Source organism: Somniosus microcephalus, chromosome 1 (assembly GCF_052327205.1).
Source record: "Somniosus microcephalus isolate GS21.2 chromosome 1, FLI_Smic_1.0, whole genome shotgun sequence".
NCBI classification, from domain to species: domain Eukaryota; kingdom Metazoa; phylum Chordata; class Chondrichthyes; order Squaliformes; family Somniosidae; genus Somniosus; species Somniosus microcephalus.
Window position 1 is genome coordinate 180,897,994 of NC_140987.1, and position 72,089 is coordinate 180,970,082.

Here is a 72,089-nt window from a genome sequence, read left to right on the forward strand (position 1 = left end):
ACATCCTGACCTCGAAGCCTCCATCAGCGACTGTCAGCTTCTTCTACTACCTCGTGGTGGGTAAGCTGGGCAGCGACACGACAGAAAGTCAACCGCGTTGGCTGTACAGACGGGGCTGGGAAGACGGAGGAATAAGGGCGGTGAGGTCGATCGCGACCAGAGATAAGGGCCGGGCCGCTTTCGAGCGAGAGGCGCAGCGCGGGACATCGATCGCGACCGGAGATAAGGGCCGCATTCGGGCTAAAGGCGCAGCGTCTGGGGAAACTGAAGGCGCGAGAGCCGCGGTGAAGCAGAGACAGCGTCGGGGGACGGGTGAAGACCGCCAAGCGTGGGAAAACCGCCATTTTGTGGGCGGAGGACGACGGCAAGAGCGGGAAGCCTCCATCTTAGATAACATTAAAAATACAATAAATTGCTACGATGCCTAAACATGGGAACATTAATGCCTTCGACAGTGATATAGAAGACTGGGCTATGTATGTAGAACGCATACAAAACTATTGTAAGGCAAATAAAATTCCTGAGACAGATAAAGCACTAACATTACTAAACTTAATGGGTGCGAAGACATACGGGCAATTGAAACACCTGTTATCACCAGATGAACCGGCGGATAAGACGTTCGAACAGATTGTTACTGTCCTAAAAAATCATCTTAGCCCCACGCCGCTGATGCTAGCGGAACGATTTAAATTTTACGATAGAAGACAGCGGCAAAATGAAAGCAATGCTGAATATTTGATGGAATTACGTAAGCTAGCAAAATATTGTCAGTTTGGAACGGGACTGACAGAGGCACTTCGAGATAGATTTGTGTGTGGTTTATTTAAACAGGATACACAAAGGCGACTGCTCGAGGAGAATGAGCTGTCTCTCGAGAAGGAGGTCACTATGGCAGCAGCACACGAGGCCGCAGCGAGAGGCACGGCAGTAATGCAGCTACGGCCACCGGAACTCGATACAAACAAATTGGGTTTGAGTTCTGTCAAATGTTATCGTTGTGGAAAGACAACACACGATCAGAACCAGTGTTGGTTTAAAAACCAAGAATGCAGAACATGTGGCAGGTTTGGCCACATAGCTAAAGTATGCCGGTCAGGAAAGAAGACCAGCAATAAAAAGTCACCGCAAGGAAGATATGCAAAGGTACACAAGGTGACAAAGAACAGTTTGACTCAACAGAAGTCAGATTCAGACGCTAGCAGTAATGAACTGGATAGCTTAAGAATACACAACGTTGGTAAGGATACAGACCTCCAGACAATTTGGGTCACTCTTAAGATAGCAGGAGTCCAAGTAAAAATGGAATTGGACACTGGATCGGCATTGACGGTCATGAATAAGAAAGATTACAGAAGGTTATTCTAACATATTCCCTTACAGGATACGGAGATTATATTGAAAACGTACACGGGGCAAAGAGTGTACCCCATCAGAAAAATAGAGGTAGAAGTGGTCCACAAGGGCGAAGGAAGCCAAGTAATGGACTTATATGTGCTACCTGAAGGAGGTCCACCACTACTAGGACGGGAGTGGATTAGGAAAATGAATATGGACTGGCACTCCTTGAAAGCACTAACGGTAGATTCCGGGGAAACAGCTGTCAAACCTAAACGATTGTCCAGAATATTGGATGAGGCTAAAGAGGTGTTCCAGCCGGGACTGGGAACACTGAGAGGAATTACGGCAAACATCAAGATTGATGAACATGCACAACCAAAATTTTTTAAAGCAAGACCGGTACCCTATGCAATACGACCTGCGGTTGAAGCGGAGCTGGAAGCACTAGGACATTCAGGGGTACTGTCTAAAGTAGATTGGAGTGAGTGGGCTACGCCCATTGTTCCCGTTATGAAACGTCCTGCGAACAATAAGCCAGGAGATCCAGGGAAGGTTCGCATCTGTGGAGATTTCAAGATCACCGTTAATCCGGTGCTTCACACGGTGCAGTATCCGCTTCCACGGATTGAGGATATTTTCGCTTCACTGTCTGGCGGGAAACACTTCACCAAGATAGACCTGGCGCAGGCGTACTTGCAGATGGAGGTTGAAGAAGAGTCACGCCAATACCTCACGATCAACACGCATCGAGGGTTGTACCGGTACAATAGGCTGGTTTTTGGTGTGGCATCGGCTCCAGCAATTTGGCAGAGGGCCATGGAGCAGGTATTACAGGGAATTCCAGGCACACAATGTTACCTGGACGACATTCTGATCACAGGTGATGGTGATGAACAGCATCTCGCTAACTTGGAACTGGTGCTCAACAGACTGAAAGAGCATGGACTTAGGGTAAATCGGCAGAAATGTGAGTTCTTCCAGAAGCGGATCTCGTACTGTGGTCATGTCATTGACCGGGAGTGGCTTCATAAGTCTCCTGACAAGATAGCGGCAGTTGTAAAGGCTCCCGCTCCGGAGAATGTCTCTCAGTTGAGGTCGTTTCTAGGATTAATTAACTACTACCATAAATTTCTGCCAAATCTATCCACGGTGCTGCATCCGTTGAACGCTCTTTTACAGAAAGGGGTACCATGGGACTGGGGCGAAAACTGTAAGAAGGCATTTCGCAAAAGCAAAGAATTGATCACCTCAGAGGAAGTGTTGGCTCACCTCAACCCGACACTGCCTATTCGGTTGGCTTGTGATGCTTCTCCATATGGTATTGGGGCAGTACTCTCACATAAATTGCCAAATGGCACGGAAAGGCCAGTCGTGTTTGCATCCAGATCATTGACCTCTGCTGAGCGCAACTATGCGCAGATCGATAGGGAGGCCCTTAGCCTTGTATGGGGAGTGAAGAAGTTTAATCATTACCTACAGGGCCAAAAATTCACACTTCTGACGGACCATCAACCGTTGGTGTCCATTTTTAACCCTAAGAAGGGTGTTTCGGTGATGACAGCACAGCATCTCCAGAGATGGTCTCTTTTCTTAGGGGCACATCAATATCAGATAGAATTCAAAGGTACGAAACAGCATGGCAATGCTGATGGCCTGTCGCGCCTGCCACTACCTGAAGATGAAGACACGACGGAAGTTGACCCTGTTGAGTTATTTCATTCGACCATTATCGAGTGTTTACCTGTCACCAACGCAAGTATTGAAAGAGAAACCAGGAACGACCCGACACTGTCCAGAGTCTACGAGGTGACAGTGAAAGGATGGCCAACACAGGGTGATCCTCTGTTACCGGCATTCTCGGCAAGGCGAGACCAGCTGTCCGTCTGCCATGGTACTTTGATGTATGGGACAAGAGTGATTATTCCTCCCAAGTTAAGGGAAAGAGTTTTAAAAGAACTACATGAAGGTCATCTGGGGGGAGTTAAAATGAAAAGTCTTGCTAGGGCTTACGTATGGTGGCCGGGTATTGACCAACAGATTGAGGAGTTAACGAAAAGCTGCGCTGTGTGTCAAAAAGTGCAAAATGCACCTCCGATAGCACCGCTACACCCATGGGAATGGCCTTCAGCCCCATGGCAACGCGTACACATTGACTTTGCTGGTCCATTCATGGACTCCATGTTCCTAATCGCGGTGGACGCACATTCCAAATGGCCAGAAGTCATCAAGATGAATACCACTACTTCAGAAAAGACAATTGCGGTGTTAAGAACAATATTCGCAAGGAACGGATTGCCAGAACAGATCTGTTCGGACAACGGACCACAGTTTGTATCGGAAGAATTCCAACAATTCTTAAAGAAGAATGGAGTTAAACATTATACCTCTGCCCCATATCATCCGGCGACAAACGGGTTGGCTGAAAGATTTGTCCAGACATTCAAAAAGGCTATTAAGGCCATGAATGATGATCAGATTCCGCTGCAACACAAGGTCGATAAGTTCCTGATGTCATATAGAAACGCCGATCATGCCGTGACTAACCAAAGTCCTGCTATGATGTTTTATAACAGGAGGTTGCGGTCCAAGTTGGACTTGTTAAAACCAAATGTGCGGAGGGAAGTGGAAAATAAACAGTTTCGGCATATTAACAGCAAGATCACTCGAACTTTCGACGTAGGACAACCAGTGATGGCAAGGGGCTATGGAAACGACAAATGGCAGTCCGGAACAATCCGGGCCAGACAAGGCCCTCTGATGTACACCGTAGATATTGGTCATAATGTGATAAGGCGTCATGCGGATCAACTGGTAGAGTCGAGAGCAAGGGTCGAACCCATGGTTGTGACAGAGACAGCTGTGGAAGACGTTCATGAACCTGAGGCATCTACCTCGGCCGAGAATGTATTTGATGATGATGACACCCAATACATTGGCAACCAACTAGAGGAGGCACCTCAACAACAAGAATCAGAGACCACTGAAAGGCGTTATCCAAGCCGAATCAGAAAGCCTCCTGAGAGACTGAACCTTTGAACTGTTATACCTGAAGTTATATATGTATATATGTTATGTTTATTTGGGGATATGACTGTTAAGCTAAAAAGGGAGGATTGTGGTGTATGTAACCTGTTCCACCTTAAGAGAACTTAAGCCTGGTCCACCTTAAGAAAGGTACTACTTTCTTTGGCTGCTGTATACGTAATACCGGTGGTGACCACACCGGTATATAAGCACAGTGTAATAATATTGTATTCAGTATAGTCCGACCTCCAACCAGTAAAGACCTGTTGAATTTACTCTTGTGGTCTGTGTAGTAATTCTCACTATAACACACAGACTTAACATGGACAGTATTTACTCACGCTAAGTCTGGCAGTCTTCCTCAATCATGAGAACCATTTGCGCGGTTAGATCCCACTATCCCCCGCCAAGCCTGCTGTACATTAGCTCTATAAGAAGTCCGAGAAATAGCCACTTTCCTCTACGCCACCTTTTCTAAAAGGACCTTCAGGCTCTCTTCAGTGAAGGGACAGTGCTTGAAGCTCCTTTAGCTATCTTCTTCACCTACAGTTAGCATCCACAAAAAAAGAATGAAATGCATAAAACCCAAGCCTTCATAATTATTAACTCTTAGGAACTGCTGCACCCAGGCGCTACACTCTCCCTTCACATGTCAAAAACACACAGTGCACATGATCTAAATATATAAATAACCTGACCCCACAGAATCCAAGAGCCACATAGAAAGTTTGAGTGTTCTCCAAAGCGTAGAAAGAACTGACTATTGATCTCCCCGATCAGGAAATCAACCCTTGAGTGAAAGAGAAAGAAGGTAAAATTTTGAAGATTCAACACATGGGGGGTGATTTTCCCAGCCCTGAGGAGGCGGGTTTGAAGGCGGGACAGTTGGTAAAATCGCAAAAAGTGAGGGCGGGTTCGGAACCCACCTCTAACCCGCCTTCGCGCAATTTTGCCGGACGCAGGTTTGATGGATGCGATTCGGTCCCGCCTCCATCAGTCGGGAGAAGTAGTTAAGACCCTTAAATAGCTGTTAAATAGCCATTAATCCTATTTTGACAGGCCTTTGTTATTTTGTCACATTCAGTGCGTGTTGCACGACCCTCCTAAACCACACCAGCTAATCCTGGTGGGTTGACAAGTGGGTGGCCTCCTCACAGCTGCAGCTCCACCATTAAAACGGAGCTTTCATCAGGGAGCAGTTGCAGGTGGCAGAACCTTTGTTGCACAGGCCTTTCAGCACTTTTAGCAGGCCTACCGAAGTCGGAGGTGCTGCAGCTTCTATCTCTCAACTGTGGGACCTCCTTGGAAGACCCTCTCTCCACTTGGACTGAGCGCTTCCCCAACGGAGGTGTCTGCCAGCATTTATTTCCTTTCATCATGGACCTCAGATTAGGATGAGGAGCAGCCACGGCAGCAGCAGAACCAGGCAGCTCAGCAGCAACAGCAGCAGGAGCGCCAACCTCCTGCTCAGCCACCTGGTGCTGCACAGGGCAGAAGGCGCCAGCGCATGGAAGCACATCGCCGCAGGAGATACCCCCCTCTCAGGGTTTACAGACAGAGGATGAGCTACCTCAACATGACTGAGCAGCAGTGCCAAAGGAGGCTGAGACTTTTGTGAGAGGTTGTCGGAGACATCTGCGCACTGCTGCACCAACACCTGGAGCCCAGAGGAGTGGGTGGACACCCCTTACTAATGGCTGTCAAAGTCACCACCGCACTCAACTTTTTTGCCTCAGGCTCCTTCCAGGGATCATCAGCAGACATCAGCGGCATCTCGCAGTCGGTCCCCCACAGTTGCATCATGCAGGTTACCGATGCCCTTTTCACAAAGGCGCACAATTACATCCACTTCTCAAGGGATCAAGCAAGTGTAACCGTGCATTCAGTTGGCTTTGCAAATATGGTAGGCTTGCCAATGGCGCAGGGCGTCATAGACTGCACACATGTGGTCCTTAGGGCACCCCATCACAAGCCAGCTATCTTTGTCAACTGAAAGGGCTTCCACTCCCTTAACATACAGCTGGTGTGTAACCACAAGAAGGAGATTTTGCATGTTTGCTGCTAAATAACAGATGCCATCACACCAACAGTTTGCCATCACCTAATTTTAATACATTCACACAGGGATGGCATTTCATCAATAAACAGAAACAATCACCCAATCTGCACACAGGTCTGGAGGTTATATCCCTTGCCAGCTGGACTCACACAGCCTTGGTTTCTTTGGAACCCACTCAAACCGAAACCCGCCTCCATCCCGCCTCCAAAGGGAAAATCGCACCCAAGGATTCTCATATAAGGAATAATGAGGCAGATTTTGCTGTCAAAGTAACAGTGAAGCTAATGACGCTCTCCGTTATATATGGGAAAGTTGCTGTCTGAGTTCTGCTGCTCCACCGTTAGCTTTGTGAAAATGGCATTTCACTGTCTACCTCACTATTGGCATGCATTGAATGTTGTGAATTTGCTGTATTTACACGATAGATACAAACGAAAGCCACTGCAGATATTTAGCACCAGTAATTACAAGCGTTAATACCCTTTTAACAATGTGATAAGTATTAGTGACTGCCAATCAACCTCTCTGGAACCAAAAAATTACTATTATAAGCGTGGGGTCTCATTCCTTCAGGTTGTGAATTATTTTAGGAGATTTTTAAAATGTCAAATTTTAAATTCTTTAATTTTTTTCTTACTTTTTCTTTCTGTCTCTTTTTTCTTTCTCTCTTAATCAATCTTTCTTTCTCTCTCTCTTTATTTTTATTTTTCTTTAATTCTCTTTCTCTAACTGATTTGACATTGAATTAACCCACTCTAATTCACCTACATCTGCTGTTTATTTCCCAATCCTCTTTGGATAAGGAAATACCCTGTTGGTTGCCCTGTTCACTCAGGTCCCAGATGCCCCGTTTACCTCGCTGCAACATTATCAGTTTGCAGTTTCAGCAACTTAGTGAGCAAACATTGTTTGAGCTGAAAGGTGCAGGGACAAGGCTAACTTACAGCAGACACAATTAGATACCCTTCTACAGCAAATCTGGCCCATTATATAGCAAAATGTATATTTTGGAAGTTAGATAGAGGTATTATAACAGGAGAAATAAATACCAATAACACTATCTAAAAATAGCAATATATAGGGGAAAAAACAGTGATGGGCTTAAAAAAGAAAACTAAAAACAAAACTGTTAACATCACAATATTTTGACAAAGGGAAACAGCAAGTGGGAGACCCCTTCACTCACATAGAAAGTAATGAAAAGGCGAATGTCAGAGCAAGAAAGGCTCTCAGTATGGATTACAGTTTTAACTGCAGAAAGGGGTTTTGCTTAGGTTGAAGATAAATTACAATGTTTTGATCACCAAAAATCCATAAAACTCCAAGCCATCATAATCGTTAACTTTCAGGAGTAGCCTGTTGAGTAGAGGCTTTTTTAGTGTCTGCACATGCTGAGATGTGCAGTTGGGATATCCACTGATGACTACGTGTGCAGAATTTTGATCAAGTGCCCTTGCAACAGATCAGATAACCCAGAATGGCCACAGAGGGAGGTCTGACTGTCTTCAGCTGCAGACTGCTGCATATACTGGAACAAATGATGAATGAAGATAAGCTTACTGGTCTCTATACTAATCATATAAATATAAATATAAGGAGATCCTGGCTACAGGAGGGCTAGGTAAGTGGCATTTTAAAAAATTGTGCAAAGTTTCCTTGTGAGCCAGGCGAAGCAGGAGCGCTCCTCCTGGCCCCACAAGAATACCTTGGGCCTCCCCTGTCCCAAGCTGCCCCCTCCTCTGAATGTGGACTTTCCAATCCCTCCCCTAGTTTCTGACTTATCTTGCCGGGGCCCGTTTCTGTGTGTCTCCGGTGGTGGTCTCGTCCACCATGAATATTGACTCCCGCCTGCCAGCGGTGATGTCATTCCTGCTGGCTTCAGGCACGAGTCAGTATTCAAGTTAAAAGCTCCTGGGCTTCACATTCTGGGAGGCCAGACGTTTCACCACCCACTTCGACACCCACACCTCAAATTCCTACCCCGAGTTAAAATTGGGGCTTATATTTTTAATATCTTCTGGTTTAGTCAGAAGGAAGATCCTGCCTTAGGTGGACACATCTATGTAATGCTATTTACAAAAAGCTTCTAAGGATAAATATTGTAACAAATTTTGAATACAAACTTAAATTAGAATAGTTCTGATTGAATTCTTGAAATTCTCTTTCTCCCAGTGAACAGTCCTTGATTGCCACTTGATTGTTCAGTGGACAAGATTCTCATTTCTGCCAGCATTCTAATCTCACTCTTTTTTCTTCCTCCCCACTTCAATGTTTGGTGAATTCATACACATAAAGATAAAAATGTCAATGCTTGCAGTCAGTGTCAGTATCAAGCATTCCTGTCAGGTATAATGGCCCAGAACTTGGTGTCGGGGGCTTGCCGCGCGTGCAAGCCCCCGGTGTGCACTTACCCGGCACGCCGACATCTGAAACCTGGCCCGCAGTGGATTTCCTGTCAGTGGCCCGGTTCTGTGCTAACCTGACCCAGCGGCGTAGTTAGTGCGATGTGCCGGCTGGGATCAGGTGAGCACTGTTCAGCCAATCAGGGGAGGGGAAACTTCACTCATAAGTTTGAGAGTAAGAACTGTCAAACTCATGAAAAGTACTGCACCCCAAAACACTACTTAAACTTTAAATAAAATTTTAAAAAACATCCCAATCATTAAATCTATATATATAAAGCGGCTCTTCTGTCTGTCTGTCCGTCTGGTCTCTATACGTTTGGAAGTTACAGAGCGTACCGACGCGAGCGTCGCCTCAAAAGAAAGCTTGCGATTCCGGACCGGTCATAGGCGTATTTACGTTTCGGCCGGACAAAAATCCCGCCCGCGGTATCCCAAAAACGTTCAGCGTTCCGCTCATTAGCATCTCATTAGCGACCGTGTGACGTCGAGGTCTTCCTACAGTTGAGTGTCGAGTGACTCGACGATTGGCCAATCCTACGCTTCGGTGACCTGACCGGTCGACCAATCGGTGCGTGTGTGGGCGGGCCTTATCCTTCTGAACCGAGGTGAGTGGCCGCCATCTTGATTTTCCACGATTTTTTTCCCCCACACTTTCTGTGTGTTAGGGAACTAAGGTAAATATTTCAATTATGTGTTAGGCAATTAATTAACAATTTATTTGAGTTTTATATTGTGTTTAGCAACCCCCCCCCTCCTCCTCACCCTCGCGCAGGGGGGACTCGGGGCCTGAAGCTGAAAAAATTTCTCTCTCTCTCTCTCTCTTTCTTCCCTCTCTCTCTCTCCTTCTCCTCTTCCCTCTCTCTCTCTCCTTCTCCTCTTCCCTCTCTCTCCTTCTCCTCTTCCCTCTCTCCTCTTCCCTCTCTCTCCTTCTCCTCTTCCCTCTCTGTCTCTCTCTACTTCCCCCTCTCAGGTGTCGCGGACGGAGCGCGGGCGCGCCGCCCGAAGTTTCCCGCTCGCTAACGGCCTTGCCGGCTCCCGCGGGCCGCTCGCACTGACCGCGCATGCGCCGCCCGCACTCATCGCGCATGCGCTGCCTGCCCGCCCGCAGCGGCCGTCCATCAGCCGCGCGATACGCGGGGGACCTCAGCAACGGCACCGGACCTCAGGCGCTAGGCAGGGGGAGGGGCCGGAGAGAGGGACAGAGGGGAGTGGGGGAGGGGAGGGGTGGGGGAGGGGGAGAGGGAGACAGGGAGGGGAGGGGAGGGAGAGAGGGGAGGGAGGGATAGGACAGGGAGAGGACATGACAGGGAGAGGGGGGACACACAGGGGCAGGGAGACCAAACGCCCCAAAATTGCCCTCGTGCCCCAAAATTGCCCTCGCAACGCAGGGCTCCCCAGCTAGTTAAGTATAAATAAGTTTAAAAAAATAATTTAAACAATAATTTTTTTTTTTGAAAAAATAAATTTTTAATAAAAAGGGTCTAAAACTAAACTTACCTTATTGTAGATTCTTTAAAATAATAAACCTGTGGGAAAAAAAATTCTAAATTGCATTAAAACACCACTTACCTGTAAAAATAAATACTTACGTGTGCTTTTTACAAGCATAAAGACCGGAGGCCTTTACACATGCGCAAATCCCCCAAAACAGAGGAAATCCAAGACGCACGCGCTGCCCCCTACAGCGCACGCGCTAGCCTCTTCACCTCTTGGGTTAGAGAAGAGGAAATGCCGGTTTTCAGCGCATGCGCTGTGCATGCTGAAAACCGGCATTTCCTCCAGCCAGACGCGTGAGTACCCCTTCCGTACTCACGCGTTTGGGGAGGAATTACTGCCCCAATATGGTACAGAGGCAGGGTAAAGCTTCTCAGTATCTACAATAGTCATTGGTCCAAATCTCAGAACTGTACTACACCTGTCTAAATTTTTCTACTTCCCACACCAACCATCTTTATAGTCTCTCTGAAAGATACTCTTAAAGTAATGTCAATTGTTGCAAATTACTGGAAGTTCATGCTGCAGATTCATACCAATGGCAACTGGCTAAATTTATTTCTATCGAGACCCTTCTAGCCTTCAGACACTCATCCAGATAGCTTGACCTGAATTCAAACCTAGATCCAAAATATAAAACACAAGTGGGGGAGAAATTCAGTATCGCCACGTTTAGGGCGTAATACTCGAGCGGGTGCGAAATTTAGCGCCCGGCGCAAATTATCGCCACCTACTGCTAAATTGACCTGCTTCGCCCCAGGAGGTGCTTGGAGCGCTTTTAAGGCGCTAAGCCGGAGAAGCGAGGCGCTACCACCGAAGGCGGGCACAGCGCAGGTGCGGCCAGTTAGCGATTGCATGCAGACACGCTGGCGCCGGTCAGCTCTTAAAGGGGAGGTTTGATCTTGGATTACAGCCACACCCTGCGCATCGGAGCCCTGATTCTCGGCCTGGACAGACCTGCTGCCACATTCTAACACCTAGGACCATGGAGAGGGCCAGGGAGCGAGCGCAGCGGTTCAGTGAGGGGCCCTTGCAGGTTCTGGTTGGCGCGGTGGAGCACAGGCGATCTATCCTGTTTCCGGACAGTGGCAGGAGGCCGCTGCCCAACGACTATCGCAAAGCTTGGAGGGAGGTGGCTCACAGAGTGACCTCCAGCAGCATGGTGCCTAGCAATGCAGGAAGAAGTTCAACGACCTCACTCGGGTCATCAGGGTGAGTACCCTTTTCAGTATCCTCTTCATCCCTGCATGTCCACCTCACTTTATGGCCAAAGAGTCCTGAAAGCCCCAATGCCCAGCCCTCATCCAACACCTATGGGCCTTTCATGAAACTCACATGCACATTCAGCACTTTACACACTGTCAGGGCTAATCGACCATGGTAGGCAGTGCAGCCAAGATCAGGGCTTCATACTGTAAGGGCTATTCGACCATGGGAGGCAGTGCAGCCAAGATCAGGGCTTCACACTGTAAGGGCTATTCGACCATGGGAGGCAGTGCAGCCAAGATCAGGGCTTCACACTGTACTCAGAGCTCATCCTTTCTCTTGCAGGGCAAGCTGGCCCATAACAGGAGGCAGCAGCAACGGACCGGGGGAGGCTGGCCTCACCTTCAAGACCTCAGCGATCTGGAGCAGCAAGTCCAGCGGATTATGGCAGGCCGGATGATTGGCCCCGTCGCCACTGGAGATGCCAACCCCGTTCTGGACAGCAATGGTAAGGTCATCATCTTTTTGACCTCTCTCCTTCCACTTGTGCCTCACACCAGCATCCTTTGCCACTATCGAACCAATACAGTGCATTGCAGCACTCATGCCTCCCTCGCTGCCGCCCTGTCCTCACGCTAAAGCAACTCTTGTACCTCCCTGCTTTCAGATGCTGATTCGCCAGGTGAGGAGGCGGGCCCTCAAGCTGCCACTGTGAGTGACTCTGAAGGCAAGGAGGAAGAGGAAGCCGAACCATCAGTGCCACCCTCAGCCGAGGCAGCCCATGGCCATAATCGGGACATGTCTTCCCTGGAGGGGAGCAGGGGGGAATGGTCTGAGGAGGGTGAAGCTCCGGGGCCCAGCGGGCTGCAGCAACGCGGGGGGGGTCAGGAAGCTCGGCGGCCTTCTCCCCGGAGGGAGAGTCTGGCCTCGAGTCCTGCTACAGTGAGTGCAGAAGAGGTGCGGCTCCTCGCTGAAATGAGCGCCCAGGCACAATGAGCTCATGGCTGCAGTGGCAAGGATGCCCAAATCCACTGAGTCACTGGCAAGGAGTGTCCAGGACTTTGGCGCAGCACTGGCAAGGAGTCTGCAGGACTTCGGTGCAGCACAGGCAGCACAGGCGGCTTCCACGCAACTGCTTAGTGGTGCAATGCAGTCAGTGGCTGGTCTGATGCAGACGCAGATTGAGGCCACATGAGCACTGACTGCTGCCACCCTCGCTGGATCGGGCACGAATCGCCAGGGCCCTCGCCACGCCGCAGCAGGCCAGCAGTCTGTGCTTCAGCAGATTGCTCCACATGCTGCAGTGCTGCCCCGTGGGAGTGCAAGTGTGTCGTCCGACCAGGGAGTGGCTGTCCCCTGTCAGGATGGCAGCATTCCTGCTGCCAACACTGTCACTTCTCCACTGCAGCTGCCACCACCTGTAGGACAGACTGCTGCCGCCCATGCAGAGTCGGAGCAGTCAGCAGCTGGGCCCTCCAGGCCCAGAGCTGGTCCAGGCCGTACCTCAAGGGCATCTGCCGACTCAGTTTCTGACACTCAGCAGCCTTCCCCCAGCCTTGCTGCAGCCACTGGGGTCGCATTGCGGAGGAGCTGCAGGGTGGGAAGGGGCCAATCTCGCAAGCGAAGCAGATCACCCTCAAAGGGCAAAAAGTAGGAGGTGTGACAAAATGCTGTTAATTTTTTTATTGAAGGCCGAGGATCATGGTCATTTTTTGGTTACTCTTTTGTTCATTGTCTCCAGGTTGTGAGAGCCAGTTATGTGTCTGACTGCTTTTTTGGGGGTTTCTCTCTATTACTTTGTCATGCAGGAAGGGCACACAGTTTGTGAAATAAAGAAGTGACTTTATTCAGAATGTGCATGTTTGCTTTGAACTATTTGTTGCCTTGACCGGCTTAGGGGTTGCGGAACAGTTCCATTCATGTTCTTTCAATGGCACAAGCCATTCCCTCAGAGGGAGCCTAGAACCGACTTGCAATAAGCCGTTGACAGACGGCCCTTGCACTTTGTGCCTCCCTTCCGTCTTGGTGCTCCTCCTCCTCCTCCTCCTCCTCCTCCTCCTCCTCCTCCTCCTCTGCTGGTGCTCCAATGTCTGGTGGCACTGGCTGAGTCCTGAGGATTGCCAGGTTATGCAGCATGCAGCACACTACAATGAAATGGGAGACTCGCTCAGGTGAGTACTGAAGGGCTCCCCCGGAATGGTCCAGACAGCGGAACCATTGCTTGAGCACGCCGATTGTGTGCTCAATGATGTTCCTGGTCGCTTGATGGCTCTCATTGTATCATTCTTCAGCAGGGGTGCTGGGCGCACGGAGCAGGGTCATCAGCCAGGTGCACAGAGGATAGCCCTTGTCCCCGAGAAGCCAGCCTCCTGGGTGAGCCGGGGCTTCAATAAGGTCTGCCACAGAAGTCTGGCGCAGGATGAAGGCATCATGGCTGTTGCCTGGAAAGCGGGCATTGACAGCGAGTATCAGCTGTCTGTGGTCACACACCAACTGGATGTTCAACGAATGGAACCCCTTCTGGTTGCGGTAATCCTCGGCATTCTCTTGCGGCACCCGCAAAGCCACATGCCTGCAGTCAATGGCGCCCTGGACCATGGGGAAGCCCGCTATTCTTGCAAATCCCATTGCGCACTCTTGCTGCTTGTCCAGGGTCATGGGGAAGGAGATGTACTGACGTCTCCTTTTAAAGAGGGCATTCGTGACTTGACGGATGCAGCAATGCACCGCAAACTGGGAGATATTGGCAATGTCCCCAGTAGCGGATTGGAAGGAGCTGTTGGCATAGAAGTTGAGAGCCACTGTCACCTTCACTGCCACCGATAGAGACGTCCTGCTCCTCAGTTGAGGCTGCAGATCTGGCTGAAGCAGATGGCAGAGCTCAGTGACCACCTCCCTGCTGAATCGCAGCCTCCGAAAACACTGCTCCTCAGACATGTTGAGGTATGAGAACTGTTGGCGGAATACCCTGGGAGGGTAATGTCTCGTGTGCCGATGCCTGTTGGCCCTCCTCCGTCTGGCCATGATTGGCACTCTCTCTCGGCGTCTCTGAGCCCTCTCAATGTAATGGAGAAGCCCAACGTTTCCACCCATTGCAGCCCCCATAGTATGTGGCCACTCAAGGTTATGCCAGTGAAAAAGCAAACCAACTACAAAGTTCTGGGCCGAAGCCAGAAGTACCTCTGCGAGCGCTGACTCAATGCAGAAAGCTCTCTCCCTTTGTCTCTCTGCAAATCTCTCTCTCTCTCACAGAAGGAGTGGTCCAAAAATGGCTGCCATAAAGAAGCCAGGAAGAGCCCCCTTTAAATAGCGCCCCCCCAGCCCAACAGCGACTGGGAACTGTTCCAGTCAACCAGTCGCTGGGAGCGCCAGGCGGAAAGGAGGGGGGCACCACTGAATTTCCGGTTCGGGGCGCCCCAAGGGCGTTGCACCATGAAATGACGTCAGGAGCTGCGCGCACAGCTAAGCGGGCGTTGCGGTTTTGCGCCACCGCTAAATGTCCGCTCAATTTCGTGAGAGGCGCAGGTATTGCTGCACCCGGGCGCTAGCCGCCTCGCGCCCCACTTATCGCCCTCTTAAGGCGCTAACGGGTGGCGCAAATAACTGAATTTCTCCCCCAGTGTGTTAATCCACTGCATCATCAAGTGCTTTTGATTTATTACTCAAAGCCAAGTTTGGACCAATAGTTGTCTAGGTTTGGCTCTACGTGCATGTTTGGTGTTAATGTATCCTTCTTATTTCTGCTTATCTAGTAATAAGAGCTCTCCCCAGTGATGTGTCATACTTCGAACCTTGGTAGAGCATCCCTACTGCATCAGAAATAGAAAAAGAAAATGCAGGAAATACACAGTCAGCATTTGTAAAAAGAAAAGACAGGTTATGACTTTTAAGCTGTGTACCCCTCCTTTATTTATTAATGGGTTACACACCTGAAATGCTATAATCTGGCTTTCCTCTTTAAAATGAAGATTGACCTGCTGTATTTTTCCAACATTTTCTGCTTTCATTTCAGATTTCCAGCTTTTGCAGTTTTTCCATGTTATCCTACTGCATCAGTGTGATTTTTTATATTTCCCATACAAAGCCTTCCATATGGCCTCTCTCAAAGATTGCCAATTTTTGTCAAGATATGTGCAGTTTTATGCAATAGATTGCACCCAGAGAAATGGATGGCAACTACCGAAGCTCATTTGATAAAGGATCTTTATGAGAGGTAATCCATTGGTTATAGTACTGGATTAGCAGGCCAGAGGTGGTGAGTTCAAATCCCACAAAAAGTTATGAAACTGAATGTAATAAATCTGATAGCTTGTAGATGATCACCAGAACCCCCATCCACCATAAAATCTGCCATTTGGTTGTAAAAACCCAACTCCTTCAGGAACTTGCCACTTCTACCCAGTCTCACCTATACATGACTTTGGTCCACACAACATCATTAACTTATAATGCCCTCTGAAGTGGTCTAGCAAGCCATCACTGATACACCAAACTTTGCTTCCTGCCTCTCTATTTATTTTGTCACCCTTCGGGTTTTGCCAGCCACTTTTTGAGGGAGAAATTCGGTATCGCCCCGTTTGGGGTGCAATTATCGGCCGGGCGCAAAGTTTAGCGCCTGGCGCTAATTATTGCCTCCGACTGCAAACTTGGCTTCTATCGCCCCTGGAGGTGATTGGAGCGCTAAATCAGGTGCTACACACCTCTCTTAAGGCGCTAACACCAAGGAGCGAGGCGCTAACTCAGAGCGCTGACGAAGCTCATGTGATGTCTGTCAGCAAAGGAACACAGACACACTGGCGCTGGCCAGTTCTTAAAGGGGAGGGTCGATCTTCCTCTCCATCCACACCTTGCTCATTGCAGCCTTGAATCTCGGCCTGGAGAGACCTGTACATCAATTTTGCTGGAAAGAACAATGGAGAGGCCCAGGGAAAGAGCTCAGAGCACAGCCCCCATAGTCTCTTCTAAATCGATACAAGGAAGGACAAATCCAAATGAGCCTGCAAAGTGCTGCTCAGTACCCAAAACTCCTTCACACAACGTTGAATCTCTCTCTCTCTCTCTCTCTCTCAGAATGCATGATGCAAAAATATCGCCGACAAAAAAAGTCAGGAAGTGGTCACCTTTAAATAGCTCTCCCCCAGTCCCTTCCCGACCGCAAAACGTTCCCCTCAACCATTCGTTGCTAGCAGCAGGCGGAAAGGCAGAGGTCACCATTCAATATCCGGTCTGGGGCACTACCGGGGCATTGTACACTCGACTGACGTCATGATCTGCGGGCGCAGGAGATCATGGCGGTAGTGTTTAGCGCTGCCGCAAAATGTCTGGCGCTAGTTGCTTTGCGACCCATTAGCACTATCTTAGGGCGCTAATGGGAGGCGCAAAGCATCTGAATTTTTCCCTCTTTATATCCCAAACAACCTTTAGAGAGGCTTAAAAGTAGAAGGGAAACATTTACAACCATTTTACATAGGATTACATAGGATATATGGCACAGAAACAGGCCATTTGGCCCAACCAGTCAATGCTGGCGTTTATGCTCCACTTGAGCCTCTTCCCGTCCCTCCTCATCCAACTCTGTCAGCATAACCCTCTATTCCCTTCTCTCTCATATGCTTATCTAGCCTCTCCTTAAATGCATCTATACTATTTGCTTCAACTACTCCCTGTGGTAGCGAGTTCCACATTCTCGCCACTCTCTGGGTAAAGTACCATTTAAACGTTAAAACGTTATTTGTCCCATATGCGGCCACTTACCTTTAAGTGGATGCATTCCTTCAATTTTCTCAGCAGTCCGTTAAGTGATCCCCAAGTGTTAGGCTCAATACAGGCCTGGAGCTCACCGCTGGCCCTGGGAAATCTTGGTTTATTGGCCCTTCCTACAAGCCATTGAGCATTGCTTTTGCTGCACAGATACTTTGCTAATTTCTGTGGTCCAGCAAAGATTCTATCTGGTCTTTTTTTCTTTCACATAAAAGTAAAATGATTGTAAATCAATGGCATTCATTTAAAAATAGAAAATACTAGAAATGCACAGCAGGTCAGTCAGTGGTTGAAAAAAGGTTAATGTTTCAGATGGGAACTTTCAAGGTTTAAACTGTTTTGCAGTTTATTCCCAAGTTACAGAATATGTGCTGAGTGCAGTTTTCACACACAATTGGAAAGATCTATGCACAGGCGTGAGCCTGTGAATTGCATTGAATTCTATCTTATAATTGGAATGTGGACCATCTGGCCTGGAAGGTCACAGGACTGCAGGGAATAACTGTGCACTTCCTATAGCAGACACAATTACAGGAAAGTTGCCAGATTTTTTTTTCAATTTTAACCCAATGCAGCAACAAATCAAAATGAAATTATACGGTGTGAGCTTAAGGGGTAATTTTCCGACTACATGGGGAGCCTCGCCCACTGGGCGTATATATCGGGAATTTGGGTGCACACTGCACACGATTTTTCCAACCGTTATTTTAAATGGTTAGAAAACTGCGAGCAGCCCACACCTGAATTTCTGATATGTACTCTCAGCAGACAAGAATCCTCACCAAGAGCATGAAATTGTCAAGCTACCGCTCATAAGACGTTTATTTAAGTGCTGATTCTGTGATCCTGCGCTCCCAGCGGGGAGCTTTGTTCACAGGAACTGCACTGTGAAAATTACAGGCCACAGTCTGTGATTTTCCACCCATTAAATTGACTGTATGGAAAACCATGGGCTGTGTGCCTGCAGCGTCCTGCAGTGTGCCCCCTGCGTGCACCAGTCACCTCTGGGAGCAATGGAACGATGAACGACATCTTTAGTAATCTTCATTGGATGTGATCTTTTCCTTGAGAGTCTTGACATTAGGCTTTCTAATTGTGAGATATTTAAACACTCATCCCCTGCTGTCGGGTCATTTTGCAGAGTTGAGCTATAAAGGTAGAGCTCAGCTTCAGCCTTCTCTGCATGTTTTGGTTTACTGTACAATTGCATTTCGTGCAAAGTAACAATGGCAGTAAGACAGTGCCGTAAATTAGAAGAACAAAACGTCTAGTTAAGCTGCTTGACAGTACCAGTGTAAATGCACTTCAAACCTAAAGTCAGTATGGTGAAAGGACAGTGTGCTGACCTACTGTGCTACTTAGTTTCACCTTTCATCATTTTTTTGTTTTTATCAGATCAGACACTCTCATAACTTAAAGGACAAACAAACTACTCCAGGCCACCAACTACTAAACTGGACAATAGGAGGTTTCTTTTAATAACAACAGAAAATGCTGGGAAAAACTCAGCAGGCCAGGCAACATCCGTGGAGAGAGAAACAGAGTTAACGGGCCAGAAATTGGTGAACGGGGCTTGCAGCCCCGTTTCTGCACTTACCCCGCGCTACTGCCGATCAGCTCCAGGGACGCCTGGAATTGGTGTTTCCAGAAGAAGAATCCCGGGCAGCGTATGACGTCACGCCGCACAGGAGTGCAGCCAGCGCGAAGCCAGGAGCGTGCAGTGCAAGTGAGACACGCCCCTTGAGGTCTCAGTTTCACTGGACACGCCCCCAATGTTTCTGTCAAGCTGCTAAGCATTTTTACATGCAAAGCAGCAGTTTAAATAGGTTTTTGGAAGTTTTTTGAAGATTTTGGTAACTTTTATAAACTTTTTAAAATGTTTACATTATTTTGAGTAATCTGAAGTAGTTTTAAACAGAATTAAAGCAATTTAAAGACTTTTAAAAGCCCTAAAAGAATTTTTTTAATTCCATTTATTTATTTAGCAATGTCGTCGTCATACGTGTCTTCACACTGTTCCCTTTGGGGAACTGTATGAAGTGGTGGAAGGATTTTTGGCCATGATTAACGCTCATTCCGTGACCATAACCATCTTTGAACCAGGCAGTAGGGCGGTTAGCCCTATGGCGGGAGGGTTTTACGGGCTCCCACAAGCTATACAAGGAGGGGGGGCCACCCACACCCACGGACGCAAATATCCCACTGGATGTCAACCCAGAATTTAGAGCCGGAGCTCCGACTCCACTTGCCGGGACTGTCTGGACCGGGGTTCGAAACCCTACCCTGATCTGGCCCAGCGGCGGGGATCCTACCGCTATGACAAAGGCCCAATCCGATTAGCAACATGAAATGGCAGCATAGGGCTCCAGTCACGGGGAGGGAAAAGGCACAGGAAACATATGGGTGTCACCTTTTGTGCGGAGTGGGCCTTTTGCGTAGCAGTAAGCATCCCCGCCGCTGGGCCAGAAGGAGTAGGGTTTTGAACCCCACTCCAGACAGTCCCGGCAAGTGGAGTCGGAGTTCCAACTTTAAATTCTGGGTGGACATCCAGCGGGATACTTGCGTCCGTGGGTGTTGGTGGCCCCCCCCCCTCAGATGGGTTGTGGGAGCCCGTAAAACCCTCCCGCCATAGGACTAACCACCCTAATGGCTGGTTCAAAGATGGTTACGGTCACGGAATGAGCGTTAATCACGGCCATAAATCCTTCCACCACTTCATACAGTTCCCCAAAGGGAACAGTGTGAGGATACGTACGATGATGACCTCTTGCACAATGCACCTCCTTGGACCCTCAGTCGCAGATGCGAGGGGGCAAGTCGTGCAATTGTTAAATTTTTCATTTTATTGACATGTAAAATGTTGGCCCAGTAATTCCCTTCCAACTGTGCGAGTACGGTCGGGGTACTTACGCATCTGGCCGGATGAAATGCCGGTTTTCAGCATGCACAGTGCTTTTGGGGAAAACCGGCATTTCCTGTCCTCTGAACGAAGGGGTTCAGAGGCAGAACGCGTGCGACTGCACAGGCAGCGCGTGCGCAGTATAATTCGCCGCTTTCATTACTGCTTTCAGTGAGGTCAAGTCCTTACAACTTACACATGAAAAAAGCATGGGTACAGTTGCTCCAGAGGCTGCGGAGGAAGATATTTCTTATCGTGGAGCTTCTGAAAGTATGTATGTCTGTATATATTCCTTTGCGTGTTATGTATATATTCCTTTACTTATGTGTATGAATGTATTATTTAATTATGACTTTCAGAGAAAGTAACTTATTGGAAAATCATAATTAAAAACATACATTCATACACATTAGTAAAGGAATATAAAACATACATACATATACGTAAAGGAATATATGTGGACATACATACATAACTCATTCTCACATTCCATTCACACAGCCACAATTGCTCCTTCTACCTACCGTTCTGAAAACCCTTTAAAAAAAAAAAATTTTAACTTTAAAACTTACTTAAAATTTCTTAAAATAACTTCCCTCCCTTTCCCAAACAAAAATATTGCATTTCAGAAGCTCCACGATAAAATGTTTCTTCCTCCGCAGCCAATGAACCACTTTACACTTGCTTTTTTCAAGTGTAACTTCTGAAGACTTACCCTCACGGATTTCATGAATGAAATCTACGAAGTTCACTGCGCAAGCGCTGCCTGTGCAGTCGCACGCGCTCGAGGTCTGGAAATGCCGGCGTTCCCCGCATGCGCTGTTCATGCTGAACGCCGGCATTTCCAACGGCCAGATGCGTGAGTACCCCGAGCGCACTCACGCCTTTGGCCGCGAATTTCTGGCCCATTGTTTCAGGTCGAAAACCTTCTTCAGAACTGAGAAAAAAGCAGGAAATGAAACAGATTAAAAAGCAAGTTTGGGGGCTGAGAAATGGGGGAGGGGATGAAAGAACAAAAGGGAAGTTCTGTGAGAGGTGAAGAGACATTAAGAGATATTCAAGGTGAGACAAGATGGTAATAGGACAGGTAAAGAGACAAAAGATGGCTCTAGATGAAATGTGAAATGCGCTGGCAGAATGAGAGACAGCTGCCATGTGGGAGAGGAAAAAAAAGGAAAAGGCACAAACCAAAAGTGTGGATAAAAAATATATAAAAATGCAATAGGGGCCGAGGTTATGATCTGAAATTGTTGAATTCAATATTGAGTCTGGAAGGCTGTAAAGTGCCTAACCAGAAGATGAGGTGCTGTTCCTCGAGCTTACGCTGAGCTTCCGTGGAACAATGCAAGAGGCCGCGGACGGTGAGGTCTGAGTGGGAATGGAGCGCTGATTTGAAATGACAGGTGACCGGAAGCTCGGGGTCACCCTTACGGACTGAACGGAGGTGTTCCGCAAAGCGGTTACCCAATCTGCGTTTGGCCTCCCCAATGTAGAGGAGACCACATCGTGAGCAATGAATATAGTATACTAGATTGCAAGAAGTACAAGTAAATCGCTGTTTCACCTGGAAGGGGTGTTTGGGGCCCTGGACAGTGGGAAGGGGGGAGGTATAAGGGCAGGTGTTGCATCTCCTGCGCTTGCACGGGAAGGTGCCGGGTGAAGGGGAAGGGGTGCTGGGGGTGATAGAGGAGTGGACTAGGGTGTCTCGGAGGGAGCGGTCCCTACGGAATGCTGAAAGGGGAGGGGAGGGGAAGATGCGTTTGGTGGTGGGATAACGTTGGAGGTGGTGGAAATTGCAGAGGATGATCCGTTGAATGTGGAGGCTGGTGGGGTGAAAGGTGAGGACAAGGGGAACCCTATCATGGTTCTGGGAGGGAGGGGCAGGGGTGAGGGCAGAAGTGCAGGAGATAGAATGGACACAGTCGAGGGCCGTGTCAACCACGGTAGAGGGGAATCCTCGGTTGAAGAAAAAGGAAGACATGTCAGAAGCACTGGTGTGGAAGGTGGCATTGCCGGAGCAGATGCGGTGGAGACGGAGAAACTGGGAGAATGGAACAGAATCCTTACAGGAGGCAGGGTGGGTGGAAGTGTAGTCCAGGTAGCTGTGGGAGTCAGTGGGCTTGTAGTGAATGTTGGTCAATAACCTATCCCCAGAGATGGAGAGGGAGAAGTCGAGGAAGGGAAGGGAGGAGTCAGAGATGGGCCATGTGAAGGTGAGGGAAGGGTGGAAATTGGAGGCAAAGTGAATGAAATTGTCCAGGGCGAGAGCAGGAAACGGCACTGATACAGTCATCAATGTAACAGAACAAGTGTGAGGGAGGGGACCCGAGTAGGACTGGAACAAAGAGTGTTCCACATATCCCACGAAAAGGCAGGCATAGCTGGGACCCATGCGGGTATCCATAGCAACACCTTTAATTTGGAGGAAATGAGTGGAGTCAAAGGAGAAGTTGTTCAATGTGAGAACATGTTCAGCCAGGCGGAGGAGGGTGGTGGTGGATGGGAACTGGTTGGACCTCTGTTCAAGGAAGAAGCGGAGCGCCCTCAGGCCATCCTGGTGGGGATGGAGGTGTAGAGGGATTGTACGTCCATGGTGAAAAGGAAGCAGTTGGGGCCAGGAAACTGGAAACTGTTAAAGTGGCGGAGGGTGTCAGAAGAGTCGCGGATGTAGGTGGGAAGAGACTGGACAAGGGGAGAAAAGATAGTCGAGATAGGAAGAGATAAGTTCCATGGGGCAAGAACAGGCTGAAATGATGGGTCTACCAGGGCAGTCCTGTTTGTGGATCTTGGGAAGGAGGTAGAAGCGGGCTGTGCAGAGTTGGGGAACTATGAGGTTGGCGGCCGCGAGGGGAAGATCTCCAGAGGAGATGAGGTCAGTGACAGTCTTGGAAATGGTGGTTTGATGTTCGGTAGTGGGGTCATGGTCCAGGTGGAGGTAGGAGGAGGTGTCGGAGAGTTGGCGTTCAGCTTCCGCTAGGTAGAGGTCGGTTCGCCAACAACAACACCACCACCCTTGTCAGCAGGTTTAATGACAATGTCGGGGTTGGATCTGAGAGAATGGAGTGCTGCAAGTTCAGAGGGAGGTAGGTTGGAGTGAGTAAGGGGAGCATAGAAATGGAGACGGCCGATGTCACGGCAGCAGTTAGCAATGAAAAGATCTAGAGAGGGTAAGAGGCCAGGGGGAGGGGTCCAGGTAGAACGAGAATTCTGAAAACAGGGAAAGGGTCAGCCATGCGGGGGGAAGACTCCTGGCCAAAGAAGTGGGCACGGAGATGAAGGCGGCGGAAAAAGAGCTCAGCATCGTGCCGAGCTCGAAATTCATTGACGTGGGGGCATAAGGGGATGAAGCTCAGGCCTTTGCTAAGGACTGATCGTTCGGGCTCAGAGAGGGGAAGGTCAGAGGGGATAGTGAAAACGCGGCAGGTGGTGAGATTGGGAGAAGGGGGGTCAGAGGAAAGTGAAGCGGAAGAAGGTTCCGGAGGGGCATTGGCGTTCAAGAGTTGATGAAGCTTGCGATCCTTGACAGCGGAAAGGAAGAAAAAAAGTTTTTTGTTGAAGCGTCGGATGAGTCGAAGGATGAAATGGAACTGTGGACCCAGACAGCTTTGAGATAGAGTGCGTTGGTGCTGCTGAAGAGAGAGGTCGAGAGTGTTCATGTGGCGCCGCATGGCGTTGAGCGTGGATCTCAAGATGTGGCAAGAGCAGTAGTTCGAGGAACGATGAATATCTTGCAGATATTTGTAATCCTGGGTGGATCTGAAACACGAAGGGTGGAACTTTAGTTGGAATCCACGTGGAATAAGTTGGAACCAGAGACAGTTGCTGAGGAAAATGATGTGGCTGTGAAACCGAGTCTTTGCAGATACCTGATCAAACACGAGAAGGGAAACTGAAAGCAATGAAGATGAACAAGGTTGAAGAGCCAAACGGAGATCCTGTCGAAGAGAAGAGCAGAACTTCTTCAAGGTGGGCATTCCTAGAAGAGGTGTGGCAGGGAACCAAACACTAATATGATAGCAAAATACTGTGCATGCTGGTAATCTGAAATAACAACAGAAACCCTGGAAAAACTCAGCAGCCAGGCGACATCCGTGGAGAGAGAAACAGAGTTAACGTTTCAGGTCAAAACCCTCCTTCAGAACTGAGAAAAAAGCAGGAAATGAAACAGATTAAAAAGCAAGTTAGGGGGCTGGGAAATGGGGGAGGGGATGAAAGATCAAAAGGGAAGTTCTGTGAGAGGTGAAGAGACATTAAGAGATATTCAACCGGTTTTTAAGCAAGTGCAGGGGCAGGGAAAGGGTGGAGTGGAGGAAAGAACAAAAGGTCTGTGATAGGATGGAAGGCAGGAGAGATTAAGAGACATTAAGAAAGATTAAGAGATGGTGCAAGGCAAAAGGAGATGGTAATGGGACAAGTTAAGAAACAAAAGATGGCTCTAGATGAAATGTAAATGGCACTGGCAGAATAAAAGACAGCTGCCATGTGGGAGAGAGAAAAAAAAAGAGAATAAAAAAAAAAAAATAAATGGAAAAAAAAGGATAGGGGCAGGTTATGGTCTGAAATTGTTGAACTCTATGTTGAGTCCAGAAGGCTGTAAAGTGCCTAATCGAAAGATGAGGTGCTGTTCCTCGAGCTTACGTTGAGATTCATTGGAACAGTGTAAGAGGCCAAGGACAGTGAGGTCTGAGTGGGAGTGAAGCGGAGAATTAAAATGACAGGCGACCGGAAGCTCAGGGTCACCCTTACGGACTGAACAGAGGTGTTCCGCAAAGCTGTCACCCAATCTGCGTTTGGTCTCCCCAATGTAGAGGAGACCGCATCGTGAGCAGCAAATACCATATACTTAATTGCAAGAAGTACAAGTAAATCGCTGTTTCACAATAAACATCCTGAATTCAGCTTGGGATTTTAAAACATACACAAAAGCTATTGCGTTAGTGGAATGTCAGATAGACCTACGTTCAAATGTAAGTGGCCTAGACATTAGATGCCGGAGACAAGAAACAGGTGCTAAGGGTCCATTATGGTGTGCACCACATGCTGTATTAGTTAAGGTGGTCCTGTAATCGTCCAGGGAGACTGCCTGAATCCAGCATATGCAAATCAGAGCCGTACACCTATTTTAGGTGCCTTTACAAAATTGGTTCTCTCAAGCGAAAAGCAGCCATACAGGCAATCTTTAAAGGGACTGCTGGAGGCTGCCAGCAAAATGGTAAGTAAAACATTTTTTTACTTATCTGAACGTGGAGCAAGGAAGAGCAGGAGTGCTCCACCCGACCCCTTATTAAAAGTTCGAGCTGCTGCAGATGCCCACCCCATCCCGATCTCCTCCCCCCCACCCCCAGACTAACTGTAGTGCCGGTGCTGGTATCCCCATCAGCTGGTCTTCACCCTCACGACCAGCGAACTGCCTTTTGAGGCGTGACTGTTGACCCCAGCTCACCACTTGCGTCCTGATGATGCAAGAGGATCAATTTTGCATGGCCCTCTTGCGCATCAGTTTGGGCATGGCAGTTCATGGTTGCTGATTTCTAGGCCAGCAAGCCTATAGGTGTGTTTGCAACAAATAATTGAAAATAGATTAAAGTAAATTTGAGCAAGAACTGTCAATTTGTTAAATGTATGATTCCTCAGGAATGTTATTGCATCAAAACCATTCAAGGATTTCAGGGAAAAAATTACATTTCCCTAAGGCCTTGCCACTGTTAAGATTGTGAACTATTTGATAATTACATTAAAATTGCAGATATTTTGTTTAAGGAAAATTTCTTCTGATCAATTCAGAAAATCAAAGAATATTTATTCTGAATATAAGCTAAACTGGAAATGTTGCAATGAATTTAGCACTTTCATGGAATTTTACTTGTATAAAAATGAAATTATAATATTCAATCTGTTTTCAAATAGTTCTTCTTTCCGTTTCTTGACACAAATCTTCATTATTCTCTCCAGTCTCACTTAGATTTTATTCTTGCTCAATATCCCTGTCTAGCAAGTCAGATGTGACACCACAGCTCAAAGTAATGCTCTATAAAATTCAACATACTAATAGATGTTGCAATGTATTGCCAGGAGTTGATTATAGTGCATCTCAGATTTATCTGTTCAGTAAAATATGTTCTTTCCATAAGGCAATAATCATCACTTCCCTTTAATAAACATCACTACATTTATTCAGTACAATACTTGAGGAGTTAAAAAAAGGAGTCAGTAGCCATTTTTAATACACTGTTACTTGGAATGCAAAATTCAGATAAGAATCTAATTGCAATCAATATTTATACTGGGAACAACGGTACCCTTTTATTTAAGTTCTAAACAGTCAGTCAGTCGTAGCTGATTGATTATTAAATCAATTAAATTAAGAACAATTAAATCATTTTATCAAGTGTGTTGGTGTAGATGCTTTCAGGCTGCTTGGGAGGCACTTTAAGAATTCTACATGGAGCATCAATGGCTTGAACATTCTAAGAGTGGCACCTCTTATAATTAATAGTTAAATGTTTGTCTTTCCAGGGTTGGGATGCAGTCAATATCTTCTAAAACACTGAGAAATTCAGCAAAGATTAATTAAAATGTTGTTTAATGGAAATTTATTGTTGAATAGTGTGAAAACATTGCATGAATTGTCCTCTTCTTGATGAGTACTGCCGTCACCTTTTTAGTACAGAAGGAGACAGCTGCTTAGACTAATACTGTACTTGAGGTATCCCCTGGAGGCTGTTGAAATGTGCCAGCAGCACAAAAAAGATAAAGCAGCATTGATTTTAATGGCATGGTGTGAATGTGCAAGTTAGGTGTCTCATCTCCATGCAAATACTCAGGAAGTGGGACAGTAGGTTTTTCTTAATGCAGCCAGTATCTGAAAATGTCTTGCATGCCATGCAAATTTATGAAGGAAGCCCCTCAGGATCTGCACAGAGGCAGGATTCTTTGCAAAGCCATCTCCTTTCTCTTATGTGAGAATGTAAACTGCTTTGCACCCCAATTCAGTTACAGTAACTTATGAGCGCTTCTTGCAGCCAATAGAGATGAGCAGTAGTTGATTTGTGGGGGGAAGAAGTTCACATGCTGTGAAAGCCAAAAAAAATGGACCCTGCAAACATTCCTTTACTGCCCAGGAATGCTGGTTCATCCTCCCAATACACAGCTCGGGAATATACTCAGCACAAGACTACATAACGCCTAACCACACATGAATTGCAGAGAAATTGCAAATAATTTGTCAGAAAATACAAATGCAGGCCACTACCAGGACACTGTGAGTTCAACAACCATCAACTGGTAAGAATTTAAGAAAGTATCAAAAGAAAAAGGCAGGGTTTCCAATCACGGTATCCTGTATACTGTGACCCCCCTAACCACTTTAATGACCTCAAAATCCCAGGCGACACAGCCTAAAAATTCCAGGACTTTTGGATCACTGAAGTGATGTGGCAGTAAGAATGAGATTGCTTGGTTCCTACAGCCTGGGTGAAGAGGAGTCAGAATTAGGAAGTGACTCAGATGGAGAGAAGTACAGATGAGTGAGAAAAGATGCCACAACTGAAAGGAGAGAGAATGTGGGGCAAAGGAGAAAAGGAGAGGAACCAGAACTAGAAGGATATTGTGGGATAAAGTGGAGCGAGGTACTGGGGAGTGTAGTGTATGTACCTTTAAGGGGAGAACTACTTTTTACAGCTCCTGTATACTGTAGTACCGGCAGTGACCACACCTGTATATAAACCCTGAGTAGGGATCTGTACGCTTAGTTTTAGAGTAACCCTCATCCAGTAAATACCTGTTGATTGTTCCTGCAGTCTCGTGTCTAGTTATTGAAGGACACACCACATCAAAAATACACGGATCTAACAGTGGCGACGAGGCAGATTCAAACCTACCTGCAACTCTGCATTACCTCCCAGGGATTCGCTCCTGGAGAACAGTGGAAGAAAGTTGAGGCCAGAAGCACGGGTGTCGACCACGAGCAACCGCCCAGTCATCCAGCAGAGATTGAGCATCGCAGGGGAGGCTGTTGAGAGCTGGGCTTGGTTCTCCAGTCACGGTGGTCCAGCAAAACGGGCTGGCAACAGGTACGGCGCAGACCCTTCCCGGACAGCGGTGGCTAGAGCCGACTAACGGCACAGAAAAGGCCGAGCAGCGTCGGCGGGAGAAGAGAGAGGGTAGAGCGCATAGGGCGCAACCGGTGTTCAGGACCGAGTGGCGTCAACGGGAGAAGAGAGAGGGTAGAGCGCACAGGGCGCAGCCGGTGTTCAGGACTGAATGGCGTCGACGGGAGAAGAGAGAGGGTAGAGCGCACAGGGCGCAGCCAGTGTTCAGGACCGAATGGTGTCGATGGGAGAAGAGAGAGAGGCGCGAAAAAAATGCGCAGAGCGCAGCCGGTGTTCAAGGGCCGAGCAGCCGCAGCGGAGAAGAAGGGAGAGCGCGGGAAACGACATTTTGAGCTGCAGCGGAGAAGAAGGGAGAGCGCGAGAATACCCCATTTTGAGCCGCAGCGGAGAAGAAGGGAAGCGCGGGTAAACGCCATTTTGAGCCAGTCTAACCACACCCAGGGATGCCGAAGAGTGGCAGTATCACAGCATTCGACAATGAAGTCGAAGATTGGACGACATATGTCGAACGCATAGAAGTGTACTGCAAGGCGAATGAAGTGCCAGATGAGAGGAAAGCGCTGGTATTGTTGAATTCCATGGGTGCAAAAACATATGGCTTACTGCGAAACCTAGTAACCCCAGAGAAGCCAGTGGACAAGGATTTTGGAAACATAGTGTCAATCCTACAGAAACACTTAAACCCCACACCGCTGCTGATAGCAGAAAGATTTAAGTTTCACAAAAGGAACCAGCATAAAGATAAAAGTAATGCTGAGTATTTAACGGAACTGCGCAAGCTATCGAAACACTGCCAGTTTGGAACGGGACTAGCAGATACTTTAAGGGACAAGTTTGTGTGTGGGCTTCAAAGTGAAGGAACCCAGAAACGGCTTCTATCAGAAAAGGATCTTACGCTGGACAAGGCTTTCAGCATGGCAGTATCACACGAAGCAGCTGCACGGGGTGCTGCAGAGGTACAACGGAGACCGCAAGAGTATGGCACAAATGAAATGTCATACGGCACAGTGAAGTGCTATCGCTGCGGCAGAAAAACACACGACCCTAATGATTGCTGGTTTAAGGACAAAGAGTGCAGACAGTGTGGAAAAGTAGGACACATAGCAAGAGTCTGCAGGTCGGGAAAGAAAACTAGCAGCAAGAAATCTCCACAGGAGAAGTACAAGAAGGTACATAAGGTGACGGAGAGTAGTTCAGACGAACAGAAAAGTGATACAGACTCCGGAAGCAAGGAGCTGGGTTGTCTGAAACTACATAAGGTGATCCAAATGGAGGATCATCAAACTATCTGGGTCACGCTCAAGATAGCTGGAGTCCAAGTGAAAATGGAATTAGACACAGGATCAGCCCTAACAGTCATAAACCGAAGGGACCACAAGCGGCTATTCTCACATATACCCTTGAGAGATACAGAGATTGTCTTGAAGACGTACACAGGGCAAAAAGTCTACCCCAAAGGAAAAATAAGGGTGAACGTTATATATAACGGTAAGGAAACACCAAAAGTGGACCTATATGTATTGCCAGATGGAGGACCACCACTACTAGGATGTGAATGGATCCGGAAGATACAGCTAGATTGGCATTTCATACAAGCACTGACTGTAGATGCCAAAAAGGATGACGACGCCACACTTGGACGACTGTCAAAAATGCTAACTGACGCACAAGAAGTGTTCCAGGAGGGACTTGGAACACTAAAAGGCATAACAGCGACGATCAAAATAGAGGAAAATGCAAGCCCAAAGTTTTTTAAGGCCTTTTGCGATCCGCCCAGCCGTCGAAGCAGAGCTGGAAGGTTTGGAACGTTCAGGAGTACTGTCCAAAGTGGACTGGAGCGAGTGGGCCACACCCATCGTTCCTGTAATGAAGAGGTCATTGAGTAATACGCCTGGGGAACCAAAGAAAGTTCGCATCTGTGGGGATTTTAAGGTGACAGTGAACCCAGTCCTTCACACGGTACAATATCCGCTTCCGCGGATTGAAGATATTTTCGCCTCGCTATCTGGAGGGAAACGCTTCGCTAAGATTGATCTGGCCTAGGCGTACCTGCAAATGGAGGTAGAAGAAGCCTCGAAACAGTACCTCACGATCAACACTCATAAAGGTCTCTACCAATACAACCGGCTGGTGTTCGGGGTAGCATCAGCTCCGGCTATTTGGTAAAGGGCAATGGATCAAGTCCTGCAAGGGATTCCAGGGACCCAGTGTTATTTGGACGGGCGAAAATGACAGTGCTCACCTTGCCAACCTGGAGCAGGTGCTCACTAGATTGAAGGAATATGGGCTCCGAGCAAATCGCCACAAATGCGAGTTTTTCCAGAAGCAGATCTCGTATTGAGGCCACGTTATTGATGAAGAGGGGTTGCATAAGTCCCCTGAAAAGATTGAGGCAGTAGTCAAGGCTCCAGTACTGGAAAATGTGTCACAACTGAGGTCGTTCCTCGGGCTGGTGAACTACTACCATAAGTTCTTGCCGAATTTGTCTACAGTACTACACCCACTGAACACCCTACTGCAAACGGGGGTACCATGGAAGTGGAATGACAAATGTAAACGAGCTTTCCAGAAGTGCAAAGAATTGATCACATCAAAAGAGGTGTTGGCTCATTTCAACCCAGCACCACCCATTCGGTTGGCGTGTGATGCATCAACCTATGGCATTGGAGCGGTGCTGTCGCACAAGTTCCCGGACGGCTCGGAGAGGCCGGTAGCCTTTGCGCCTCGGTCACTGACCTCAGCCGAGCGTAACTGCGCCCAGATTGACAGGGAGGCCCTCAGCCTAGTGTGTGGAGTGAAAAAGTTCAACCACTATCTGCACGGGCAGAAGTTCACCTTGCTGACGGACCACCAACCACTTGCCTCCATCTTTAATCCATAGAAGGGCGTGCCGGTGATGACTGCGCAACAGCTACAAAGATGGCCGCTTTTTCTAGGGGCAAACCAATATGAAATCGAGTATAAGGGCACGAAACAGCATGGAAACGCTGATGGGCTAGCACGCCTGCCACTGCCTACTGCGGAGGAAGCACCAGCAGTGGACCCTGTCGAAATATTTCATTCGACTATAATTGAACGCTTGCCAGTAACTAACGCTGATATAGAGAAGGAGACCCGAAATGACCCGACACTGTCTCGGGTATATGACTTGACGGTGAAGGGATGGCCAACACATGGCGACTCACTGTTGCCAGCATTCTCACCCAGAAGAGAACAGCTGTCAGTATGCCAGGGGACCTTGATGTGTGGATCCCAAGTGGTAATTCCACCCAAGTTAAGGGAGAGAGTGCTCAATGAGCTTCATGAAGGCCATCTGGGAGGGGTGAAAATGAAAAGCCTTGCTAGGGCTTATGTGTGGTGGCCGGTGATCGATTAGCAAATCGAGGACCTGACAAAGAGCTGCTCAGGATGCCAGAAGGTCCAAAATGCACCACCACATGCCCCTCTACACCCATGGAAGTGGCCCTTATCTCCATGGCAATGGGTGCATATTGATTTTGCTGGTCCATTCATGGACTCAATGTATCTAATAGCCGTGGATGCGCACTCGAAATGGCCTCAGGTGATCAAAATGTCGTCCACCACCACGGAGAAAACTATTGCAGTCCTACGGACCATATTTGCCAGGAACGGCTTGCCAGAGCAGATTTGCTCTGATAACGGACCACAGTTTGTGTCCGAAGAGTTTCGAAGATTCATGAAAAGGAATGGGGTAAGGCATTACACATCCGCCCCGTATCATCCAGCCACAAATGGATTGGCTGAGTGGTTCGTACAAACCTTTAAGAAAGCAGTAAGGGCCATGTGCAATGACGACATTCCACTGCAGCATAAGGTGGACAATTTCCTGTTAGCCTACAGAAATGCGACACATGCAGTCACCAACCAAACCCCGGCCATGATGTTCTTTAACCGAAGGTTGAGATCTCGTCTGGATTTGCTCAGACCAAATGTACGAAGAGATGTTGAGAATAAGCAATTCCAGCACATCAATGAGAAGCCGACAAGGAGCTTCAATGTAGGGCAACCAGTCTTGGTCCGCGACTACCGAACAGAGAAATGGCAACCAGGAACGATATGCACACGGCAGGGGCCACTAATGTACACAGTGGATGTTGGGGAGAACATTGTGAGACGCCATGTCGACCAGATCCTAGAGTCACAGAAACGAGTCAACCCCATGTCTCGCGCACCTGGTGATGAACCCGACATACAGGTAGCATCTACCCCAGAAACAGTAGCATCGGAAGCCGATGAACCAACTGACGACAAGGGGCCTCCGCACCAAGAACAAGACACTGAGGAAAGGCGCTATCCAGAAAGGATCAGGAAGCCGCCCCAAAGACTGAATTTATAAATGGACTATTTTCAGTTAATGTGCATGTTAAAAATGTTAATTGTTAAATGAATGTTATGGTACTGTCAATCTAAAAGGGGAGGAATTGTAGTGTATGTACCTTTAAGGGGAGAACTACTTTTTACAGCTCCTGTATACTGTAGTACCGGCAGTGACCACACCTGTATATAAACCCTGAGTAGGGATCTGTACATTTAGTTTTAGAGTAACCCTCATCCAGTAAATACCTGTTGATTGTTCCTGCAGTCTCGTGTCTAGTTATTGAAGGACACACCACATCAAAAAGACACTGATCTAACAGGGAGAACGTTACAGGGCCACATAAATGTATCTTTACATCTTTATAAAACTGCCAGTTAGAGAGGGAGGGAAGCTCGGAGGAGCTCGGGGTTCAAAATTACTGCTGTAAGGAGGGATGATATATTAGCGGGTTCCTCTAATGAGGCCATATGGGTTGAACTTAAAAACAAAAAGGGTGCTAGCACTTTGCTGGGAGTGTACTATAGGCCCCCAAAAAGCCAGGGGGAAATAGAGGAACAGATATATAGGCAAATCTCAGAGAAGTGTGCAAATAATAGGGTAATTATAGTGGGGGATTTCAACTTCCCCAATATTAACTGGGATAGTCAGAGTGTGAAAGGCTTAGAGGGTGCAGAATTCTTAAAGTACATCCAGGAGAGCTTTTTGAAGCAGCATGTAGAAAGTCCTGCAAGAGAGGGGGCGGTACTGGACCTAATTTTAGGGAATGTGGCCGGGCAAGTGGTAAAAGTGTTAGTAGGTGAGCATTTTGGTGACAGTGACCATAATTCGGTGAGATTTAAGGTAGTCATGGAAAAGGACAAGGATGGACCGCAAATAAAGGTTCTAAATTGGGGGAAGGCCAATTTTAATATGATAAGGCAGGATCTGGCCAATGTGGACGGGAATCAGCTACTTGAAGGAAAATCCACATCGAAGCAATGGGAGTCTTTCAGAAAGGAAATTGAGAGAGTACAATGGCAAAATGTTCCCGTAAAGGTCAAGGGTGGGACCAACATGCCGAGGGAACCTTGGATGTCAAGGGATATACGAGAATGGATTAGGAAAAAAAGTTTTTTTTTTGGCAGATACAAAGGACTAAAGACAGAGGAAGCCCTAGAGGAGTATAAAAAGTGCAGGGGGATACTTAAAAAAGAAATTAGGAGAGCGAGGAGGGGCCATGAAATAACACTGACGAGCAAAATAAAGGAAAATCCTAAGGTGTTTTATAAGTATATTAAGGGCAAGAGGATAACTAGGGAAAGAGTAGGGCCCATTAGGGACCAAAGTGGCAAACTGTGTGTAGAGCCAGAGGATGTAAGTGGGGTTTTAAATGAATTTTTTGCATCTGTGTTCACTATGGAGAAGAACGATGTGGACATAGAAATCGGGCAGGGGGACTGTGATATACTTGAACATATTAGCATCGAGAGGGAGGAGGTACTAGCGGTTTTAGCAGGCTTAAAAGTGGATAAATCCCCAGGCCCGGACGAGATGTATCCCAGGCTACTATGTGAGGCAAAGGAGGAGATTGCAGGGGCTCTGACACAAATTTTCAGAACCTCTCTGGCCACAGGGGATGTGCCAGAGGACTGGAGAACAGCTAATGTAGTACCATTATTCAAGAAGGGTAGTAGGGATAAACCAGGGAATTACAGGCCAGTGAGCCTAACATCAGTGGTAGGGAAATTATTGGAAAAAATTCTGAGGGACAGAATTAGTCTCCACTTGGAGAGGCAGGGATTAATTAGGGATAGCCAGCATGGCTTTGTCAAGGGAAGATCATGTCTGACCAATTTGATTGAATTTTTCGAGGGGGTGACTAGGTGTGTGGATGAGGGTAGTGCAGTGGATGTGGTTTACATGGATTCCAGTAAGGCTTTTGATAAAGTCCCGCATAGGAGACTGGTCAGGAAGGTAAGAGCCCATGGGATCCAGGGTGCCTTGGCACATTGGATCCAAAACTGGCTTAATGGCAGAAGGCAGAGGGTGATGGTGGAAGGTTGTTTTTGTGACTGGAAGCCTGTGTCCAGTGGGGTACCGCAGGGATCGGTGCTGGGTCCCTTGCTGTTTGTGGTCTACATTAATGATTTGGATGTGAATGTAAAAGGTATGATCAGTAAGTTCGCAGATGACACGAAAATTGGTGGGGTCGTAAATAGCGAGGCGGGAAGCCTCAGGCTACAGGACGATATAGATGGGTTGGTCAGATGGGCGGAACAGTGGCAAATGGAATTTAACCCTGAAAAGTGTGAGGTGATGCATTTTGGATGGACTAACAAGGCAAGGGAATACACAATGAATGGTAAGACCCTAGGAAAGACAGAGGATCAGAGGGACCTTGGTGTGCATGTACATAGATCCCTGAAGGCAGCAGAACAGGTGGATAAGGTGGTTAAAAAGGCATATGGGATACTTGCCTTCATTAGCCAAGGCATAGAATATAAGAGCAGGGAGGTTGTGATGGAGCTGTACAAAACGCTGGTTAAAGCCACAGCTGGAGTACTGTGTGCAGTTCTGGTCGCCACACTATAGGAAGGATGTGATTGCTTTGGAGAGGGTGCAGAGGAGATTTACCAGGATGTTACCTGGGCTGGAGCGCTTCAGCTATGAAGAAAGACTGGACAGGCTGGGGTTGTTTTCCTTGGAGCAGATTGAGGTATACAAAATTATGAGGGTCATAGATAGGGTGGATAGAAAGGAACTTTTCCCCTTAGTAGAGGGGTCAATAACAAGGGGGCATAGATTCAAGGTAAGGGGCAGAAGGTTTAGAGGGGATTTGAGGAAAAACTTTTTCACCCAGAGGGTGGTTGGAATCTGGAACTCACTGCCTGAAAGGGTGGTAGAGGCAGGAACCCTCACAGCATTCAAGAAGCATTTGGATGAGCACTTGAAATGCCATAGCATACAAGGCTACGGACCAAATGCTGGAAAATGGGATTAGATTAGACAGGGCTTGATGGTCGGCGTGGACGCGATGGGCTGAAGGGCCTCTTTCTGTGCTGTATAACTCTATGACTCTTTGACTCTAAAATCTGATACCCGCTGATGATTGTGGGCAGGCGCTGGCATATCGCAGGCTTCAGAAACAAAGGAGACAGATTATTGGAGCAACTGATTTAAATGCTTGTCAGATTATACTGGCTTGATATTGTAGGGAGCTGGGGCACTCCTGCCTAATTATTACTAATGTAATAAGAAACTAGTAAACATTAAAGGAGGAAATGTTGAGAGACAGAAAGCAGTGTGAAGACAATGGTAAATAGCAATCCCAATTTTTACCTGGGATCCAGGATTTTCAAGATTGAATCTCAAATCCTCGGACCACAATAGACAATCAGGATTATAAACCTTAGAGAAAAGGCCAATCAATCCACCATTAAACCTATTCCTTCCACAGACGATGTACAGTCTACCCTATCAATGAGCTGCATCCCATCTATTTAATCTCCTGGGGAAAGTGACATGTCAACACCTCTGATTACCAAAGGTAATTAAACAAATCTCCAAAACAATCATCCATCCTCACAGCTCCACTGTTCAACTCTGGCTTGCTGCCATGTCACAGATACCACTTCAACTCTATTCCTCCAGAGCCCTACCAGCAGATGATCGCAATGTCCTCAAAAAAAGGTAACTAACAAAAAAATCAGATGCACATCACCAGGATCACATCAGGGTGTCTCCTGAATATCAGCTATAATAAATTTGTAAAATAGAAACTGGAAGCTTTGCTGCTGCACCTCAATCCACGGACAATAGCTCTAATTTGCTGCATGCTATAGTTTGAAAACAAACAGGGTTCAGAAAATGTTAGTGTATATACATATAAAGGGCTATTTCCTCCTCTGTTTCTGAATGATACCATTTATGTTAGAAGGCTAGTCCAAGCCCACTCCAAAATTTAACGTGTCACAAATCGTCTCTAAAATGAATCAGTTCACTTCAGGTTACAATTCTCGTTCAGTACTTATCCTTGATCTAATTTCACAGTGAATCCCCACCCACTGCCATGCACAAACATGCTTTAATCCCCCTGCTACCTCTTAAAAAAATACAACCCCAGGAGGCTAGGCCTGCTGTAGCACAACACAGATGAATGTGGTGGTACTAATGTTTTGGTGGATATACAGTGGACCCTTTCATATTGTGCATGGACCATGGCCATAGGACTATTTTACCCAGCACAAGAAATGCTCTTTGACTTGAAAAGCTGTAGGTTAATTTATTTGCTCAGCATAGTTTAGGTTTCGGTGAACATAGTGTGCCAGTTCATTAGTCAACCTTCCAGCCTTTGTAAATGTTTTGTGTCATAATCAACAAGATGCGGTACTTATTTAGTTAGTATAGAAGGTATTCTGGATTAAGTGGATGCTAATTTGTCCTACGGTGTGGCAGATCATAAGGTGACAGTTAGCTCTTTTAGAAGGACATAACTCAGCTTCTTTTTGTAGCTCCAAACTGCTCTAGAAAAAGAGCCAAGATACATACGGAGTGAAATTCATCCAGTTGATAGTTTTAGTGGAAAATGTTAGATCCGTGATTCTGAGAGTATGATGTTTTTCAATAACTACACGGATGCTGTAACTTAACAATCAACAGGTATTTACTGGAGCAGGGTAGTCTCAAGACTGGGGGTACAGAGGCATGCTCAAGGCTTATATACAGGTGTGGTCACTGCTGGTACTACAGTATACAGGAGCTGTAAAAGTAGTTCTCTCTTAAAGGTACATACACTACAATTCCTCCCCTTTTAGATTAGCAGTACCCATAATATTCAAATAACAATTAACACTTTAACATGTACATTAAATAACAATAGTCCATTTATAGATTCAGACTTTGGGGCGGCTTCCTGATCCTTTCGGGATAGCGCCTTTCCTGAGGTTCTTGTTCTTGGTGCGGAGGCGATTCTGGCCCCTTTTCGTCGGTTAGTTCATCGGTTTCCACTGCTGCTGGTTCAGAGGTAGATGCTACCGGTAAATCGGGTTCATCCCCAGGTACGTGAGACATAGGGTTGACTCGTTCCTGTGACACTAAGATCTGATCGACGTGGCATCTCACAATGTTCTCCCCGACATCCACTGTGTACATTAATGCCCCCTGACTTGTGCATATCGTTCCGGGTTGCCATTTCTCTGTTCGGTAGTCACGGGCCAAGACTGCTTGTCCTACGTTGAAGCTCCTTGTCGGCTTCTCATTGATGTGCTGGAATTGTTTATCCTCAACATTTCTTCGCACATTTGGTCTGAGCAAGTCCAGACGAGATCTCAACCTTCGGTTAAAGAACATCATGGCCGGGGTCTGGTTGGTAACTGCACGTGTCGCATTTCGGTAGGCTAATGAGAAATTGTCCACCTTATGCTGTAGTGGAATTTCATCGTCGCACATGGCCTTTATCGCCTTCTTAAAGGTTTGTACGAACCTCTCAGCCAATCCATTTGTGGCTGGATGATACGGGGCGGATGTGTAATGCCTTACCCCATTCCTTCTCATAAATTTCCGAAACTCTTCGGACACAAACTGTGGTCCATTATCAGAGCAAATCTGCTCTGGCAAGCCGTTCCTGGCAAATAAGATCCATAGGACTGCAATCATTTTCTCTGTAGTGGTTGAGGACATTTTTATCACCTCAGGCCATTTTGAATGAGCATCCACTGCTATTAAGAACATTGAGTCCATGAATGGACCAGCAAAATCAATATGCACCCATTGCCATGGAGAGGAGGGCCACTCCCATGGGTGTAGAGGGGCATGTGGTGGTGCATTTTGGACCTTCTGGCATCCTGAGCAGCTCTTGGTTAGGTCCTCGATTTGTTGATCGATTCCCGGCCACCACACATAAGCCCTAGCAAGGCTTTTCATTTTCACTCCTCCCAGATGACCTTCATGAAGCTCATTTAGCACTCTCTCCCTTAACTTGGGTGGAATCACCAATCTGGATCCACACATCACTGTCCCCTGGCATACTGACAGCTGTTCTCTTCTGGATGAGAATGCTGGCAACAGTGAATCGCCATGTGTTGGCCATCCCCTCACTGTCAAATCATATACCCGAGACAGCGTCGGATCATTGCGGGTCTCCTTCTCTATATCCGCGTTCGTTACTGTCAATCGTTCAATTATTGACGAATAAAATATCTCGATAGGGTCCACTGCTGGTGCTTCCTCCACAGTAGGCAGTGGCAGGCGTGATAGCCCATCAGCGTTTCCATGCTGTTTCATGCCTTTACATTCTATTTCATATTGATTCGCCCCTAGAAACAGGGACCATCTTTGTAACCGTTGTGCAGTCATCACTGGAACGCCCTTCTTAGGATTAAAGATGGAGACAAGTGGTTGGTGGTCAGTCAGCAAGGTGAACTTCTGCCCATGCAGATAGTGGTTGAATTTTTTTACTCCCCATACTAGGCTGAGGGCCTCTATGTCAACCTGGGCGTAGTTGTGCTCGGCTGAGGTTAGTGACCGAGACGCAAAGGCTACTGGCCTCTCCAACCAGTCTGGAAATTTGTTCGACAGCACCACTCCAATACCATAGGGTGATGCATCACATGCCAAACGAATTGGTAGTGCTGGGTTGAAATGGGCCAACACCTCTTTTGATGTGATCAATTCTTTGCACCTCTGGAAAGCTCGTTTACGTTCGTCATTCCACTTCCATGGTACACCTGTTTGCAGTAGGGTGTTCAGTGGGTGTAATACCGTGGACAAATTTGGTAAGAACTTATGGTAGTAGTTTACCAGCCCGAGGAACGACCTCAGTTGTGCCACATTTTCCGGTGCTGGAGCCTTGACTACTGCCTGAATCTTTTCAGGGGAATTATGTAACCCCTCTTCATCGATGACGTGGCCACAATACGAGATCTGCTTCTGGAAAAACTCGCACTTGTGGTGATTAGCTCGTAGCCCATATTCCTTTAATCTGGTGAGCACCTTCTCCAAGTTGGCGAGGTGATCACTGTCATTTTCGCCCGTGACCAGGATGTCGTCCAAATAACACTGGGTCCCTGGAATCCCTTGCAGGACTTGATCCATCGCCCTTTGCCAAATAGCCGGAGCCGATGCTACCCCGAACACCAGCCGGTTGTATTGGTAGAGACCTTTATGAGTGTTGATCGTGAGGTATTGTTTCGAGGCTTCTTCTACCTCCATTTGCAAGTACGCCTGGGCTAGATCAATTTTGGTGAAGTGTTTACCTCCAGATAGCGAGGCGAAAATATCCTCAATTCGTGGAAGCGGATATTGCACCGTGTGAAGGACTGGGTTCACTGTCACCTTAAAATCCCCACAGATGTGGACCTTCTTTGGTTCCCCAGGCATATTACTCAACGACCTCTTCATTACAGGAACGATGGGTGTAGCCCACTCGCTCCAGTCTACTTTGGACAGTGCTCCTGAATGTTCCAACCCTTCCAGCTCTGCTTCGACGGCTGCTCTGATCGCATAAGGCACTGGTCTGGCCTTAAGAAACTTTGGGTTTGCATTTTCCTCTATTTTAATCATTGCTGTTATGCCTTTTAGTGTTCTGAGTCCCTCCTGGAACACTTCTTTTGCGTCAGTTAGCATTTTAGACAGTCATCCAGGTGTGACGTCATCATCCTTTTTGGCCTCAACCTTCAGTGCCTGTATGGAATGCCAATCTAATTGTATCTTCCGGATCCATTCACGTCCTAGCAGTGGTGGTCCTCCATCTGGCAATACATATAAGTCCATTTTAGGTATTTCCTGGCCTTTGTATATCACTTTCACCATTATTTTTCCTTTGGGGTAGACTTTTTGCCCCGTGTCCGTCTTCAAGACAATCTCTGTAGCTTTCAAGGGTATATGTGAAAATAGCCGCTTGTAGTCCCTTTGGTTTATGACTGTTAGGGCTGATCCTGTGTCCAATTCCATTTTCACTTGGACTCCGTCTATCTTGAGTGTAACCCAGATAGTCTGGTGATCCTCCATTTTGGTTACCTTATGTAGTTTCAGACAACCCAGCTCCTTGCTTCCGGAGTCTGTGTCACTTTTCTGTTCATCTGAACTACTGTCCATCACCTTATGTACCTTTTTGTACTTCTCCTGTGGAGATTTCTTGCTGTTGGTTTTCTTCCCTGACCTGCAGACTCTTGCTATGTGTCCTGCTTTCCCACACTGTCTGCACACTTTGTCCTTGAACCAACAATCCTTCTGGTCATGTGTTGTTCTGCCGCAACGATAACACTTCCCTGTTCGATAGGACATTGCATTGGTGCCATATTCTTGCGGTCTCCGTTGTATATCTGCAGCGCCCTTGCGGCTGCTTCATGTGATACTGCCATACTGAAAGCCTTGTCCAGCGTAAGATCCTTTTCTGATAGAAGCCGTTTCTGGGTTCCTTCACTTTGAAGCCCACACACAAACTTGTCCCTTAACGTATCTGCTAGTCCCACTCCAAACTGGCAGTGTTTTGATAGCTTGCGCAGTTCCATTAAGTACTCAGCATTGCTTTGTGTTGCATTTCGTCTTTGTGTTGGTTCCTTTTATGGAACTTAAATCGTTCTGCTATCAGCAGCGGTGTGGGGTTTAAGTGGTCCTGTAGGATTTCTACTGTACTTTCGAAATTCTTATTCACGGGCTTCTCTGGGGTTATTAGGTTTTGCAGTAACCCATAAGTTTTTGCACCCATGGAGTTTAACAGAACCAGTGCTTTCCTAGCATCTGGCACTTCATTCGCCCTGCAGTACACCTCAATACGTTCCACATATGTCGCCCAATCTTCAACTTCATTGTCGAACGTAGAGATACTGCCGCTCTTCGGCATCCCTGGGTGTGATTTAACTGTCAAAAATGGCATCTCCTGCGCTCTCCCTTCTTCTCCGCTGGCACAAAATGGCGTCTCCTGTGCTTTCCTTTCTTCCCGCGCTCGCCATTCTTCTCCGCTGCGGCTTCTAAAAATGGTGTCTCCCGCACTCTTCCTTCTTCTCTGCGGCTCAATGGCGTCTCCCGCGCTCTCCCTTCTTCTCCCCATGGACACTGTTCAGCCTTTGAGCCCTGGCTGTGCTCTGCGCATTTTTTTTTTCTTCTGTGCACCTTTCCCGTTTCCGCCACTCGGTCCTGAACCCGGCTGCTGCTTTACCCTCTCTCTCTCCATTTTGTTTTTCCTCGACGCTGCTCGGTTTTCAACCCCCGGCTGCGCCCTGTGCGCTTCACCCTCTATCTTACCCCGTCGACGCTGCTCGGCTGTTTCTCTGCCGTCAGTCGGCTCCAGCCGCCACTGTCCGGGAAGGGTCTGCGCTGTACCTGTCGTCGGTCTGTTGCTGATCGTCGTGGCTGGGGAACCAAGCCCGGCTCTCTACAGCCTCCCCTGCGATGTTCACTCTCTGCTGGACGACTGGGCGATTGCTCGTGGTCGACGCCCGTGCTTCTGGCCTCGACTTTCTTCCACCGCCCTCCCGGAGCGAATCCTCGAAGGGAAATGCAGAGTTGCAGGTAGATTCGAAGCGACACTCATCGCCACTCTTAGATCCGTGATTCTGAGAGTATGATGTTTTTCAATAACTACACGGATGCTGTAACTTAACAATCAACAGGTATTTACTGGAGTAGGGTAGACTCAAGACTGGGGGTACAGAGGCATGCTCAAGGCTTATATACAGGCGTGGTCACTGCCGGTACTACAGTATACAGGAGCTGTAAAAGTAGTTCTCTTTTAAAGGTACATACACTACAGAAAAAGTAGAGCATAAACAGGAAATCACAATGATACTGTTTTTATATTGATACGAATCTTAACAGGAAACCCATGCCTCTTTCCTGTAAGTTCTCCATGAGCCACACCATAGCATGCTGGTAAATTAAAAAGGTAGTGTGGTGCTTGGAAGTGATGGGACTCCACTTGAGATCATCTATTCCAGCACTCTAGCATCAATATAAAGTGCAAGTGATAGAATTCACATTGTAGTTTCTATAATGGTGGTGGCATGATTTTAAGTCTGGCAAAACCAGAATTTCCAGTTTCTAAATCTTTGAGATGTGGTTGTCACTGGCAAGGCTGGTATTTATTGTCCACTCTTAACAGCTGTTAATGGCTATCCAAATATTTTAACTGTTACTGACAGAAATGATATAGGTAAAAAACAGGATAAGGTCCTAAAAGCTGAGTATAGGGAGTTAGGAGGTAAATTAAAAAATAGGACCTCAAAGGTAGTAATCTCAGGATTGCTACCAGTGCCACGTGCTAGTCAGAGTAGAAATAGAAGAATATTTCAGATGAATACGTGGCTAGAGGAATGGTGCCAGGGGGAGGGATTAAAATTCCTGGGACATTGGAACCGGTTCTGGGGGAGGTGGGACCATTTCAAACCGGACGGTTTGCACCTGGGCAGGGCCGGGACCGATGTCCTAGGGGGAGTGTTTGCTAGTGCTCTGGGGGAGGGTTTAAACTAAAATGGCAGGGGGTTGGGAACCTGAGCAGGGGGACAGAGGAAAGGGAAACGAGGATAAAAGCAAAAGATAGGAAGGAGAAAAACAAAAGTGGCAGTCAGAGAAATCAACGGTTTAAATCAAACATGGCCACAGTAAATAATAATTCTAATAGGTCTAAGAGCATTAAAAAAACAAGCCTGAAGGCTTTGTGTCTTAATGCGAGGAGCATTCGTAATAAGGTGGATGAATTAGCTGTGCAAATAGAAGTAAATGAATATGATTTGATTGGGATTACGGAAACATGGCTCCAATGTGGCGAAGGCTGGGAACTCAACATCCAGGGGTATTCAATATTCAGGAAAGATAGGCAAAAAGGAAAGGGAGGTGGGGTAGCATTACTCATTAAAGAAGGGATTAACACAATTGTAAGGAAGGATATTAGCTCTGATGATGTGGAATCTGTATGGGTAGAACTGAGAAATACCAAGGGGCAGAAAATGTTAGTGGGAGTGGTATATTGACCTCCAAACAGTAATGCGGAGGTTGGTGATGGCATTAAAAGGGAAATTAGAGAAGCGTGCAAAAAGGGCACAGCAGTCATCATGGGTGACTTTAATCTACATATAGATTGGGCTAACCAAATTAGTAACAATACTGTGGAGGAGGAATTCCTGGAGTGTTTACGGATGGTTTCCTGGACCAATATGTTGAGGAACCAATCAGAGATCAGGCGATCTTAGACTGGGTATTATGTAACAAGAAAGGATTAATTAGCAATCTTGTTGTACGAGACCCCTTGGGTCGGAGCGATCATAATATGGTCGAATTCTTCATTAAGATGGAGAATGAAGTAGTTGACTCAGAGACTAGGGTCCTGAAGTAAAATAAAGGAAACTACGATGGTCTGAGGCGCGAATTAGGTAAGATTGATTGGGGAATGTCATTCAAAGGGTTAACGGTGGATAGGCAATGGCAAACATTCAAAGACCGCATGGATGAACTACAGAATTTGTTCATCCCAATTTGGCATAAAAATAAAACAAAAAATGTGACTCAACCATGGCTAACGAGGGAAATTAGGGATAGCATAAGATCCAAGGAGTGGACATATAAATTGGCCAGAAAAAGCAGTAATCCAGAGGATTGGGAGCAGTTTAGGATTCAACAAAGGAGGACAAACGGATTAATTAAGAAAGGGAAAATAGAATATGAAGCTTGCAGGGAACATAAAAACTGACTGTAAAAGCTTTTATAGATATGTGAAGAGATAAAGATTGGTGAAGTCAAGCGTAGGTCCCTTGCAGTCAGAATCAGGGGAATTTATAATGGGGAACAAAGAAATGGCAGACCAATTAAATACATATTTTGGTTCTGTCTTCACAAAGAAGGACACAAATAACTTCCCAGAAATGTCAGCGAACATAGGGTCTGATGAAAGGGAGGAACTGAAAGAATGCAGTATTTGTAGGGAAATGGTGTTAGGGAAATTGATGGGATTGAAGGCCGATAAATCCCCAGGGCCTGATAATCTACATCCTAGGGTACTTAAGGAAGTGGCCCTAGAAATAGTAGATCCATTGCTGATCATCTTCCAACATTCAATGGAATCTGGAACAGTACCCATGGATTGGAGGGTAGCTAATGTTACCCCACTATTCAAAAAAGGTGGTAGAGAGAAAACGGGGAATTACAGACCGGTAAGCCTGACATCGGTAGTGGGGAAAATGCTAGAGTCCATTATAAAAGATGTAATAGCAGATCACTTGGAAAACAGTGACAGGATCGGACAAAGTCAACATGGATTTAAAAAAGGTAAATCATGCTTGACTAATCTACTGGAATTTTTTGAGGATGTAACTAATAAAATAGATAAGGGAGAACCAGTGGATGTGGTGTATTTGGACTTTCAGAAGGCTTTTGATAAGGTCCCACATAAGAGATTAGCGTGTAAAGTTAAGGCACATGGGATTGGGGGCAAGGTATTGACTTGGACAGAGAACTGGTTGGCAGATAGAAAGCAAAGAGTTGGAATAAACGGGTCTTTTTCTGAGTGGCAGGCAGTGACTAGTGGGGTACCGCAGGGATCGGTCCTTGGATCCCAGCTATTCACAATATATATTAATGATCTAGACAAGGGAACTAGATGTAATATCTCCAAATTTGCAGATGACACAAAGCTGGGTGGACGTGTGTGCTGTGAGGAGGATGCCAAAAAACTACAGGATGATTTGGACAGGTTAGGTGATTGGGCAGAAGCATGGCAGATGCAATATAACGTGGATAAATGTGAGGTTATCCACTTTGGTGTCAAAAACAGGAAGGCAGATTATTATCTGAATGGCAATAGATTGGGAGAAGGGGAAGTGCAATGAGACCTGGGTGTCCTTGTGCACCAGTCGCTGAAGGTAAACATGCAGGTGCAGCAGGCGGTTAGGAAGGCAAATGGTATGTTGGCTTTCATAGCGAGAGGGTTTGAGTACAGGAACTGGGATGTCTTGCTACAGTTGTACAGGGCCTTGGTGAGACCACATCTTGAGTATTGTGTGCAGTTTTGGTCGCCTTATCTGAGGAAGGATGTTCTTGCCATGGAAGGAGTTCAGCGAAGATTCACCAGACTGATACCTGAGATGGCAGGAATGACGTATGAGGAGAGATTGGGTCGATTGGGCTTGTACTCACTGGAGTTTAGAAGAATGAGGGGAGATCTCATTGAAACTTATAAAATTCTGGCAGAACTGGACAGAGTAGATGCAGGGAGGATGTTCCCGATGGTCGGGGAATCCAGAACCAGGGGTCACAGTCTAAGGATAAGGGGTAGGCCTTTTAGGACAGAAATGAGGAGGAATTTCTTCACCCAGAGAGTGGTGAACCTGTGGAATTCTCTACCACAGAAGGCAGTAGAGGCCAATTCATTAAATATATTCAAGAAGGAGTTGGATATATTTCTTAAGGCTAAAGGGATCAAGGGGTATGGGGAGAAAGCAGGTACCGGGTACTGAACTTGGATGATCAGCCATGATCGCATTTAATGGCGGAGCAGGCTCGAGGGGCCGAATGGCCTAATCCTGCTCCGAATGGCCTAACCCTGCTCCTATCTTCTATGTTTCTATATGTTTCTATATGTTTCTATGTTTCTATGATAAATACAGACTGTGTGTGTAACCTTTCTGCATGTAACCCAAAGGTTTCAAAATGTTGCAAAAATGTATTAAAAATATCAGATCAGCATCATGAATGAAGCAACTCCTTTCTTTAGATTTCTCAAGCTAGGCTTCTGGTGGACTTTTAGTAAAAACTTGTAGTTCCATTGCTCATGATAAGGAGGAGGTTATACTATGTTATAAGGACAGCATTAGTATACTATGGAATGTACAATGTATTATTCTGCTGCTGCGGTGGTGTTGTGCCCCTTAAGACCACAAGGTATAATTGCAGTAAGTGGGCAGGTTCTCAGTTCAATTAGAGGGTAATTGTTTCTCTGGAGATTGTAGGCTGGTTATAAGTCCCTGGCAGCTTCCCATGGTCAGAAAATCCAGCAGGAAATGATTGGTTTCGTTCTCATTTTTAAAGGCAATTTTGCATCTGTAACAAAATGTAAGATTGGAAGTATAATGGACTCAAAATTTTAAAATATATACAAAATACATACATTTGTACACCATATGATGGTACAAACATCTTATATGTATTATTACTGCTGAATATTAGCACAAAAAAATTAAAAAATGGCTATTAAGCTTAAAAAAATCAACAGCTTAGTGGATAAAGGCATCACAAAATATATTACTAAGCCATACAGGACAGGTGATGCCAGGTTTGATTCCCAGTCTTTACTGCATTAGCTGATCTGAGCCAGGTTAGCTCTTGGTGTCATACAATTGGTCACCGTAACCCTAAGATTGGATGAAGAAGAATCATGGTTCCTGCTCCTGAATACTATCTATTTACTGCTGCTGGAAAGTGCTCAGATGAGAACAGGATCTGGTTTGGCTGTGATGCCCTCTAAGGCTGAATAGGCTGCTGACACTCAGGCCTAGAAATTCGATAATGCTGCGCCGTATTACAAGCGTAAAATAGCATATAAATCTGGCAGGCTGCATTCGCGCGCACATTCCACGGTGGATGTGTGCCGCCCACAATATGGGTATAGGCATCAAAAGAGACGTCCAGCGCCCATGCCTGAAACAGGCATTAAGCCGTTTGTATATGCAAATAAGGGGTCTAATGCCTAGTTAATGCCTCCATTTCCAAATTGGTTTGCCCTGAACACAGCCGGCCCTGCATGTTTGGGACATTAGGACATTCGAGACATTGGGATGGAGGGGGAGTAGATTGGGGAGGGGGAGGGTGAATGGTGGCTGGCAGTGTCCCATGGTCTTAATGTGGAGCTAGTAGGAGCAATCCTGCTGCACATTCAGGTAAGGAATGAGCGCAAGCTTCCAGCCCACCATATTGGAAGCTTAGGTGCCCTACTAGCGCCTGAAAGGCAGGTGCATTGCCATTGAATTTCTAGGCCTATATTCCTTTGTCCAGTGTAGCACGCAAACTAATTTATAAACATCTGGACCTTATTATTACAGTCTTGTGTTAGTGGGTGCTGTATTGAGCTTGTTTCTCCTACATAGATAGCACTTTTTTTTTTCAGCATGTCATGGGGTTATGTACCTTATTTAACTAAGCTATAGTTTTAGGTATAATCACACCCTGAGGAGAATTAAACAAAGCCTTCAGATAATGCAGCTAATGCAGACAAGCGGCCCAGCAGCATTGCAAAGCTATATCAGGGTCAGTACTGAAGTGTGGCTCTTGCAGTGTCATTGTAAAACCTGAATAGGAGTTTATTAGAAATCCATCAAAGTCTCTTTCAACTTCAAGATGGCTGCCAACACACATAAAGTTGTCATTTGTCAAAGGACACAAAGTACGTTATATGAACAGTAAATCACCACACCATATTTAATTGCAAAAGTGGAGAGTATTTTTTAAGTTGAAACAATAACAAATACCTCTAAAATAGCACTGTCAAAAAATGATTAAAAGCCAATTTATAACCGTGCAATTGGATATGACCAGTCTTGAACTCAACTATAATACTGATCCCTTGAATCTATGTGACAAGTTTGGCTGAAATCCATCAGATATTTATCAAGTTAACATATCTGAAGACAGGTCGAAATATACATTACAATATCTCCATTTTCCTTCAAGGTGAATGTAACAAATTCTCAGGATGCATTAAGTGCCAGAGATGTTCCCTACTAAGACCACGTAGACTTCTGAATTTGCTCTTGAACCCAAGAGGCGCTGGATAAAATGACATAGTGCTTGCAGTTAGAGAGGAGGGCCACAGCTTCTTTTCCCTTTAATTTGTGTGTTTCAATTACACTCTGATTTATCTTGAACTACATTCCGCAGTCAAATAAGAAAATATGGCCGTGAAATTCAGAGGTTTAGCACCAGCCATTAAGGCTGGTTTTGCTGAAAAAATGATGGCTGCCTCGTTTCTGCCCGCTTCCGGCGGGTCCCGTGGTGGCCACCGTTTTGGGGAAGTCAGTAGTGCTGCCATTGCCTGCGTCGCTCCAGATATTTAGATGAGGCAGATCATGACATCAGTGAGCGTGCAACACTGATTTGATGCACAATCTGCCATTTTGGATGTCGCCGCTCCATTTAATGCCTTCTCCTAATCATGTCCAGCTGCCCTTGCATTCAGCAGCAGGAAGGTCCCCCCAGCAGCGCTATGTAAATGGATCATTAACAACTTGCAGCTGACTTGTTCTTTCAGTTCTACTGACTCTGTGTAAGTTTGTGCAACTGTTTGGAGCTTTCTACAGTTATTTAAAGTTGCTGAGGTGACAAGGAGTGTTGCTGCAAGTGGAGAACGCCTTGCTTCTCATTTAAAGGGTTCTGCTTACACCACTTGCTCACAGTCATGGGGGTTCTACTTGCAATCCCCCTCTCACTCAAGTATGATAGGGAGATGGAGCGGAGGCAGCGAAGCAAAGGACAAGATGCTCACAGAGGGAGGAGGTTAAGGGGAGGAGGGTTCTCAGCAGGAGGCTTTACCCACTCAGGGTCTTCAGGGAACACTTCTCCTACCTCCACCTAAGCCAGGATCAGTGTATTAGAAGCTTCTGCTTCACCAAGGAGGTGGTCACAGAACTCTGCCACCTCCTGCAACCAGACCCGGAGCCTCAGAGCAGGGCAACAACAGCACTCCCAGTGGCCCCAAAGGTCACCGTGGCCATCAACTTTTTTGCCACTGGATCCTTCCAGTCTGGAGCAGGAGACATAGCTAACATCTCCCAGTTCGCCATCTATCACTGCATCTGGGAGGTCACAGAGGCTCTCTACTCTAGGAGAAGGGACTTCATTGTCTTCTCCTTGAACAGAGAGAAGCAGGACGAGCTCGCATGTGGCTTTGCCAGGATAGCGGACCTCCTCATGGTGCAGGGCACCATTGACTGCACACACGTGGTTTTTCGGATGCTGTATACCAATCCTGAGATGTTCCGTAACCACAAAGGCTACCACTCAATTAATGTGCAGTTGTTGCGAGACCACGCCCAGCGCATCATAATGGTGAATGCCCGTTGTCCTGGCAGCAGTCATGATGCCTTCATCCTGCATCAGTCCGGTGTGCCACCAATCTTCCAGCCACCATGTCAGACCCAAGGGTGGCTGTTCGGAGACAAGGGCTATCCACTCTACGCCTGGCCGATGACTCCCCTCCGCAACCCCACCACTTGTGGCCAGCGCTCATAAAATGGCAGCCATGCTGCCACGAGGAACATCATTGAGCAGACCATCAGGATGTTCAAGCAATTGTTCCACTGCCTTGACCGCTCCAGAGAAGCCCTCCAGTACTCACCGGAGCAGTGGTGATCTGCTGCATCCTCCACAACTTGGTTATCATGAACACGCAGCCCTTGCCACCACAGGTTCCAGGACCACCTCAGGAGGAGGATGAGGAAGAGGAAGAGGGGGAGGAAGGGAGTAGGCAGGCAGCACATCCTCATTCCAGATGGGCTGTCTGTGAGCGCCTCATCAGACTTCAGTTCCAGTGAATGAAACCCCAGATCCCCGTTGCTCAGCACTTCCCCTGCTTACTATCCCTGTCACGGAACATCACAGTGTCCTCCTGGGCACAAAGCTGAAATGATAGCCACCACAAAATACACATTCCAAACTACATTTATATATTATTCAATCCAATACTACATAACAAAGTCAACTAATCACTCTTGTGCATTCCCTTAGTATCTGTCTTTCGTGTGCTTTTGCCTAATTTACTGCTCCTACGAAGTGTTCCCTCAGTGGCTGCAGCATGGCTGGTGGAAATGTGCTAACTTTCAGTGGGAGACATTACAGATGGCCTTGCAGGACGACTTTGACCAGCTCTGGACCTAGAAGGCCCGGCTGTAGACTACACCACCATGGCACAACGGCAGCAGTCCTGGCTGGCTAGATGACAGGCAGCAGCAAGGGCACTGGCGGAGTAGGAATGCTGTCATCCTGGAGAGAGGACAGCAGGTTCTTGCTCCAGAGAGCCACTGCCACTCCCCCGGGTTGGCGCCTCAGCATTCCTAGCCATCTGTTGGAGCACAGATTGCTGGACTGCTGTGAGACCCTATAAGCCCCTTTTGACACTCTTAAACCCAGCCACAACGGCAGCAGTTGAGCTTACGTGGCAGTAACTGAGACTGCAGGAGAGCAGTCTGCACTTCCACTGCTGATGTTGTGTCGCTTCTGCCTGTGCTGCAATGGAAGCTGAGAGATCACCCGTCACACCCAGCATCATGTTTGGGTCCACAAGTTCTCTCATGGAGTTGCCCTGGAAATTAGCCAAATCATTGAAGCTGACAACAAGTTCGGCTCTTCCGCAGTAATTACAATGTTAAATTCCCCACTTAAAGTTAGACCCAAAGGGATTAGGTATAACTGGGGCTTTAACAGCGTTGTTCTTGTTAAACTAATTTAAATTTTGTGCTGTGTGAAATTTGTCAATTTTAATAAAAATTAAAGGGGGCAAAATTGGGTCGCACCACCTTTGGGGCACTAACTTTGCCGGGTTTTAGCGCCCTGAAAAAGTTAGCGCCCCCGCGCCCGAAACTCAGTAGTAGCGCCCCACCTCCCTCTTGGGGTGCTGCGAGTGAATATCATGGCGCTACATGCCACAGTGCCACGCTCTGCAGCACATCGCCTCGCGATACTGCAGGCCTTCCTCCCCTTCTTACAGGGGATGGGCCCTCCGCAGCGTGACCCGGGGCCCAGCTGGGCCACCAGGGATTGGAGTGCTGGCAAAAGAGCCCGGCACACAAGAGAAGTGCTGGGCTCACGCAGAGTAGCCAGTACCCCGTGGGGGGGCTGCACAGTAGGCCGGGAACAGGTGTTGGCAGGCGGCCAGCAACAAAAATGGCTGCCCGGCACCTCCCCTTTAATTTATGCCACCCCGGCTGCAGGTAGGCCACCCTGACCCTATCGGACATACCCCAGTGGTAAGTCAGGGGGCAATACCGAAGATCGCAGCCAGGGCACGAGCGGGGCGCTGCGTATAGCGATGACGTCATCGCCGGAGGCGCAGCACCGCGGGGCGCTAACAGTTACCGCTGCCACTAACCTCCCGCTGAATTTTGCAGGAGGCGTTAGCGGCGCCACGCCCAGGCTCTAGATACTTTGTGCCGTATTCACTCACAGTGCCCCAAGAGGGAGGCGGGGCACTTCCAGTAGTGCCCTGCCTCACTCTTGGGGCGCTACCAGTGAATTTCGGCGCGGGGCGTTAACTTTTTCGGGGTGCTAAAAGTAGCGCCCCGGCAAAGTTAGCATGCCAAAGGGGGCGCGACTCAATTTTGCCCCCTTTAATGGGAGGCGTAAATCAACCGAAGCTTTCCCCGAAAATATTTAAGAAACTTTTAAAAAAATTTGTTTTTAATTTTTTTTTAAGTTTGTCCATCTTTCTTTCAGGTTTTCCTTTTCCCCATGTGAGAGCCCCAATCTTTCTTTTGCTCTCTCTAACTAAAAGTTAAAAAGTTAGATTTTTAAGAGCTTACTCACTTCCTTATTCGTTATTTGCGAGAATTCTGCCTTTTGATTGGCTGCTTAGACAGCCTGTTGACATCACAGCAGTTCGAACAAGTTCGTTGATTTGAATTGAAGGTCGGAAAACCCAAAGTTCTCGACACAGGGATTGTGAGATCCATGTCAGAAGCTTCGCTGCTGACTGCAAATTCCGGGTCAATATGTCGGATTTGAAATGGCTGAAACTTAGAAAGTTGGGGGATTATTTTGGCCAAAGGGTGAAAACAGGCACTAAATGGGTGCTGTGCTAATAAGAATGCCTGTTTGAAAGTCCAGATTTAGCACGCAATTGTCAGGCTAATTGATGATTATCATGATTTGAATGCACCTGCAGCTGCTAAAATGGACACCTGCAGGTTTAGCACTCAAGTGCTGATTAGACGCAATTTTCATGGAGCAGTATATGTGGGCTCTTCGCAAACCACCTCCACTGAAAGTGTGGAGTGCTTTGGCTGGCACATAGCAGCACATTGCAGGATGGCTCAGGGACCGAGGGAGAGGGCGCACAGGTTATCGGATGCAGCACTGAAGGTCCTGGTGGAGGAGGTCCAGAGGAGGAGGGATGTCCTGTACCCACAGGGGGAAGGATGCAATATCACCCTCCTTGCCCTCCATCTCTCCTGCAGCAGCTGGTGCTGCTCTACCTGGCCTCATGTCCTCCTCCCATTTCTCATCCAGACCAAAGGGGACACCCTAGGAAGATGCCCGTGACCAAGCATTCCTTTTCTCCTGGCATCTTGCGCTAGATGCAGGCTAAACTGGAGTTTCCGATTAAGACCCCATCTTGGTCACATCTTTACCTCTTTAGCGCCTAAAGTATTCGGTGAAAAGCGCCCCCATGGTTTTTAATTCACTGCCTGAAGAACTCTTCAATTTACAGTAAAAGATCTGGGCCTAGAAATTGGATAAGGCCCAAAAACAGACTGGGGCATCGCCCAGCGCTGTTTACCTGTGCCCATTCAAAGTGGTGCAGGCAGCATGCAAAATTCATACCGCCTGCTCATTTACATGATTGCAGGGCTGATCTCAGCGCTAAACGTGCTGCTGATTGGCTCAGTGCTCAACATGGGGGCCAATATCAGGTGTAGTCTACTGGTCAATAAAGTTTGGCCTAGTCTCTCTCCACTACTTAAAGGGGAGGTACTTTGTTGCAGAAGCACCTCATTGTCAGTCGAAACAAAGCCATCACCCAACAGCCAAGGGAAAGGGCTGGATGATTTTCTGATGCGGCACTGGAGGCCTTGGTCCTGGGGGTCCAAAGAGGCCATGACATCCTCTACCTGCAGGGGGGCAATAGGCCTTCAAGAATGACCCCAGGAAGGACCTGGGAGGAGATTGCTGAAGGTTTCACTGCAACGAGTGTTGGGGTTGGCGGGGGGGGACACAGCGCAGCCTGTTTCGGAGCTGTCAATGACCAACCGCAACTTCGGGATTTCTGCATGCACTTGCGCCAAATCCCAAAGTTGCGGTCAGTTTCAAAGGCGGAATAGCAGTGAACGCTGCCAGTTCACCATCATCCCGACCATAAATTCTGGGCCTTTATGTCCTGTAGAATTCATCTGTATGACATTCTTTCTGGAAGATATTATACTAGACATGCTCCTCTTCTAATGATTCCTTGACAGCTGCATTACTCCAATAAATATTCCAGATTAATAAGGTCCTTGTACTGTGGTGTAGGAGTAAAATTGAGCTCAGCAAAATTCACAATGGGACTCAAGGTACTTTACACCGTGAAACATTAGCTACTTCACAATGTTACTTTGGCCTCAGTTTAGTCTTTGCCTGGGTTTTAATTATTATGGGAAATTGTGCTCTCATTTTTCATATTCTATTTAAGACAGTTTATGTAAGGTAGCAATTCAAAAATACCATAAAATGCTTTTAGCTAAGACAAGCACGTTTCCACTGGGACTCTGTAAGCAGAAAGGCAAATAATTAAAATAGCTAGAAAGAATAGAAAAATACAAGCCATGTGTGACTGTCATTAATATAATTTAAAATCCAGGTACAAACTCAGGCTTTTGCCTGACTTATCTACACTATTTGCTGATAGGAATGTTGCTGGTATGGAAACCAATCAGGTTTCCACCCCTGCCTCAGTAGCGAAACGGCTCTTATTAAAGTCGCAATTGACATCCTATGTGACTGTGACTGTGGTAAATAATCCTTTCTCGTCCTTCTTGACCTGTTGACACCATTGACCACTCCATCCTCCTCCAACGCCTCTCCAGCTGGGTGGGACTACACTCGCCTGGACCATTCTTATCTATCTAATCATAGCCAGAGAATCACCTGCAACGGCTTCTTTTCCCACTCCTGCATCATTGGCCCAGAAATTCAGGTCTCCACGGGTGAGTACACATGGGGTACTCACCCATAAGCCCAATGGAAGTGCTGGTTTCGTGCATGCACTGCGCATGCGCGGGAAACCGGCACTTCCGTTCCCCTGAAAGAAGGGGTTCAGAGGTGGAACGCGTGCGAAGGAGAGGCTGCGCGTGCGCATCGAACTTACAGCTTTTTTGCAGGTTTTCCCGGGAGGGTAAGTCTCCAGAAGTTAGACATATAAAAAGCAGTCACAAGGCCTGCTTTTTACAAGGTAAGTGGTGAATTAATTAAAAATAAAACATTTTTTCCACCGGTTTATTATTTTTAAATACTTTAAAGAAAGGTAAGTTTATTTTTAGCCCCGTTAGAAAATGTAATTAATTTTTTCAAAAATTTAAATTATTGTTTAAAATAGTTATTTCATGTAATTTATAGTTTATTTTAAAAATGTGATTTTTTAAAAATTTATTTGAAGATTTAGTGATGTTTTGGGGCTTATAGTATTTATAGGTTTGACAGGTCTTCCTGTCAAACTTATGAATGAAGCATTCCCTGCTCCGATTGGCTCCCCATGGCCCACGTGATCCCAGGGGACACATCGAACTAACTGCGCCCCTGGGATACGCAAGCACTGTGCGTCGGCAGTTGGAGCAGGCCCAAGATCGGAATCCCATGCGGGCCCACAGCTCAACGGCCAACGCGGTAGGTAAGTGCAGGTCGGAGGCTTGCAGCTGCGGGAAGCCCCCGACCCGAATTTCTGGGCCATTACCTCTGGTGTCCCCCAAGGATCTATCCTTGGCCCCCTCCTATTTCTCATCTATATGCTGCCCCTCGGCAACATCATCCGAAAACACAGCATCAGTTTCCATATGTATGCTGACGACACCTAGCTCTACTTCACCACCACTTCTCTCAACCCCTCCACTGCCCCTAAATTGTCAGATTGCTTGTCCGACATCCAGTACTTGAACAGAAATTTCCTCCAACTAAATATTGGCAAGACCGAAGCCATTGTCTTCGGTCCCCACCACAAACTCCGTTCCCCAGCCACCTACTCCATCCCTCTTCCTAGCATCTGTCTAAGGCTGAACCAGACTAGTCACAACCTTGGTGTCATATTTGACCCAGACATGAGCTTCCGACCACATATCCGTGCCATAACTAAGACCGTCTATTTCCACCTCCGTAACATCGCCCGTCTCCGCCCCTGCCTCTGCTGCTGAAACCCTCATCCATGCCTTTGTTACCTCTAGACTTGCCTATTCCAATGCACTCCTAACTCGCACTAAGTCCTGTTCACCCATCACCCCTGTGCTCGCTGACCTACATTGGATCCTGGTTAAGCAATGCCTCGATTTTAAAATTCTCATCCTTGTTTCCAAACCCCTCCATAGCATCGCCCCTCCCTATCTCTGTAATCTCCTTCAGCCCCACAACACCACCCCCCCCGCCCCCAGATATCTACGCTCCTCTAATTCTACCCTCTTGAGCATCCCTGATTTGAATCGCTCAACCATTGGTGGCCATGCCTTTCAGCTGGCAAGGCCCTAAGCTCCAGAATTGCCTCCCTAAATCTCTCTGCCTCTCCACCTCTCTTTCCTTCTTTAAGATGCTTCTTAACACCTACCTCTTTGACCAAGCTTTTGGTCATCTGCCCTAATGTCTCCTTATGTGGCACGGTGTCAATTTTTGTTTCATAACGCTCCTGTGAAATGCCTAGGGATGTTTTACTATGTTAAGTGCGCTCTATAAATACAAGTTGTTGTTGTTGTTAATGTATTTTGTACCATGACTGCGAGACATGGGTCAGAATAATGCACTCAAATATGCTGAGCTTCTCCTGAGTGTAACCTGTTGACCTCAATCCAAGCCATCATATACAGCTCCAAGTGAAATTGAGATCTTGCATTGAACCACACTTGTCAGTTTTTCAATGAACAATTAGTGATTATTAAACTTGGAGTGGGAAATGTAAGTGAGGTCGCTCTGAGGTCTAAGATGGCATACTTGGCAATGAAAGTTTGGAACCAAAGTCAGCCTTCTGTGGCAAGCAATGGGAATCTTATCAACATTCAGTGTAATGACAACTCATGGGCCTTTATTAAATGCTGATTTTAAGCTATCAGCTTATTTGAGGCTGTGTTGGTGTTTTGAACCTTTTGGTCTGCTTTTGCGAGTTTTCTAAGTTGGCTTGAATGGAGATGTCTGAAGGAGCTAATGGGAGAAATATAAGCAGAGTGATTCACATATGTGTTTGTGTATATCTTTATTTCTGTTTTCAGAACTGAAAGTGTTAAAGTTTGTTGAACAAAACACCTGATTCTCGTGCTACAGCTACATGATAGCTACCAGCAAAAAATGTCAAGGCCTTTATCGCAGTTAAGTTAGATATTAGGTTTTAACATCTCATTAAGGACACATTTAGTTCTAATTACTGCATTCATTTTTCTCCCCATAAGTTATTAATAGAAGCAATGGGATAAATTTTTGCTTCACCACCTGGGCAGTAATCTGGCAGAGCGGAACTTCTGCCCATTGTAGAACCCGCCCGATTATGGGATGAAAATCAGACGGGTTCTACAATGGGCAGGTTACCTGCTCTGCCAGATTACTGACCAGGCAATAATGGTGAAGTCCATCCCCAATGTAATTCCATTGAGTTTCTTCAAACATAAGTTACTAATTCAACCATTTGAGAAGTTTTGTGTTTCTACAGTGTTTGTTACCTTAAGAGTCAGCTTTTGAGTATTTCACCCAGACTACTATAGTGCCTCCTTACAACCATCAGTAATGGCGTCAATTGCCCTTACAGAGGTATCTCAGAAAGGCCTGTCCCTCCCAGTTTGTCTAAGTGTGAGCGACAGAGTCAGACGGGGTGGACGCCTAAAACAGCTGTGAAGCCCCTTGAATGTGTTAATTAGGGGACTAATTATGCTTGTTGAAGGTCCCCTCTACAAATTAGCCACCAATGAGCTGGGTGGGTGTTGGGCCTGACCTGCTTAGGATTCTCCAGCGGACCCCGTGGTCACCAACTGAAGGTGAGTAAAAAAACTTTTGGTGGTGCCAGGAGGGGCAGAAAGGCTCCCCCCGACTCTACAGTCCTAGCGATCACGCTCCAAATCCCCTCCCGGAATTTACCTTAGTGCTGTTGCCAGCGAGGCAGGCATCCCGAAATTCAATCCCGGAGAAGGGTGAGCTGCCTGTAGAGCTGTAACAAGTGCTGGCAGCTCACCCGGAATATTTAAATGAAGTCCAAGGCCCAAATTTGGGCTGCCCTCAAGCCTCTCTCTTCGGGTGCGTGCTGCCTGCGCAGTGTCAAGCCTGGGCTCCTAAACTTATGGTGCTTACAAAATAAAAAATAATAATATATTTTGATTAATAATACTAATAAATAGTTTATTTGCATTAAGAGAAATAGATTTGATCTGTGGTTAATTGCATAAAGACACAAAAATCAGGTATGATGATCAGGAATTATCTTGAGACCGAAGAATGTTTTTGTTGAGAGTGTAAATAAATCATGTAATTTATCTCTCTGTCACATAACTTGCTCCAAACTCAGAACGAAAATCAGTGCTGTAAATTTATCTTGTTGGTATGAAATTGAACAACATTTAATGAGAAAATCTTGATATTAAGGATAACTTTTTAATAAGGCAAGGTATAATGGAGGTGAAATTCAACTTCGACGGGCACAAAATAGTCCGTAGCGGATCGGCCGCCCATTGTGCCCCTGCCCGATTTTCTTTCCCATTGTAGTTCAATTAAAAAAAAATCAGCGGGGTGTATAACAGGCAGGTCCACTAATGCTCATTTTACGCCCCCCACCAAAGCTTGATTCCCCCCAATGTTTCCTAATGTCAGTTATTTACGGCAATTTAAAAAAGCCTAGTTCCAATTTATAAATTGCAATATGGCTACTGCTGATGAAGCCACTGAGTGATAATCATTTTGTTTTTGTGTGTGTGTGTTGCAAATTTTAGGCCTGCCTTAGATATTTTCTCAGCTTCAGTGGTGCTGCTCACTCCATGGTAGTCTCAGTGACTTACATTCAGAAGTGTGCCCCCACCACCCAGTATCCCTTATGATCTGAACTGGATATTGTATCTTTCACATATTCCCTCATGATGCACTTCTCCAATCATTCATTAAGTGAACTGAAAACACATTAATGAGATGAGGCCGGGTATGAATCATTAAGCTGCTTTATTTTACAGAAAACAAGTGAATGTGACAATTGTAGTCAAATTTCACCTTAATTCAACTAACTTCATATCCTTCCTCAAGAACAAGGAAAATGATGCAAATGTGCCATACTATCCCTATTAGCCGGCTCACTTATCTTTTCCTCGTCAGCTTTCTGGTGCTGACCCACCCTGGGCTTGAGATGAAAAATGTTCACTTATTAGACCAGGCTCCCATCCAAAACCTAAATGACTGACTGACTTTCACATTTGTCCTTTTGCTCCTTGGGGGTCATTTTAACTTTTATCGCCGGCTGAAAAATGGGTGACAGCAAATCGGCAGCCTGGTTTACACCTCACCCAAAGTCAAAAGGCAGGGCCTTTGACTCCTTCCCCATTCAGAGATTCACCAACAAGCCTGTTAACCAAACCAACTAATCCCTCTCCCAACAGTGTACTCTCAATAGACACTTCCTGCTGGGCTAACATGAAGAGAGTCAGCCCCATCATAATAGGTGTGGATATTTTTCAGGCCATCTCAGATGAGATAATGAATTGTTTAATGTCCCTGTCACTGTGGAAACCTCTTCTTGACTCATTAACACCTCAAAACCCCTACTGTCTCAATGGCTCAAGCCTGTAGTTTTTAACCTGTGCAAACTCAGTTGTTTTAAAGCACAACATGGAAATTTAACTAACGTCCAAATAATTTCTCTGGTAAATGGTCAAAAAACTCAGATACTACTACATGCGACTGAAATAGATACAGTAGACATACAACCCGTGACAGATGAGGGCGATCTACGGCCCCGCGGAATGAACAGAACGAGCTGACCGGATGGACGGACATGGATGGATGGTGGACGGATGGACTTTGCCAGATGTCTCTGCCTGCAACAATGGTCACTTCTGTTGGGTCTCTCCTCAAGCTGTCTGAGGTGTTAGGCCATCAGCCAGCACCTCTGGGGTTGAACCTGATCAGTGTGTTAAGCTGAAGCTAGCATTTCACCCACTCTGAGGAAGCCTTTCCTCCTAACAGCCTGTTTCTCTCTCTTGGTCATCTGTTTTTATATCTTATTTCGATGGGCTGGTGGATACCTGGTGTCAATCATTTTTACCCATCCCATTATCCGATTACAAGGGAAAGGCTACCTATGACAGCCCCCTCCCAGCCTCATGATGTAATTTTCTTCCTTATCTCTGTTCTAAAGGTCTTGTTGCCCTCTCGTAGACAGCTAATTTATCCTACAGCTCCTTGCTGCATCCTTTATCAGGCCTAGCTATGCCCACTCAAAAGTCTGTTTTTGTGCTCTGACCTTGTAATTCAACTCTCCTTACAACTCCTTTTCTGACATGACTGGAATCTTTCTGTGTCATCAACTGAGGCAAACTGCTGATCTAGGGAACCCGTAACAGACTATTATTTCCTTGAGAAGGAAATATCCTTATTGACTTCTCACAAATCAGCTCTTGACTAATCTAGCTAGTTCTTATTGCTCTCTTAACTTGGGTGTTAGTTAGTAGAGAGACTCAAAAATGAAGAATTCCCCCTTCCTTACAGTCCATTCCTTTGAGGGGGAGGAGCAACCTCTGACCCCTTACTTAAATTCAATTCACTGTTCCAGTGTTCCAATTCTGCCCCGCCTGGGGTATCCTCTATTTCTTCTATCTTTCCTGATCTTACCCCGCTTGGGGTCTCCTCTACGTTGCTTCGGATCTTCTCTTTTGGTGTGCTCAATTAATTTGTTAGTGTGTGAAGGAATAAGCAATATACCTATTCAGAAAAATACACCATTCTATAAAAGAATTCTGACCTTATTAAAACATGACATACTGGGCTTGAAAATCTGGAAGCCTCAACAATGGAGAAGCTGTAAACAGCATACAAGCTGTTGAGATAAGCTAAGTTGTTGACACTGAATCAATAGCCTTATTGAAACAGGAGGTTGGAGGCTTCTGAAGTCTGCAGCTTTGGAAAGAACACAATGGTACACCCAGTTAAGGTGTTTTAAAGTACACTTTGTAAACAAACACAGAAAATTAAGAAACACATGTCTTCGTGGGAATGGCATGAAGTGGGGGAGGCACCAGACATCACATTGTTTTTGTGTTGAACTTGGAACACCCAGGAGACATGAGTCTGTGTTGCAACCAGCTGAGGTGACTTAAGAATTGCATAGAAGACCTTGGTAAGAATGACGTCAAATAGATGCACCTGCTCCATACCATTTTTATGATAAGCTTCGAACACCTGGGGTAGAGACATAATTCTTAATGCTATAAGCAAATCTAACTGTAAAAATAGCAGGGGTCAGCAGAAAAATGACGAGAGATAATTAGCTTACATCAGCAGAAAACTTCAAAGGAAGTACCACTGAGAAAGGGTATAAAAATTGAACTTTCAAATGGGAAGATAGATTCGCTTGAAGGGGCAAAGCGATTCTCAGCTTCAGAGGCAAGCTCTGTAAGTCTTCAACTCTTTGTATCTCGGGGATCAAGGTATTGTATTTGATTTTGGTGGATATCCTGGAATAAACTAAGAACTGTAAAACTAGAGAAGTTAAGATTTGAGAATAAGGATCTCTGATAATAGAATTGTAGGATTTCTGTTTTTGGAACTGTTAATGTTGCGATTGAATCACCAACTGTAAATTACATGTCGGTTCTTTAATAAAACTATATATTTTTAGAATTGTCTCACATAGTACTTCTGTACCAAACTCACAAACTCAATCTCTGTACGCTCTTTGGTGAGGAGTTGCAGAATTCTGAGGGAATTTTCCAAACCCTCATAATATCCGGAAGGTTACAGTCTAGCTAAACTTATTAAAAGTGCTATCTGGAGGATGATAGCATCTTCAGGTTGTTCCTTTCCTTTAGGGAGAGATAGTCTGGACCTTTGGACCCAATTAAGCATCTTTAGGATTCGGCTACCTCTAACTTTAGTTGAAAGTGAACGTCTGGGGAATACGCCTGATCTGGGGTAGCCCTAAAGGGGCTAGGACTAGTAATTCAAGTGCTGGTTAGTCATAGGCATGAGTACACAATTGGCTTATGTATCAAAGTCTTACTACATGGGTTACAAGTTGGTGAACTACCAGAGCGTGTGAAATATTATGAACCTAAGGGTGTGCTGATGTATTAAGCCCAATATCCCACCAGTATGAATCTTCCCCTATGCTGTCAATTTCAATATCTATTCTCAAGTTGTCTTGCTCCAAAACATAAAAATGCTTTAGCGAGGTGTTCAGTCGCATCATGAGCTCACTGAAGCCCTCAGACAACAGCGGAATGTCGTACCCGAATTGTGCAGCTCATACTTAAGTGTCTCATTTACTGTCAGTTTCACTTGAGCATAGGTTTTGATACTGAGATAAATGTGTTGGTTGATGGTTGTGGGTAGATGTGGTGTGAAGCAGAAACTGGGGCTATTAATTGGATAGGTCCTGTTAGACCCGTAAAGCACTGTAGTTGCAATAGTAGTGACACAGGAGGCACCATCAAAACCACCTCATACTGGATCCCTACTGGCTTTTCCCATGCTCTGTTACCTACAAAACACAATTATTACAGTCACAGTTAAATTCAGCCTTGCAATCATTTTAAGTGCCATTACAGTTTAACATCTAATTAACAAGTCATGGACTTAAAAGATTCTCCAGATCTCTTTTACTCGCATCCATCTTGTGGATAATTCTTGTTAAACATGTTTCTCCCTAGCCTTAATTGTCCTAATCCAAATTACATGTAACTCTCCACTTCAACCTCAATTTCAATCCCTCTAACAGGTGCCAGTGTGTTTAAATCTGTTCTGATTGTTTCATTAATTAGATAGATTCTCGATGGAGTATGTGTCAATGCTTTAAAAGTCGTCTCACTCTTCTGAACCACATTAACTATTTCATGTCTTGCTGTTGTCAAGTAACTGAGCATGTCTGAGACCCGTTCTTCAGTGCAGATTCACCACACATTTCCGGATGGTAATTGTTTCATACGTAACAAATCACATTTGCACACTCATATCGGTATCTCAATATCATGCCACATGTGCCATCCGATACAAGCCATCCTCGGGCTTCCAGGTATCAAAAGATTGCCTGGAGGTCTTTGCTCATCTTCCGCTGCATAGTCCCGATGTCTCGGGTAGTGGCCAGTCTATCAAATACAGTTTTCTTAAAAAGTTAATTATAGGCAGGGACACAAATATCTCCAAGAGAAAGCCATCAATTTACTATTTGTAACTACACTTTCCTGACTTTCACTAGAAAGCCAGGAAAATTCTCATTTGGTAGCGTAATTAGCCTGTTTCAACCTTACATCTTAAATGGGGCATCCCATTAATTATTGTTCATATCTCATTTATTTGCCCTGGAGGAACTTTACAGTCCAATACAATATTAAAGATAGAAAACATAGATCAAAGTTGTTTGAGGAACCAGTTTTTAAAAAAAACAGCTGCCAGCGGAAAGGGTTAACTCCTTTGCAGGTTTATAAGGCAGCGGAGCAAATGTTCTTATTAACTAAACAGGATACAGAACAGATAAAACAAAACAAAAAAAGCACAGTAAGTTACGTAATATTTCTCTTTGTTCTTTCTTCAGATGCCTTTGCAAATGACTCAAAAAATACTGAATACAACTGGAGAAAAATTAGTTTTCACACTTAAGCTAAACAAATCAAACTGCTTTGGAAAATTCATGATAGCAACTCCAAGGTTAAATCTTACACTGAAACTTAATCTTTTGTTAAACAAACTTTTTGTTTTTCTCAGTTTTTCCACACCAGCTTAACTTAAATTTTAGTTCAAAGTTTTTTTTCTTCAATTCTGGGTGCACAATCTTATTCGCACATTCTTAAAACTTCCAAAATCCAAGCCAAGACTACAAAGGGTTAAACGGCTTTTAGCAGAGAAGTGGTTGGAGCAAAAACAAACATAACAGACACTTTCTTTTAAAAACAGACTTTCAGACAAAAGGAATATTGTAACTTCTTAAGCATTCATAGATGCTTTGTAAAAAGACATTAACATTCACACTGAAAATTAAAAAAAACCATAGAACAGCAGAAAAGAGATATGATCTTCCCTTTTCTCCTTTATTCCATCATAATTATTTTATCCTTCCTTCAATTTGTGATGTTTTCTACTAAATCTCATTCTGTACTGATTACTGCCACTGGGAATCTGGGAGAGTAGGGTGGGTGTCTCCCGAAACACCGGGGCACATGCAGGGGTGACTGAGTTGAGTTTGCGATAGTCAATAGTCATCTAATAGTCATTTAACTTGGCTGCACACAAGTGTGCCCTGTAAGCTAACCTGTCTCGGCCTCTCTTTATTTTAAGTTGGTTTTCTGAACATCCTCAGAGAGTTTATCAAGTATGTAGTCATAGTCCCCGTTACTGTCTTCTAAGATTTTTAGGAGGTCCACTGCTGCGGACGTGCCGACTTTTTCTGTCAGGCTGTCTACTAGCTGTTCTCGATGGTCGGCCAATGCCATTCAATCTCTGGTTTTACCTTTACCTCACTCTCTCTCTCTCCCTTCTTTCAGGGAGTCTTTTACTTAGTCTTAAGCAACGATCACATGTGACCAAGTCCCTCTGGTCCCCACAACTGGAACCTTACATAGAAACATAGAAGATAGGGGCAGGAGAAGGCCATTCGGCCCTTCGAGCCTGCTCCGCCATTCAATGAGATCATGGCTGATCATCCAAATTCAGTACCCTGTCCCTGTGTAGGATTCGCAAAATTGAATTTCATATTAATAAGGGTTAAATGGCAAAAGAGGCCGTGATTTTAATGACTGTTTTAAAAGAAGCCCAGAAAAAGGGGCATACAAAATGGCCACCGTATCATGTGACCAGCTTATTGGGACACTTTAAAATGGTTCCTGCGCAACCTCAGACAGCTATGTGGATTGAACCCTTAGTAAGTTCTGGAAGCCATTTTCTGAGAGAATGAAACCAGACCCACAGGCATGCATATGGATTAGATGCAGATCCACTCAAGATCGGCCTGGAGACTGAGGCCATCAAGATGCTGCCCCAGACAATAGGGGACAATTTCATATTCATGAGAACAGCACCCAGGACTAGATAACAAGATCAGCAGGACATTCAAAACAATGAAAGCCATTTCCAACCAGAGATGGGCCTGTTACCAGCCGCTTAAAATGATTTTAAATATAATAACTGCCCCGCTGTGCTCAAAGCCCGCCAAAGTTAAAACAAAGACTAACCTGATTTTGGGCGGGAAGTGAAGCCTCGGGAAGAAAGGTATATCTGGAGAGACTTTTCAGTAGTTGACACGGCAGTGGGACATGACTCGACACGGCAGTAGATTGGGCAGACACACAGCTTGGGAGAAGACGCTGGAGGAAGCTTGAATCAACAAGCTTGAACAGTCACAAGGAGAGTCGAGCTAAAAGACAGTTTACAGTCGGACAGTCGTTGCAGCCCCAGCAGCCGGTCCAGCTTTTGAGCTGGGCGAAGAGGAGCTAACTTGGGGAAAGATCAGCGGACTCCTCTCCACCATCGGAGGAGAAAGATAATTATGACTGCATAAAGAAAGTCACTAGAAACCAGCGTCCCGCCCCGGGGAAAACTATCGGGAGATCATCGACCATCCCCGGGCCATAGCTGAAGGTAGAAGGGGCCACACCAGCCCAAAGCTCCTCTAACCAGGGTCGAGCCGACGATCCTCGACCCCGCCGACATCCAGGCCCGCCGGTGTCCAGCCGCCCTCGACCACCACCTCAGGAGAGAGGTGTGGCGCAGCTCGCAGGAGCTCCACGATCCACGTGGAGACGAGACGCCTGAAAGGACCAAACACAGACTCGATTTCAAAACCTTGCACTTCCTAGTGGGATTGGTGAGCATGTTTCTGGCCCTTCACAATCAGATCTAGATAAGTTTAATAAGGGGGTGGATTTAAGGGTACAATTAACATGAGTTGTTGTCCCTCGATGTTCTGTGTGTTTCCTTATTTCATGATGATCTTTGTAGAATATAAGATGCCTGTATTTGCCTTAGTTAGTATAATGTCGTTATGATTTGTTTGTGTTTGTTTTTCCCTCCCATGTACCGTACTCTTATCTGTGTTGCATTTGATTTGATATAGTTTTCCATTTGCAATAAAATTTCATTTTGATTCATCAAACTTGGTCTACACGAGTTTTCTCTCCATTGTAGTTCCTGTGCCTAAGTCCAGAGTACAGAATCTAAGGGGCGAGTGGGTCGAACCACTCAAGGTTTACTGTGCAAGAGAGAGAGGCCTCTAGAGAGAGAAACCTCTGGGAAACCTCTCGAGGACGAAAACCCCTTACAGAAAATGGCGACCACGGCAGGACTCTGGCGGCAGGATTGCAATGTAGTAGATCCAAGTTTGAATGGTCGAAATGCAATGGATGAGAGAATAGCGGATTATGTCTTTGGCAAGGTAAATCTCACTAAACATTGGATTTCCGATCTCTTGCTGGATGGGCGTCCGGTGGACGCAGCCATCAGGTGGACAGAGAGCAAAGAGCATAAGAAGTCAGTGGAAAAGGCAGTGTGGCTGATGTGTTACAAGAAGCAGGTCCAGATCTTGGACTGGGTCGTTGCAGCACAGGCAGCCAAGATCATGACCCAGGCAGCAGAGATAGAGGAAAAGGCCATGGGTGGGGAAAAACTCATCACAGCGCTTCACGCGCTGAATCAGGAACGCCAAGTGGTAGCTAGCCAACATCAGGCTAGGATAGAGTACCTGGAGTGCCAGGTTACTGAGGCAAAGATGAATGAAACGAGGATATGGGAGAAAAATGCCCGCCTCACACAACAGCTAAGAGCGCAGGAGGAGAGAGTAGTGGAGGTTAAGGCAGCTTACAAGCTAGCCCTCGAGCATGGGTTTGAGAGCACAGACCACGGACCCTGCCAAAAGACCATAGAGGACCTAAGAGTGGCCCTGCTTAAGGCAAGAGGCATGGTTTGTCTCGTCAGCCCGAAAGCCAGTCACATAGACTTTTTGAAGGAATCAAAACAGCCGATTCCAGCTGAGGTAATTGTGGTACCAGCCACCGAGCCCTCAGCACTGCCGAGCTATAGTGAGACTTGGTCGGAAAAGGAGGGGGTAGCGAAAGAGGAGGTAGCCGAGGTGGAGTGTGTGGGAGAACCACTGGTAGCAAAGCCGGGACCGGCACCAATGTGTCCCGCTCGGCACCAGAGGTTCGGTCCCAACGCTGCCGATGGCAGTGTCGGACCCCACCAGAACCAGCTCGTGGTGCCCTACGCTGGCCCGCAATTAAGGTCCATGGTGAGCCACCTCACACGACTCACAGTAAAGGGAGATCCCTCGATTCATTTCAGAGAGATAGAGGAAACAGCAGCCATTAACGACTGTGATGAACAGGAACAGGTCAAACTGTTGCTTTTCTCCCTGGATCCCACGATCCTTCAGTGCCTCTCAGAGGATAGCAAGAGGGGACGGAAAGGGTACACGGATCTCAGGGAGGAAGTTTTAGAGGTAATGGGAGTGGACGACGGTAGTCCGTTCGACCGCGTAGAAGGGACCGTGCAGCTATCTGGAGAACCCCCACGGGTTTTTGCAGAAAGGCTGTGGCCAGTATATCGACGCAGCTGTCCGGGAATGCCTGAACGGGCTCAAATGAGCGACGAACAGCGGGTTCATTGGCTCCGTTGCTTGGTTACCAACAGCTTGCCAGAGGTACGGGCCCTAGCCAGATCTTGGTTTGATCCCCAAGGTCCCGGCGTCATGGAAGAAACGGTGCTCCGTCAGTTAAATGTGGCGTATAAGAACTGTAGAAGTCAGGAAACACCTCCCCAGAAAGGAAAGGTGCATGAGGCAAAACCCGCAGCCCCAAGCAAGCAGGAGTGGCGTCAGGAGGGGAATCGCCCTGTCCAAGCCAAGCTCAATTGCTACGGGTGTGGGAAGGATGGACATTGGCGCAAGGACTGCAGAAATCCGTGGAAGGATAGTAGAGGGAAATTTCCCACAGTCCAAGCCCAAGCCCAGACCGCCGCCTCAGTACCAGCCCAAAACCAAGCCGTAGCTCCTGCCCCAGTGCAAGGAGCTGGTGCAGTAGTAGATCCCGCTGCGATTGAAGCGATCATACAGATAATGCGGTCTCTGATGACCTCGCAGGGGAAGATGGCCGTTACCACTGGTCTTGTCGCTCCCGAAACCCCGACCGCTGTGCCCAATTGACTAGAGCCAGCGCAGCCTGTCGACCTGTGTCCTCTAGAAAGACATGCACAGGAAGAGACCTCCTGTAAAATGGAGGAATACCTGCGGTGCCAGGTTGCGGAGGCTAAGTTAGTTGAGCAGGCTTTAAGGGAGGAGAACGCTAGGTTAACAGCGAGGGCTGGCAGTTTAGTGGGTCAGCTAAGGGCTTGTAAATGGTTTCACATCAATCAGTGCAAACTGTTTAAACCGGGTGCGAGAACATCAGCAACCGAAGCCACACAAGCTGGCGTTGTAGCCTGCTTGGAAGGAGAAGAGGTCCCGCCCACCTGGGGGGAGCTTTCTCCGATGGCCTGGGTCTCGGACGAGGAGGGGCCCGAACAACAAGGTCCCACCCTCGACACGATTCTGGAAGAGGTGGAGTTGGAGGACGGAGCTCCCGCCCTCGACTCGAGCGTGGGGGAGGCAGAAGTTGGGAGCAGAGATCCTCCACCTGTAAGGACAGGTGGGGAGGAGCCGTCTGCCACAGACCCAATTCCCGAAGGGGCGGAGCCTGAGGGGAGGGAGCCGAAGCCCACAGTCGTGGAAGAGTCACGAGCTGTGAGAGCTGAAGTCCCACCCGAAGGTCCACTCGCTAAGGGAGCCTGCCCAAATCCCAAAGGGGCGGAGCCTGAGGGAAGGGAGCCGAAGCCTACAGTCGTGGAAAAGCCACGGGCTGTGAGAGTTGAGGTCCCACCCGAAGGTCCACTCGCTAAGGGAGCCACGCACAAAGTACCTTCTCGCAGGTCGACCCGAACGCCTCAGCCTGTAAAGTCTTGGCCCGAGTCACCCATTCCCAATAGACGCCGACTTCAGAAGTCATTGAGAAAACACAGTCCCCGTTTAACAGCGAAAGGCTGTGGGGAACCAGAGCCACAGGTCACTACAGCCCCGCCACAGGGAGCGGTGAGCTGCAGTCCGATCAGGGATTAGGCAAGCCGCCCGGGGATGGGCGGCGCTGTACATAAGTTTAGTTTAAGTTTAGTTTAGGTTTAAGTTTAGGGTGTGTATATATTAAAGATGATTAGAGTTTTAAGTAGTTTTAAATCTGCCCAGTGTGTGTGTGTTGTTTTGGATCGAGGTCGAAAGACCCGATCATGCCGTCACCTAAGCCAGAATCTCTCGGGAGCCTGGCTATATTTGTGTGGTTTGTTGCAGAAGCCAGTAAAGATGAGAGGGACCCTCATCGCGATCGCGATGGCTGGATGGAGCTGGGCCTATCGGGGCCACACCAAGGACTCCACCGTCTACGGGTGCTCTGGAAATAGAGGCCCCATCGCGACTGACGGAACCGGCTCACGGGACGCTGAAGAGACTGTTGCCTACTTCCATGAAGGGAGATGGTCAGGCTGGCTGGGGTCGAACTCCTCTGAATACTCCAGCCAGACGGGGTTTGCGTACAGAGAAACGTCTCTGATGGGCCCCAGGGTGCGGATCATTGCACCCAGGATCAGCATCACCGTGGGCAAGAAGATTTGACTTGTTTGCAATGGACATGTACCTTTGGACCGCTGGTGGTGGCTGTGCAAGTTGAGCAGCACCATGAAGAACTCAACTGTGGACTGGGAAAGATTGGGTAATAACACCCATCGGACAATTACGGGGACACACGGGGGGTTGAGTGTCTGTTGGGACAAATGGTGGGAGCCAGATGAGGGGATCTACATCTGTGTGTGGGGTTCAGAAAGCGCTTGCCCCACAGGCGTCGCCATCTTTTTCCAAAGACAGTGGCAGGATGCTGGGCAAGGAATGAGGTGGGATGTCAGCTCACGGGCGTGCGGAGTCCCATACTCTCAGATCCCAGTAAACGCCACTGAGCTCATCACCCGACCCCGCAAGTCCCTGCCCACAGTTCCGGCAGCTAAAGCCCTCAAGGAAGGGTGCCCCACCACGACAAAGGGACCCGGGAACGGATTGGTATTGGTACCCACAGGTCAGGTACTATACCAAGGGGTCCACTACGCGGTGGCTTCGGTGATTTTAAACCTCACCGAGGTAAGATTGCCAGCATGGTGCCCAAAGGAAACAGAGCAATTATACCAGGTCCTGTTAACAAACATGTTTAAACAGTTTTACGAATTCGACTTTGCCGATGTCGACAGAGCCGAGTTGTACATCACACCACATGAGGTCTTGGACAGAATAGGGAGACAAAGAAGGGGTGCAGTAAATGATATTTTTACAGCTTTTAATACAGGAACTTCCGTCATCAACACACTGGATGACGTGGAGCTGCAAACCCAGATTAATGGTTTGAAAACACAGCTAAGAAAGATACTGACTGATGAGAATAAGGTAGTGGGTTCTGAGTTACATGAGGACCAGGCCATGACACTACACTTAAAAGAGGTAATAGCTGAGCTGGAGAAACACACCAAAACGGTAAATGCTTTCATCAGGGAGGATCGGAATGTGTCCGATCAGGCTGCGCAGAACGAAGCTTGTGTGCTATATGGGGCGTGGTTACTGGGCGAGGGCCGCAGTAATCTGGAGGATTTAAAGCAAGGCTTAGTCCCCTCCTGGATTAGCAACAAGCACCTCGCAGCCCTCCATCCTTTTTGAGAATACATTGAGTCCGTGCCAGCTCAGACTAGCTTCAGAGGCCTACCCAGTCCCAGTGGACTGTGGCCGGTCTAATCACACCATTATGGGTATAGTGGTAAGAATGCCGGTGATGGGAAAGGCAGCCAAACCCGCCCCGGTATACCGGGTGAAGAACATTGGAGTCATTCAGGGGCCTGCGCACATTCGCTACACGGGGGTCCCACCTTACGTCATTCGATGGGAGCATGCAATGATGGGTACCGACCTCTCGGGGTGCCGGAGCCGGGGAGCACACATCATCCTGTGTCCCCAGCACTTGATTGCCCATTTAAAACCACAGTGCGGGTTCAGAACTGCTGGCGCGAAGCCTATAAATTGCACCATGGAGGCAATGGCACAAGACCATGTGCCCCCGCAGGTGGCATATATAGGAGGTGGGACATACTGTGTCACCACTGCAGCGCCCCACTACCAGCATGGATAGCATGGTTGGTGTCCGGTGAGTGACAGCAGCTTCTGTTTCAAGCCCAGGGCAGAAGTTCAAGTGGCCCAAGAGCGAATTGTCCCCATCCCTGAACCTTCCACTGTTCACTTCACTGTGAAAGAGAATTTCACCGATTTGCAGCAATTCGTTGCACATTTTGGATATATCATTCCCCCTCTCCCTGAACACCTCACCAAGATATTAAAAGCCGTTGTTGTTTCACAGAAACACTTCTACACACTGGAGCAGAAGACTTTAGAGATAAGGGCAGACATATTGGATATAGTGACCCCACCGTGGTGGGACCTGTTCACTAATATAGAAGTCCCTTCCTGGATTAGGATAGCCTCCCACATTCTTGTAGTGTGCCAGGTTGTCATTGTAGTTTATTTACTGTTTGTACACTGTAAAAAGGTCAAACATTCACAAAGGTATGAGAATAGAGGGGAATGGAGGGAGCATTATGTGCGGATAGAAGAGACACCCATTTAGATTGATGATGCTTTGTATAAAGTTAAAGTTTTCCCTCCCTCCTCTGTATTATTTTTGATGTGTATTCATGTGTTTTGGGGATTTTTGTATGTATTTTATTTTATTATTGAAGTTTAATTAGATGTGATGTCATTATTAGAAGGTAATGTGTATATACTAGGTGATGTAGGGGTATAAGGACCCCCTCCGCACCTGGAAGTAAGTTATAAGATTTTTAGCTCCAAGGTATTGCCATCTATAGATGCTTAATGTACACTAGATTTTTCTGAAATGGGAAATGCATGTGTCGTGGGGTCATAGATAGGTAAATACTAGGGATGGTTAGATTGTGGAAGGACAGAAAATTTTGCTCACCCAGAATTATGATACTCCAAGCAAGTTACAGTATCATCAGGGGGGAGTGTAGGATTCACAAAATTGGATTTCATATTAATAAGGGTTAAATGGCAGAAGAGGCCGTGATTTTAATGACTGTTTTAAAAGAAGCCCAGAAAAAGGGGCATACAAAATGGCCACCGTATCATGTGACCAGCTTATTGGGACACTTTAAAATGGTTCCTGCGCAACCTCAGACAGCTATGTGGATTGAACCCTTAGTAAGTTCTGGAAGCCGTTTTCTGAGAGAACGAAACCAGACCCACAGGCATGCATATGGATTAGATGCAGATCCACTCAAGATCGGCCTGGAGACTGAGGCCATCAAG